At 42.3% G+C, this 72089-nt stretch overlaps 1 pseudogene; it reads right to left on the bottom strand.

Moving 5' to 3' along the window:
- Positions 1-14073: 14073 nt before the first annotated feature.
- On the bottom strand, positions 14074-69304 carry LOC150003103 (guanine nucleotide-binding protein G(s) subunit alpha-like; annotated as a pseudogene).
- Positions 69305-72089: the final 2785 nt, after the last annotated feature.

The raw sequence follows: 72089 nt of genomic DNA, 5'->3' as shown, positions 1-72089 counted from the left end.
CTTTTCCCATAATTGTAAAGCAAGGCCAGAGAGGCCAAGTAATTTATGAGTCCTTACCTTTTGAAATATTCGAAGAACTAAGAAAGAGTGTTCAAGAGAACAGGCTCCAATCCCCTCTTACATCTGGAATAATTGAGGCAATAGCAGAGGGGTACACTATGACTCCCTGTGACTGGAAGAGCTTAGAACTATTCTCACTCCAGCTCAATACACAATTTGTCTCACTGAGTATACTGACTGCTGTTGTCACCAAGCAGCAGTAAACAAAGACCACCAAATTCTTATTGAATTTGAAATGCTCACTGGCACTGGTGCGTATAATACAGCCAACGCGCAAGCCACTTTAGATTCCCAGATTTTTGCCCAGTACTTGGCAATCGCCTTGAACGAACAGAGGCAAGTCCCAGAATCCAACGTCCGTGGTCCCAACTCATTTGTTAACATTCGCCAAGGGGCCATGGAAGCGTATATGGATTTTATAGATAGATTGAAACAAGCAATTCAAAGGCAGGTAGAAAGCCAGGAGGCGTCTCAGACCTTATTGCTTCAGCTTACTTATGAAAATGCCAATAATGATTGTAAAAAGGCGCTAACCCCAGTAAAATGTGCTTTTACTGACATAGGGCAATATTTAAAAGCATGCCAAAATATAGGGACTGAGGAGCACAAGGCTACGTTGCTAGCCGCTGCCATTTCTATAAACCAGAAATGCTTTTGGTGCGGCAAGCCCGGCCATATACAGTGAAAATGCCGCTCTGTGCCTAAGAAGTCAGAAAAACCAAAAGTTCCTAATCAGCTGTGCCCCTGCTGCTGAAAAGGCTGGCATTGGGCCAATCAGTGCCGATCAAAATTCGATAAAGATGGCAACCCCTTACAACAACAGGGAGATGGACAAAGGGGCGCGAGCTCTGGCAACCCAGCCCACAACAGGAGCTCTGCAGAGACAGGCAGCCAGTTAATTTGGATTCGTGGGGTGCAGAGTCACAGAACTCAGTGCTGCAGCAGGGGGAAGCACAGGAATGGACCTGGTCTCCACCCAGGAATTAATCTTAAAGGAACAGGACCAAATTTCCCTGACTCCTACTGAGGTATGGTGGCCATTGCCTAAAGGCACAGTCGGCGGCGGCGGCAGTGGTCTGTCTCGAGAGACGATGGTGTAGCTTCTTAAGAGTCTATCTGCACCGCCGAGAATGGCTGTGCAGTCCGACTCGGGAGTGACACGGTATCTGTCTCCTCCCGTGTTGAAACGACATCTTGCGATGACGCTGGAGTGTCCTCTCCAGTGAAGCTGAAGCTACAGAGCCTGGGCAGGGTGATATGGAGGGTCTGCTGTTGCCCATGCAGCAGACCCCCCCTCTCTTCGCAGCTGAAGGGTCCAAGGGAAAGACGGAGTCAATACAGCTTGGCTTCAGGTGCGCCGCAGGAGTTGCCGGTGTTGACTACAACGTCAAACCGCCTTAGGGACTCCGGCTCCGGATTTTCTGTCGGGGTTTACCCCCTTAGCCTTTCCCTTGAAGAGGTATGCCGCAAGGCAGCGGAGGTTTTTTGGAGTCAGAGTTTTCCTTCTCTGATGTGCCCTGACTGGAAGATCGAACCAGCGACACTTAGCTCGCAGGCCGACGCTCAATCCACTGAGCCAAACCAGCCAGGGGGAAAAGGCACAGTAGGACTAATGATAGGAAAATCCAGTGTTACTACTAAAGGAATTTTAGTTCAACCAAGTATTATTGATTCAGACTATAAAGGAGAAATTGAAATAATGCTGCAGGTTTCAGGATAGCATGTTATTCCTCCAGGCACCCATATAGTACAACTCCTTCTCCTCCCCCATATAGTACCCAGAACCCAGAATGCTGTACAGGGAGAGGGGAATGTTGGAAGTGCAAATGATCAATCTGTCTTTTGGACAACCTCTATTTATTTAAATAAACCTATAATTGAGGTTAAAATTAAGGGTAAAGTCTTCCCCGGATTATTAAATACTGGAGCTGATGTTTCAGTGATTTCTAACCAATTCTGGCCCTTGGAATGGCCCCTTACAGAGGCTGATACTCCCCTAACAGGCATAGGAGGTCTCACTCAGCCTAAGAGAAGCATTTGGTCACTCCAGTGTTGTGGCCCAGACAGCCAAGAGGGGCGTATTCAACCCTACGTCCTCCTGGCCCCATTAAATATATGTGCAAGAGACCTTCTTACTCAATGGGAAATTAAAATTACCCTGCCACATTTTCCCTAATGGCCACTGTCCCAGTATCTCCTCTACCTCTCACCTGGCTTAAAGATTCATCTAGACCAGGCCCTAATTAAGGGGTTTCTTGATCCTCAATTACTCAATCTGTTTCTGTCTTTGCAAAACCTATTTGATAAAAGGGAGCACTGTTTGTTTATCACCCATATTCACTCCCATACAGGCCTTCCTGGCCCCATGGCGGAAGGTAACTGCTGATCTGACGCCTTACTAAGCATCATAACTACCTTTCAAAAGGCAATTGCCTTGCATCAGTTTTATCATCAAAATAGACATGCACTTCACTAAGAATTTAGCCTTCTACACTCCCAGGCTAAGCAAATTATTAGAGAATGAGCAGACTGTCAGGCTGTGGGCAAGGCACCCCCCAGCATGGGTGTAAACCCTCACGGACTAGTCCCATGAATAGTTTAGTTTGGCAGACTGACGTCACTCATTACCCTCATTTTGGAAAACTTAAATATATTCATGTTTCAATTGACATCTATTCTGGAGCATTACACACCACTGATCTTACAGGAGAGTCAGCAAAGCATATTCAGACACACTGGCTCAAGGACGTCCGCAAAAAATAAAAACTGGTAATGGACCAGGTTATGTAGCTCTCTCCAACCAGGAATTTCTTCAAAGATGGGATATTAAATATAAAACAAGCATTCCTTATAATCCCACAGGCCAGGCCATTGTTGAAAGAGCCCATCGTACTTTTAAAAATCTTCTCAAAAAACAAAAAAGGGGAGTATGCTATCCTCTCCCAAAAATTTAACTATGTTAGTAGTGTATACTTATAATTTTTTAAACTGTGATGACTCTCTTACCTCAGCTATTGAATGGCATTTTTGCTGCCATGGACACTAGGGAACTCGCCCCCTAGTGTTATATCGGGACCCTCAATGAGAAGGAACTTGGGAAGGCCCAATGGATTTACTGACATGGGGAAGACGGTATGCATGTGTTCTACCCCAACGGGTCCTTTGTGGCTTCCTGCAAAGTGAGTAAAGCCGTTCCATGGGTGATGAACATCCACTGTTCCGGTGGGAACCATACCAGGATGAGCAGATCAGGCGCCTGGAGAATGTGACGAAACAACTAAACAAGATGTCAATGAATGAGCGACGCCTCCGGTGCCAACGCCGTTGGAGGTGTGATGCAAAAAAGAAAGAAAGTCTTTCCCCTGGAATAACTTGGGAAATGTTAACAGCCCTCAACAAAGAGGCTGAAAAGCTTCTCCAAAACAGAGGGTCAGATGACACCTTGGAGAATCCGTCGGCAGCCGTCCGTCTCGAGAGACGATGGTGTAGCTTCTTAAGAGTCTATCTGCACCACCGAGAATGGCTGTGCAGTCCGACTCAGGAGTGACACGGTATCTGTCTCCTCCCGTGTTGAATTGACATCTTGCGATGACGCTGGAGTGTCCTCTCCAGTGAAGCTGAAGCTACAGAGCCTGGGCGGGGTGATATGGAGGGTCTGCTGTTGCCCATGCAGCAGACCCCCCCTCTCTTCGCAGCTGAAGGGTCCAAGGGAAAGACGGAGTCAATACAGCTTGGTTTCAGGTGCGCCGCAGGAGTTGCCGGTGTTGACTACAATGTCAAACCGCCTTAGGGACTCCGGCTCCGGATTTTCTGTCGGGGTTTACTCCCCTAGCCTTTCCCCTGAAGAGGTATGCCGCAAGGCAGCGGAGGTTTTTTGGAGTCAGAGTTTTCCTTCTCTGATGTGCCCTGACTGGAAGATCGAACCAGCAACACTTAGCTCGCAGGCCGACACTCAATCCACTGAGCCAAACCAGCCAGGGACACCTTGGAGAATAGATTCTTCTATATGGCCATAGTGTCCTCTAATTTGGCTTAAGTATTACTTATAATTGCCTTACTGGCTTGCTTTGGAGGCTTAGGGCCTAACCTCAGAGTCCCATCATATATATTGGGGCCATGTTCTGGACCCACCTATCTTTAAACTTCAAATATGGTGGCACTCAGAGCCCCCACTGTCCTCTAATGACACTAAATGGACAGGGGGGACATGGCCCCCACCTGATGGGCCTCTGGAGGAAAAACAACATTGGCTACATGCCCTGGCAGGCACCGCTTTTCTAGCATAACAATTACCCACCTGTTTGTCTCTCCTAACTAATACTTTATGTTTACCCCTTAAATTTCAATGATATGCTTACACAGTTGTCAAAGCACCCTCCTCCCTTTCACTGTCTACTGACTTCTTTCTAACAGGTTCAGTTGGCATTAACCTGACTCGAAATGAAAACAGCAATATTCCCCTTTGCCAGACCAAGGCTCAAATTCCCACCACAGTGGCTTGGACTTTGTGTCAAGGCAATAAACCTTCATTTAAACAAATCACCCATACCCCATTAGTAGTGCAAGACTGGGGTGCAGAATGGGCCATGTAATGGCCCAGCAAAACCTAATGAAAAATACCCTGTCCTTAGCTGGAGTAAAGGAGAGCTGGGAGCTCCAATCATTAGAATTGTTGCTCTGGAACATACTAGCCCTTGGCACAGTAATTTGTGGCCTATTGGCCTTCCATTTACTGAACGTCTTAGTGGTCATGCCTATTATGAGGCAAAAGGGCCATATATGTCCTATACCCTTGATATTACTCATAATTCCTGGGTCACCGTTTGTACTTCTTACCCATATCTCTTTTTAGCCACTCCAGGACTGCTTCAACTGACTTATGACAATGTTTCCATCTTATATAACCTTACTCTCTCAACAGGTTCCATTCATGCCAGCTGCCTTACTCTCAGCAATGTTACCCAGCTCAATTTAAGCACTGTTTTTATAATCCATAGACAGGCCAAGTTGTGGCTGCTGGTTAAAATCACCCAAGAGTGGGAGGAGCCAAGAGGACTCACAGCCATTAACCATGCACTTTCCCTGGTGCGAGTGCAAATATTTCTAGGTGTTCTCATCACATGCATTGTCTCTGCTATTGCCATTGCAGCAAAAGCTGCCACCCCTGCCATTGCCCTGACAAAGTCCATTCAGACAGCTCATGCGGTAGACATTCTCCTTACTAATTCCACACAGGAAATGCTCCAACAAACACGGATTGACCAGGAAATCCTTGCCTGGATTTCAGCCATGGAGTCTGCAATGATATGGCTTGGGGACCAGCAGGATGCCCTAGTCATCCACTAATGGCTCACCTGTGATCCAGTGTTTTCCAGACTCTATGTCACTCCTTTGAAATGGAACTCCAGCCAGCATTCATAGGAGGAGGTCCAGTGTCATCTAAAAGGGGCCTTTTCCACTAACCTTAAAAGCCAGGTGAACCATTTGCAGTTTGAGCTCCAGCAGCAACTTCAGGACATTAAAAAAATAACTGAACAAAAGGTTTTTCAAACTTTGCAAGAAAACTTATAATGGTTCAACCTTAAAAACTGGTTTAATGAACTAAATTTAAGACTTTGGGTCATGGGAGCTATTGGATGCATTCTTGTTATTGTTATACTCTGTGTGTTAAGGTGCCTTGGCAAATTGTTTGCTCGTGACAAAACATTTGAAAAACAAGTAACGGTTTCATTGGCCTTACCTCAATATCTCAGGTACTTAATAAAGAAGGGGGAAATGTGGGAGACAGGCAGGCATGGTTCAAAAAACTTTGACTCCTGTGTGGAGCCTGCCCTGGGCCTTAACCTGACTGGGTTTTTGTCTTCTATGCTTGCTATGAATCCCACCCTCCGGGGGATTTTAAAGATAGAATAGAAACACAAAGTGGCTTTTAAGGAAAAGGGAACCTGCCCTGTTTTTCTCTGAATAGCCCCAAATTATTGTCAGTAAGGTGTGAAAAACAGAACGATTAAGTAAGAGTAAATATTTTCAAACTTGTGTAAAATACCTGGGTGTTTTAACACTGCATTGATCTGCATTTCCCTTTGTTATTACTCCCATCCATTTGGTGAAGGGCTGCATGTTTTTCTCATGCATTTCCCATGTAGAAAGTAGATAAAAACCTTGGCTAATAAAGAAACCGGGAGATTTTCCTCAGAGAAAACCCCCTCCCTTCCTTCCTCAGATGGTGAGTGTCTGAGTAGTTTCTTCATGCACTCTGAGGGACCCAGAGTCTCTTACAACCCCTCCTACCCATCTGGATGAATATGGCTTCTTTAAATCCTTGGTTGTCAGACTTCCATACAGTTCAATTTTTCTGGCAGTTCTGGGTCTTTTTAGTTTTGAGATTAGTTGTGAGTCTTCTTATGGTTGTGCAGGCAGTTTAAGCACGTCTACCTATGCCTCTGTTTTGACCAGAATTTAACTCCCGTTCTTTAAGTGTGGGCTGCACACAGTGATTTTTTCCAAAGAGCACAGTGGGAGAAAGGAAAATAAAAGAGAAATTTGAGTGCTTCTAGCCAAGATAGAGGCATAGGTAGACATGCTTCACCTACTTGCACAACATAAGGATTAAAACTACCAGAAAACAAACAAACAAAACAACCAGAACTTCCAGGAAATCAAACTGTATGGAAGTCCAATAACCAAAGGTTTAAAGAAGAAATATTCATCCAGACATGTGGGGGTGGGGGGGGGTGGAGACAGGGAACCAGGGTGGAGAGGAAGTGAAGTGGTGGAGGGAAGGTGGTGGCGGCAAGGCAATAGCTATGGCTGGCCAAACAGGCAGTCCCGCATTTATGTGTGGCAGATAAAAGCTGAGAGGGACGCCTGAGGGGCAATCCCAGCCCTAGGCTAGACCACACAGCTCATAATTCCAGCCTCATAAAGCCTTATAGCTTCTGGCTGTGAAAACCAGTAAGGTTGGGGTAGCAGAAGAAACTACCCACCTCTCAGGAGAGTTAATTTAGAGGGTCCCCACAGTCTTAGGAAGTACACAAACCTACCCACTCTGGGAACCACTGGGGCAACAGATAGAAGGGCCCCAGTTGCATATGGAAAGCTGGTGAAGTGACTGAAAAAGGGGCGAATGCCAAGCAAGCAGCATTGTTTCCTCTCTGACCCCTCCCCAACATACAGCACCACAAAGTGGTGAAATGGGTCACTCCCCACTGCTGAAAATTTAAGGACCCACCCCTTACAATGTAACAGGTATGGCAGCTCTACCTAATACACAGAGGCAAACATAGGGAGGCTGTCAGTAGAGGAGACAGAGAAGTATGGTCCAAAAACGTGAGCAGATCATGGCTCCAGAGAGAGGACTAAGCGAGGAGGAGATAGCCAACCTATCAGATGTAGAGTTCAAAACACTGGTGATAAGAATGCTCAGAGAATTCATTGAGTACAGCAAACACATAAGGGAGGAAATGAAGGCTACAGTAAGTGAAGTAAAGAAAAATCCACAGGGAACCAATAGTGAAGGGAAAGAAGCCAGGGTTCAAATAAACCTTTTGGGACATAAGAAAGAAATAAACATTGAACCAGAACAAAATGAAGAACAAAGACTACAAGAAAGTGAGGAGTGCCAACTCTGAATCATATGGACACCAGAAGAAGAAGAGGAAGAGCAAGAAATTGAAAACCTGTTTGAAAAAAATAATGAAGGAAAAGTTTCCTAATTTGGTGAAAGAAATAGACATATAAGTCCAGGAAACCCAGAGAGTTTCAAACAAGTTGGACCCAAAGAGGATCACACCAAGAAACATCACAATTAAAAAGCATTTGATAAAGTACAACACACATATAATGAAAATTATCAGCAAAATGGGAATAGAGGGAGCATACTTCAACATAATAAAGGCCATATACAATAAACCTGAAACCAACATCGTACTCAAGGGGCAAAAACTGAGAGCATTCCCCCTGATGTCAGGAACAAGACAGGGATGTCCACTCTCTCCACTCCTATTTGACATAGTCTTAGAAGTTCTAGCCACAGAAATCAGACAAGAAAGAGAAACAAAAGGCATCCAAATTGGAAAAGAGGAAGTAAAACTGTCATAACTTGCAGACAACATGATAGTGTGTGTAGAAAACCCTATAGACTTCACACAAAAAATACTTGACCTAATAAGTGAATTTGGCAAAATAGCAGGGTACAAAGTCAATATTCAGAAATCGAAGGCATTTCTCTACACCAACAATAAAATTTCAGAGATAGAAACTAAAAGAAAAATCCCATTTACCATAGCAACAAGAAAAATAACGTACCTAGGAATAAAGTTAACCAAGGAGGTAAAATACCTGTACTTGGAATACTACATAACACTGGAAAAATAAATTAAGAAAGATACAAATAAATGGAAGCATATACCATGTTCATAAATGGGAAGAATCAACATCATTAAAATGTCCATACTACCCAAAGCAATTTATAGATTCAATGCAATACCTATTAAAATACCAATGACATTTTTCACAGACCTTAAACAAATACTTCAAAAATTTATATGGAACCAAAAAAAAAAAAAGAAAAAAAAAAAGAAAAAAAGGCCTGAATAGCCACAACAATCTTGAGGAAGAGGAACACAGTAGGAGGAATCACAATATCTGATATCAAACTATACTACAAGGCCACGGTAATCAAAACAGCCTGGTACATAAACACAGACATATAGATCGATGAAACAAAATAGAGAGCCCATAAATAAACCCGGGTCTATAGGGTCAACTAATATTTGACAAAGGGGGAAGGAACATAAAATGGAGTGAGAAGAGCCTCTTCAGCAAATGGTGTTGGGAGAACTGGACAGGGATATGCAAAAAAAATGAAACTAGACCACCAACTTACAGCATACAGCAGAATAAACTCAAGATGGATCAAAGACTTAAATGTAAGCCGTGGCACCATGAAAGTCCTAGAGGAAAACATAGGCAGGAAAATTTCAGATATCCCACATAGCAACATTTTCACTGATATATTTCCTAAGGCAAGAAAAATAAAGGAAAGGATAAACAAATGGGACTACATCAAACTAAAGAGTTTCTGCTCAGCAAAAGAAAACAGCAAGATGAAAAGGGAACCAACCATACTGGAAAATATATTTGCCAATGATACCTCAGACAAGGGATTGATCTCCAAAATATATAAAGAACTTATATGATTCAACACCAAGAAGACAGACAACCCAATTTGAAAATGAGCAAAGGAGCTGAACAAACACTTCTCCAAAGAAGACATACAGAGAGTTCATAGACATATGAAAGAATGTTCAACACCACTAGCCATCAGAGAGATGCAAATAAAGACCACAATAAGATACCACCTCACACCAGTCAGAATGGCCATCATCGACAAATCAACAAACCACTTGTGCTGGCGAGGATGCAGAGAGAAGGGAACCCTGGTGCACTGCTGGTGGAAAGTAGACTGGTGCAGCCACTATGGAAAACAGTTTGGAATTTCCTCAAAAAACTAAAAATGGAACTGCCTTTTGTACCAGCAATTCCATTACTAGGATTATATCCGAAATATCCTGAAACACCAATTCAAAATAACCTATGCACCCTTATATTCATAGCAGCACTATTTACAATAGCCAAGTGCTGGGAACAACCTAAGTGCCCATCTGTAGATGAGTGGATCAGAAAACTGTGGTACATTTACCCAATGGAGTACTATGTAGCAGAAAGAAAGAAGGAACTCCTGCCAGTTGCAACAACATGGATGGAACTAGAGATAATTATGCTTAGCGAAACAAGCCAGGAAATGAAAGAAAAATATCTTATGCTGTCACCTATTACAGGAGACTAACGAACAACACAAACAAATGAGCAAAATTAAACCACAGGTATGTAAACAAGGAACAGACTAACAGTAACAAGAGGGGCAGAGGGAGGGAGAGAAGGGGGTAAGAAGAGGAAGGGTCTAGTCAAAGAACATGTATAAATGACCCACGGACATGGACCACTGGGTGGGGACTGACTGTAGGAGAATGGGTAGGCAGGGTGTGGGGAAGCAAGAGGGAAAAGAAGTGAGACAACTGTAAAATAAAATAAAAAAAACAGAACATCACAATTAAAATGTCAAAGGCTAAAGATAAAGAGACAACCTTAAAAGCAGCAAGAGAAAATCAGAGAGTTACCTACAAAAGAGTTCCCATAAGACTATCAGCTGATTTCTCAAAGAAACCATACAGGCAAAAAGAGGCTGGCAAGAAGTATTCAAAGTGATAAAATGCAAGGACCTGCAATCAAGATTACTCTATCCAGCAAAGCCATGATTTACAATTGAAGGGCAGACAAAGTGCTTCCCAGACAAGGTAAAGCTAAATGAGTTCCTCATCACCAAGCCCTTATTATATGAAATGTTAAGGGGACTTCTTTAAGAAAAAGAGGATCAAAACTATGAACAATAAAGTGACAACAAACTCACAAGTATCAACAACTGAATCTAAAAACAAAAACAAGTTAAGCAAACGAGTAGAACAGGAACTGAAACATCAATATGGAGATCATTTGGAGGGTTATCAATGTGGAAGGGGAAGGGAAGAATGGGGGTAAAGGTGCAGGGATTAAGAAGCATAACCAGTTGGTACAAAATAGAAAGGGGGAAATTAAGAATAATATAGGAAAGGGTGAAGCCAAATAACTTAGATGCACAACCCATGGCTATGAACTAAGGGGAGTGAGATTGCTGGAGGGAATAGGGATACCAAGTGGAGGGGGGCCAAGGGGAAATAATTGGGACAACTGTAATAGCATAATCAATAAAGTATGCTTAAAAAATAACAGAGAAATTTTATAGTGGAGAAACCTGACAAACATTACCTCAGCCAAGTAATCAAAGGAAACATGAATGGTCATAATAATGTTGATAGTGTTTACCCTTGATAGGATGTGATGAAAATGACACATTGTATCTGACCTTCCTCCTAAAACCATTAATCTCAATCTAATTATGACAAAACTACTAAACATATTCTAATAGAGAAATATCACATAACATACTTGGTCAGTACTTCTGAAAACTGCAAAAGTCATCAAAGATCAAGTCTGAAACACTGTCAACGTCAAGAGGAGGCATGATAATCAAACATAATGTGACATCCTGGACATAATCCTAGGAGAGAAAAGGGATGCTGAATTAAAAACTAAGATAATTTGAATAAACTGTGAACTTTGTTTAATAATAGTGTATCAATATTTGTTCATTAATTGTAATAAATGTATAAAACTAGTTAAAGGATCAATAATAAGGGAATCTGTGGGCAGGGGACTATATGGGAAGTCTCTGTACAGTAGTCCCTTTCTATATTGCGGTTCACTTATCACAGTCTCACTGTATCGCGGGACTTTAAAAAATATTATAGTTAATTATTTATCGTGGATTTTTTGTTATATCATGGGATTTTGTGGTACTGTATATGTATGTTGTTAAAGTTATATAGGTTTAAGAGTGTAGAATATGTTTAAAAACATAAGTATTGTTTATAAAAGTGTGGAAAAGGTTAATAAGGGAGTGGGAAAGGTTAATAAAGGATTGGGAATGGTTTATAAGTATGTGGGAAAGGTTTATAAAGCCTTAAAAATATATATAAATACTAAAATAAATGTAAGTTTCCTACTTCGCGGATTTTCACCTATCGCGGGGCGGTCTAGAATGTAGTACCTGCTATAAGTGAGGAAATACTGTACTACCTTTCAATTTTTCTATAGATCTAAAACTGTTGTAAAATAAAAACTGCCAAAAGCAAATATGCAAATAGAATAATAAACAAAATTTAAAAAACCAAATTGAGTTACACTACATGTGCTTGCAAACCTTCGTGGAGGTTTGACAATTTTTGGCTAACCTAATATAAACTTTCCAGATGGGTAACTTGGATTTCCATGGGGGTGTTTAGATCAGAATTATCTAGTTCCATATCAACAATGATCAAATTTACTATGAGAAATCTAAATTTGAGCTTGTATTTGCAATGAGGAGATATCTTTGACCCATCTCCCATCCCTAAAAGAACCTAAAAAATAAAGAGTTCTGAAACTTTCTGGAAACTTCTCTCTAGAGACTCAAGGAAACAATACTAAAAGAAAAATAAGTCTGTGAGTAAACTTCTGTAATATAACTTTGGGGTAAGGCATTTTGAGAATTATATCTGTTTTACCTTAACTAAATTCTCCATGTGTTGAAGTTATCAATGGACTTTCTTTTTCACAACCCAAAGACTTTATTGAGGCAAAGTTCATTTTCGTAATTATGGAAAATACATTTAATTGATTCAATGAAGCAATTGGCTTTCCACCCCCTTTGAATTGCTCTTCAAAGATAATCCTCTGCTAGGAAGATTCTGACCAGTCTTTGTGTTTTCATGGTCCTACCAACATCCTAGGTAGTTGCTGGAATCTCATAGTGCAGCAAACAGGTCAGCCCTGCAGAGGGTGAAGCAGAATGACATGCTTCCTCCCACTTTCTCAGCAAGCTGAAAGCCTCATCAGAGTACCCTGATTTTTTTCAAGTTTATTGAAGTATAATTGACAAATAAAATTGTAAGATATTTAAACTGTACATTGTGGTGATTTGACATATGTACCCTTTGTGAAAGGATTCCAACTGTCTAGTAAATCAATACATCCATCATCTCACGTATTTATCTTTTTTTGTTTTGTTTCATCAGAAAGTTTAAGTCCTACTGTCTGAAAAAATTTCAATTATATAATGCAGCATTATCAAGCATAGTCATCATGTTATACATTAGATCCTTAGACCTTACTCATAGCTTACCAGCCTCTCCTTATTTCCCCCACTTTCCATAACCTTATTTTTAAAAAATGTCAGGGTTGACTTTTAAATGAACAGTTTTACAAACTTTTAAAATATATGTTCTATTTCCTTTTCTGCACCAATCATTATAAATTTGGTTTCAGCCTGTATTGAGTGCTGAGCGCTCCATTCATGCACCCTCAGGCCCTTTGCATTTTCAAGCGCATCTACTTCTGAAGAGCTTTTACTGCCCACAGCCAGAAAGTGAGTTTCCGACTGTCCCTAAACTGCGGGAACTCACTTTGCCTGTGGCACAGAGAACAGATGTGATTCTGACTCAGAGGCTGGGTGTAGGTGGGACAGGGTATAGATTGATTGGTCACCTCCAAGCATGACCTTCACCAGGGCTGATTCAAAGTTGCCCTCAGTGGAATTTTGCCTGTGATCTCACCTGGATTATCCTCTCTCCCTTCTCTGGTCCACTAGCTCACTCCCATTTTCCTGGGAATGCTTCCTCACAAATTTTATACAAATCCCTGTCTCAGGGTCTGCTTCTGGGGACACAACTCAGTCTGCCTTTTAGGAAAGGAGGTGCTTTCAGAAGTGTAATTGGCTGATGAGGTGTTATTCTGGGGATGGCCCCTGGCCAAAGACTGAGGCAGGTAAGGGTACAGGGCCCCTTCCTTCCTTCCAGGGTGGGGCTCTTCCCACAGAAAGTCCTAGCTCTGGAGCTCTTGGTGGGCTGGCACAGTGGTGCCCTTTACCAACTTGCAAAGACCAGATTGCAAAAGTCCCAGTTTGCAAAGACAACATCTATAACTTTGATTGTTCTTTGGGTGTTTGGTTGTTTTACTTTTCTTTTTCTTTTTTTTTTCTTCACATTTAGTTTTTATTTTGATTTTTTAATGCTACACAAGACAATATTTATTTCTTTATTTTTGTTTGATGCTGTTATTTTAGTTACTTAAAGAGAGTACCATTGTGACCTTTTTTTCTTTTCTTTTTTTTTTTTTACCTGAAAGCCACCTTAAGCTTTCTAAATTTGTAATATTTAAGTAAGCTGAAAGAATAAGGAGGCTTTGCAAAATCACTCAAGGGGAAAAGGAAAGGTTGCTTTGTCAATAATGCCCTATGGTGGATGATTAACTGTGTGTACTGTTACATTTCACTTTTAATTAATTGTGCTCAAGATTTTAAATTCGGGTGTTCTCTTCTTAAAACAGCTCAGACTGATGAAGGTGCATGCTCTAGATGTATGTTGCAGCAGTTGTTGAACACACAGTGAATGTTGTCAGGGTCCACAGTGCAAGTGAAGTGGAGGTAGCAGTAGTGGTGCCCATTTCCACTGGCAGTGCTGATTCTCAGAAACATACTGTGGATGAATTACTTGGCCCAGGACAAGTGTGCGTCCTCTCCAGGCTCAGGAGTAGCATCCACAGGAGTAGTGTAGCAAGCAAATTCTGGAAAGTAGTAATATTCGATTCCAGCAAGGACTTTTTCAGTGAGTAGGTCTTGCTTGTTGAGGAACAGAATCATAGCAACTGTTGTTACAGATAATCTTGAAAAGATTCAGGGCCTCCTGAAGGTAGTTGATCTGGTTGTCCTGTCAATGTAAAAAACGTCAAAATCTGTAAGAATTTTTATGAGCTTATTTGAGACAAACTGATGACAATTGTCAGGAAGCAAAATCTCACCAGACTGAGAAAATGCTCCAGAGAATGGCAGTTTTACCACTTATTTATACATTAGAATCAAAGGAGAAGATTAAGGGGGTTACATGAAATCCATTGGTGATAGATTAAGGAGGTGGGAGAGAGCAAAGTGGGGAAATTTCTGGAATTAAATAAAAAGTAAAAGGAATGGGCACATACTTCTTTTACATAGGATAGTTATCACTTAATTAACTTGCTAATAGTAACAATGAGGAGATCTGTGGTTTTTTGCCCTGGTAGGGAGGTTGTGACCCTGCGGCGTCTGGAAAAAGGGATTACTCAGACATTTCAAAAATATATTATTTTAGATGCAAAAAGACAATAGATAGACTCAGTTAAGGTAAAGATTGACTTTATCAAGGACAATACTGCCCTAGGACATGACTAACACTATGACTTGTTTTTAATTAATATGTTTTCGTTTTAGCCCTGGCTGGCAGGGCTCGCTGGATTGAGTGCAAGCCTGTGAACCAAAAGGTCACAGGTTTGATTGCCAGTCAGGGTACATGCCTGGCTTGCAGGCCACATCCCTGGTTAGGGGCGTACGAGAGGCAGCCAATCGATGTTTCACACATCAATGTTTCTCTTCATCTCTGTCTCCCTCCCTTGCTCTTGCTAAAAATAAATAAATAAAATATTTTTAAAAAATAAAATAAGAAGTTTTAATTTCAGATCATCCTATGTGGTTACTTTCAGTCTCTGAGTTTCTAAAGCCACCATTGAGGCCTCCCTTGAGCTTTTGAGGTTTTGTATGTGGCCTCTTTTTCAACCACAATCCTCCTGAATGAGAGCAGAAAGATAATGGTGTTATTGGTAAAATTAGAGGAGCAAAGGGACTTCGACATTGAGTTTAATAAACTGGGGAGCATAAGCCTGCTCACTTAGCCAGGAAGATGCAGCTTTATATCCTAGGGCATTAGCATTTCTCCACCAAGGGAATTAACAATCCTCCTTTCTTTCCTCTGGTACCGGATTGTTGGGGGTTCCAGGGAGAGGTCCATGACCAAAGAGCCTTGTCAGTCTAACTAGGGAGTAGACCCACCTAAAATCTTCAAGAGCTTTGGAAGTTGATTGGTTCTTTGAAAAAGAACCTGGTCCATCCCAAACACAACCTAATATAATCCAAAGGGAACAAAGAAGCACTCTCGCTCTTTCGCTCTCTCTCTCTTCTCACCTGATAACCCACACTGGCACAGTGCACTCACCTGTTCTTTCCATGGCCATGTGGCCTTAGCAGCTACATGGCCCATGACTGTATGGACTTCACACGCAGGCTCCAGTAGGGAGCCTGAATACTGCAGCACAGCAATGGACTGCAGCCAGGAACACATGCTAAGCTAGCCAGATGCTGGATGGACTGTACTTCAATATGGAGCACAAACTCTGGGCAGTAGCCTTTATTTTGGCCCTACTAAAAATAAGAGTGGACCTTTCCCTTGACAATATGGACAGAGATGGAATATTGGGAAGTCAGGAAGGGAACCCCCTTAATTTTACATCATCAATAAAGTTAATCGCAAAACCCCATCCTCCCATGCTAGTCTCAAGAAGTTATTTCCCTAGCGATAATGCAAGAACTCCACTTCCACCAATAACAATGGCAATCACATCATAGTAGCAGTGGATCCATTTACAGCATTGGTCACACTGATCACCCCTGTCAAACATGTGTAAGTTGACTTTGTCCACATGGAACTTGGTCTCAAAGATTCCAGAAGTCAGGATGGGGCAGCAAAGCGGGTCCTGATTGCTGGGGACATAGTCAGCCTGCTTGATGACATCAATCTGATCCAGGAAGTACTGGGCACAGTCAATCTGCTGCTACTCTTTGGAGCCTCCATAGCAGGTGGGACTCTTTCATCCTTCCACAGAGCCTTGGCATATTCATAGAATTCAGGAAGGAAATAAAAATTGTGCATATTCATCTGTTACCGTAATTCGTGTATCAGAGATGCAGAGGAAATTCCAGCCGACAGAATGATCAACACGGACAGAGGACTGTAGCTCGCTCTGGTCATCAGCCAAGACCACAGTCCAGCCGTTCCTTTTATTGGGTTACAAAAGTTGCTAAAAATAGAATCAATATGGTATACGTGTACATTCCTTACGTGATTATGGAGCAGCATAGCTTCTGTGAATAGGTTAGAGATCAAACTATTAGGCTTACAATACTAAACTACACTTTATCTATAAACTACAAAGTAAGGTAATAAGTGACAAGGGTCTGTTCCATTTCCAATATAATCGCTAAGGGAGAGGAGACACTAATTTTCAAGCTTCTTTGTTCTTAAAGACTTGTAAACCGTCCCCCAAGAATTGTGTGCAAGTACGGGTCCAAGGGTCTGCACCACATCCAATGTTATCACTATGGGAAAGGAGGCTTAGGCCTTCAGTCCTCTTTGTTCCCTGGATTCTGTGACTCAGGCACCAGGAGCCGCATGCAGCTGCTGGTGCCGGCAAGACTCGTTTGCAAGTTCTTGCAAGCTGAGGTCACAGGACACCTGGGCGGGGGGACCGCTTGCAGGCCCCCCGGCAGAGGGCTTGTGACTTTCACCTACATTCATCACACTCAGAATGTAGTCCACTTGGAACTGGTTCTCAGAGTTAGCCAACTCCACAGATCAGGGGTAGGGTGAGGGCACCATGTTGCTCATGGTGGCCACACAATCATGATAGTTTCAATGGCCTCCTTCAGGTTGTTTTTGATGTCTTGCACTTTGAGGGCCTTCTCACCATGGCTATTACTGTTACTCCTGGCAGCCTCCAGATGTGCCCTCTCCATTAAACCTATTAATAAGAAGGATCCTTGTTTGCTTCACAATGGTGCTTTTAGCAGATTCTCCAGCACCCAGCAGCTGCAGGCAGTGTGTGGCCAGTAGATCTGCTTGTCCTTCTGCAGCTGCTTCTCAATCTTTTTGTTGGCCTGGCACTGCACCTTCTCCTGATTGTGCTTGTCCTAGGTCTTAATGTTTCTGAGCTGCACTATAGTGAAGGCACACCAGGCAAGGTTGAGCTCCATTCCAAAGGGAGGAGCGTGCATGGTGAACTGGGCATTTGGGGAAGGTAATGTCATCAGGCAGAGGGGAGTAGTTGTTCTTCATCCCTTGAGCCAAAGCACAAGGAGATGATGGCTTCTCTGGGCCCAGGTGAATCAGAGTGGGAGCTGTGGAGCTGCCACTCATTGCCTGAGCTCAGCCAGCCCCCTACCCCAAAAGACCTGGTGGGCAGGCAGAATTAGTGGGGTGAGAGGAAGCAGTAGTGGCAAGGGGTGTGGGAAGAGGAGTTATCATTATTGTTTTTAAAGATTTTATTTATTTATTTATTTATTTATTTATTTATTTATTTATTCAGGCGAGACTGAACACTCTGAGGCAGTGAATAGAGTAAACAAGAGGTTTATTGCCGGTGGCCAGGCTGAGACCAGAGTCTCTAACAAGGCACCGACCCCGAATGGAGTTGGGATAGGGTTTTATAGGGGTTTTGCTTCTTCTTCGGTGAGTAGCAGCCTTGGGAAGCAGGGGCTGGGCAGCGCTGCAGGAGCGTCTGGCAGTAACAGGAACAGAGGTTTGCAGGGCCATAAAGTTATCTCTAGTTGCAGCTGCAGCTTTTAGTCACAGTTGAATTCTCTGTAAACCAATTATCTTTGCAAAAGGCTAGATATCCTGTAAGATATAACTTTAGAAAAGTTATAAACAAGTCACAAGAATATAGAAGGGGAGGTAGAGGCTATGGGAAGGAGCTGGGCTGGGGTTTCTCAGCTTATAAATCATCGAGCAGCTGTAACAAGGAAGTCAGGGAGAAAGAGAGTGAGGGAAGCATCGATGTGTGATAGATACATCGATAGGTTGCCTCTCGCAGGCCCCCAACTGGGGACTTGGCCCACAACTCAGGCACGTACCCTGACTGGGAATTGAACTGGTGACCCTTTGGTTTGCAGGCCAGCACTCAACTCACTGAGCCGCACCAGCCAGGGCTATTATTATTTTTTTAATTGTACATTTTACTTTACCCCAGAGGGTAAAAGGAATGTTAACACTTTCCTTCCCCCTTCTGCCCACCTCCCCACCCAATTTTCCAGGCTAACTTTTTTTTTCTGGTGCCCCATTTCCATAAGGAAGAGTAAACCAGTTATGGTTTAATCATAAAGGCACCTGAGGGTTGTGAACACATAAGCATTGAGAATCACTTTTATGTCCATATTCAGGGGTGGGAAACAAAGAAAATTAGTAAATTCCTGAATCCTGCTTCACTTGTTGACTGAGAAATGGAACCCAGTAAAATGGATAATTTCTCAAAGCTGGTAAGTTGTAGTTAAGGTAAGCCCAAATTTCTTGTACTTGACCTGTGCTTATGAAGTCCCATGATTTATTGTTTAGAACTGAATTTCTCAACCTAGGGGTCATCAACATTTTCGGCCACACAATTCTTTGTTGTCTGGTGCTGTCCTGTGCATTGAAAAAGTCCAGCACTGAAACTGGAAAAGTCGGCATTGGTGCTTCCTGTCTTTACCCAAACTAATAAGTAGAGACAAGGATTGAATCTTTGTGGGCACTTTATTCAGATGGCTGGCAACCTGAGAAGAGAGTAGGTTATATACCCTAAAAGACTGTCTTACATCTCAACTCAAGCTGACCTTTTTTATGAGAAAAAGAAGAGGGTAGGTAAGGAGTTGGAAATTTAGGAAAAAAGTAGGTAAAGGGTTTGGAATTTAGGGAGAAAGATTAATCAGATAAAAGCTGCAGTCCAGCGATTTCTCTAGCATCCTCAATCTGCTGACCAGTGATTCTTTATCTGCATCTTCGTTGGCAGACAGCAATGTTCAGTCCCTGGGGCACAATGTCTAAGGTACCATCTTGATCTTTTATGGTCCTCCTGGGGCATAAAGGTCAAATTGATTGCAAGTCTCCTGCAGTCAGGGTAGGTGCAGTAATACATTTTAGTTCTTGGAACAACAGTTTTATACATGCATTAATTACTAAGCCTATTAACTATAACTTAAAGCTAAGAATTTTTTAACTTCTGGAGTTCCCCCATCCATACCATCCCTGGTCTCTAGTCTCTAGATGTTAATAGCACTACCCTTCATCACCCCGACCACAGTGGTGACCCAAATGTCCCCAGACATTGCTGAATAACCTCTGGTTGGTAAAATCACCACCCACAGTTGAGAGCCACCAACATAGAGACATAGAGGTTACTCTGGTCTGAAAGTGTCCCTTGCAATTCATATTGTGGACAAAAATGGATTCTAGAGAAAGCAACCTCACAGGGTGAGCTGATCATAACTTCATAACTAGGCAGGTCTTGTTGGCTAGTAATGCCCCAGACATATAACTTCCTTAGTGAAAGCTTTATCTTTTTACCAAGCCCTGTCCATTGTTTCTGTGCATCTAGGTTAACACACCTTTGAAATAATTGTAACCATCCTCAAGAGAGTACATAGTCTTAACTATTTTGTAATCAATCCCTGCCTTGCTTTCTCCCACCTTTATGAAACCTCCCTTATGTTCTCTCCTTCATTACAAATGCATAAAAGAAACTGCAAAACTGTCATTCTCCAGAGCATTTGAGATCTTGCTTCCCATTAATTGTTGTTGATTTTGGTTCACATAAATTCTTACAAAAATTCTCTACAGGTTTGGATGTTTCTTACGCCGACAATATGTTGAGATCTAACTCTCAGGAGGTGGGGCCTTTGGGAGACAGAACCCTCATGAATGGAATTAGTGTCCTTATAAAATACACCTGAGAAAGCTCTTTAGCGCCATCCTCCCTTCAACCATGTAGAGATACAATAAGTCAGGCACCTGGAAGATGGCCCTTACTTCACCATGTTAGCACCCAGATCTCAGACTTCCAACCTCCAGACTGTGAGAAATAGATTCCTGTTGTTTACAAGCCACTCAGTCTCTGATATTTTGTTATAGCAGCCTAAACAAAGCAAGACAGAAATAAAGCCTCCCAAGAAAGATGCACCAAAATAACAGTGGCAAATTCTTCCCTTTTCTCTATAAGTTTCTTCTCCCTGGTACATATGTTTTAAACTCTTTTTGCCTGAGTGCAAGACAATCCTGTCTGTGCTGTCTTCCATTTTCTAAGGAAGCAAAAAATCTCTCTTTTCCCCTGAGATCCCCTGACTCTAGTGGCTCTCCCCAACATACAGACCAACTCTTGGGTCAGTTGGTTCCCACAGGAGCAGCTGAGATGGGAAATAGGTCCTACCTTCTTGGGAAAGTGTTTTATTCTTTACAGGCCAGAACTTGAACTTGTGGCAAAGTAATGTGCTGGATAATTGATAGACTGTAAGAAGAAAGAAGCTGAAACTTTGGTGCCCTTGGATTGTGGCTGTCCAAATTGTAAACAAACACCTTAAAGACAGCTTAATTGATCAAGAAAGGCCATAGGACAGCCTGGTAATTAGGAATGAAGCTTGAGTTCCAGATCTGCTACTATCTGTGTGACTTTGGGCAAGTGATTGTCTTTCATCCATGAAGTGGTAACATTGTTGTGAGATTTAAATGAGATATGTGTGAGGTAGAAGCCCGCCATTCAGAAACCTACCATGAGGCAGCTCACCTCCCCCTGTCCCTAACTGCTCTAGACTCAGGTGGCTAAAAGGAAGTTGCAACTGGGCCAATTGTCAACCTGATGGCCATATTAGGAGGCAACTTAGCCTATCCTGTGCTGTTTCTGCATTCCAAGTCTCAGAACTCCTTAAAAAACTCACCCTGCCCTGACTCTCTCAGCTGGCATCTGATTCCAAGACCTGTACTCAATAAACCAACTGTTCAACATTTGGCTGCTGGCCTTCTTTACCTCTGCTAACCCCAGAAACCTAACAATATGCATATAAAATGGTGAGGATAGTGCCTGGCATGCAGGAATTGGTCCATCTATGATTGATTTTATCATTGGTGTTGGTTTATATTCTTTTCAGGAATGCCTCATTTAAAGAAAATTCTGCCCATTCCCCCCCAATCCAAATTTTAACTATTTGAACTTCAATTTCTCTCCATAAAAGCTGTTAAATGACCATACTTATTATATGCTGTGTTTGATTGCTTTTTGTAAAGCACCCAGTCTTGGTTGCAGTGTGCATCAGCTGAGTTTGTGGGTGTAAGGTAGGGCATAAGTAAGGGCTTTGTAAGCCATGTTGTTGGTGAAACATTTAAAGGGGCTGGGAGGGACCAAAGATGCCAGAGGAATGAGGGGAGGTTGTGCTTGCTTGCTCCCAAGACCTGTCTATAGGTTAGGCTAATTGTGGACAGAGCATCTCAGTTAACATCTGGATACTGGCAGGAGTTGACCCTTGGCACTGTTGCATCAGAAAAGACCATCTGGGAGCGACCTGTCTGGTGAGGATAGAGGAGGAGAAAGGGATGAGATGGGATTTCTTGCTGGCTTGGCTCCCCGAGCTGCAGCTGGAAGTGTGCAAAGATTTTTTAGTGAGCCTACGTTTCCCCTGAGGAGTCAGAAGGAGAGCGAGGCTCTGCCCACTGAAAAAGCCAGGAGTGGGCCAAGTGACGTCTGACTCTGAAAGGCAAGGAAAAGCATACTGTTGTGTGTGTGTGTGTGTGTGTGTGTGTGTGTGTGAATGTTTTTCATTTTTTTTCCTTTTTGATTATTTTTTGTGGACACGGGAGGAGAGGCTAGGGGTGGGGCAAGATTCTTGAAGAAGGCAGGCACAGAAGTGCACTCTCTCAATTCCTCAACCCATCCCCTGGGTCACGAGAGCACACACACTGATGTGCCCTGGTCCACCCCCCCCAGGCGCATAACCAACCCACCTGCTGGCATGCACAGGTGCCCCTAGCCCACACCAACAGGCATGAAATCAACCCACCTGCCAGTGCACAGAGGGGCATCTGATCCACCCGCACAGGTGCATAACCAGTCTGCCCACTGCCGGCTCCATACTGGTATGCAGAAGAGCCTTGGACCTGCCTGCCCCGGTGCACAACCAGTCAACCAGCCCCTTGCCTGAATGAGAAAGTGCACTCGACCCTGGCTGAGGGGAAAGGAGGGTAAAGTGAACTAGAGGCAAATTATAAAAAGTTTTGGGAGCTGGCTCTGGAGAAAGAGCTGGGAGAGCAGTGGACTAGATCCCAGTACAGAATCACCCCCAGTGCTATGGGAGAAATTTCTTAAGCAGACTACTCCCCTCCACCTGGCATCAGCTGGAAGCAGCAGCTCAACAACTGTATACAAAAAGGTCACACCACAAAGGCAAAAAATAAAAGCAGATCAATCTAAGAAGCAGAAACAAACAAGACAAGCTACCCGAAATGGGGAGGCGGAATAACACCCCACCAAACAGGAACAACACCCCACCAAAAGGAAAGGAGGAATTACCAGGAGGGGTAGATGAAATAGAGGCAAGCAACTTATCAGACATGGAATTCAAAACAATAGTAAAGAGGAAGCTCAGTGAACTCAACAAACTCAAAGAAAACTACAACAAACTCCAGGGGTACTACAAAGAACTCCAGAGAAGCTACAAGAAACGTACTTAGAACTACAGCAGCATAAAAAGGGACATAGAAACTATCAATAAGAACCAGGAAGAAATGAAGAATACAATTTCTGAACCAAAGAACAGCAGAAGCAATCAAAGCAGGCTAAATGAAGCAGAGGATTGGGTCAGTGAGTTAGAGGACAACGTAGAAAAAATTCCCAGACAATGCAACAAAATGAAAACAAACTTAAAAAGAATAAAGAGGGTTTAAGAGAACTGCAAGACAACATGAAATGAAACACTATCCGTATCATAGGGATACAAGAAGGAGAAGAAGAGGAGCATGGGATAGGAAACCTGATTGAAAAAGTAATGACAGAAAACTTTCCTAACTTGATGAGAGAAAAAATATCATGCAAGTCCAGGAAGTACAGAGGATCTTAATGAAGATGAACTCAAAAAGGTCCACTCCAAGGAACATGATAATTAAAATGGCAACATTCAAAGACAAAGAGAGATTCATAAAGGTAGCAAGAGAAAAACAGCAAATAACATAAAAAGGAGCTCCAATAAAGCCATCAACTGATTTCTACACAGAAACACTACAAGCAAGAAGGGAATGGCAAAAAAAATTCCAAACAATGAAAAATAAAGGCCTACAACCATGGCTACTCTACCCAGCAAGGTTCTTTTTCAAAATGAAAGGTGAAATAAGGAGTTTCCCAGACAAAGGAAGACTAAAATAATACATCTCCAAACCACCATTTCAAGAGATGCTAAAGGGGATGCTTTAAGAAGATGAAAAAACAGAGAGAAACTGAGATGAACACAAGTCGGTCGGCAGCCGTCCGTCTTGAGAGATGATGGTGTAGCTTCTTAAGAGTCTATCTGCACCGCCGAGAATGGCTGTGCAGTCTGACTCGGGAGTGACACGGTATCTGTCTCCTCCCGTGTTGAATCGACATCTTGCGATGACGCTGGAGTGTCCTTTCCAGTGAAGCTGAAGCTACAGAGCCTGGGCGGGGTGATATGGAGGGTCTGCTGTTGCCCATGCAGCAGACCCCCCCCTCTCTTCGCAGCTGAAGGGTCCAAGGAAAAGACAGAGTCAATACAGCTTGGCTTCAGGTGCGCCGCAGGAGTTGCCGGTGTTGACTACAACGTCAAACCGCCTTAGGGACTCCGGCTCCGGATTTTCTGTCGGGGTTTACTCCCCTAGCCTTTCCCTTGAAGAGGTATGCTGCAAGGCAGCGGAGGTTTTTTGGAGTCAGAGTTTTCCTTCTCTGATGTACCCTGACTGGAAGATCGAACCAGCGACACTCAGCTCGCAGGCCGACGCTCAATCCACTGAGCCAAACCAGCCAGGGTTGGAACACAAGTACAAAGGGGGAAAATGACAATGAATAAGTACCTATTGATAATAACCTTAAACGTAAATGATTAAATGCACCAATCAAAAGACATAGGGTAGTGGAATGGATTAGAAAGCATGATGCGCATATATGCTGTCTACAAGAGACACACCTCATAATAAAAGATCTACACAGACTAAAAGTGAAGAGATAGAAAAAAATATTTCAAGCAAATTGACATACAAAAAAGGTGGGGTAGCAATACTTATAAAGACAAAACAGATTTCACAGCCAAGGCCATAAAAAGAGACAAAGAGGACATTTCATAACACTTAAGGGAAAAATCCATCAAGATGATGTAACCCTTGTAAACATATATGCACCCAACATAGGAGCCCCCAAATATGTAAGGAAAATTTTGAAAGACTTCAGGAAGAATATACAGCAGCACAACAGTAGGAGGGGATTTTAACACCCAACAGTCAAAAATGGACAGATCTCTGAAGCAAAGAAACACCAAGGATATTGAGGCACTGAACAACACTCTAGATCAAATGGACTTTATATATATAGAACTTTTCACTCCAAAGAAGCAAAATATACATTCTCTTCAAGTGCACATAAAACATTCTCAAAGATCGACCACATAGTAGAGCACAAAACAAGCCTCAACAAATTCAAAAAATTGAAATTATATCAAGCATCTTTTCAGATCACAATGGCTAGAAAATGGAAATCAACCTCAATGAAAAACTCAAAAACACTCAAACTCATGGAGAATAAACAACATGCTATTAAATAATGAATGGGTTAACAATGACATCAAGGAAGAAATCAAAATGTTTCTGGAAACAAATGATAACAAACACAACAATCCAAAACCTGTGGATTCAGTGAAAGCAATCCTGAGATGAAAGTTCATAGCCATACAGACCTACCTAAAAGGATAAAAGAATCTCAAATAAAAAAATTTAACCCTACAGCTACAAGAACTAGAGAAACACCAAACAAAGCCCAGAGCGAGTAGAAGGAAGGAAATTATCAAGATCAGAGCAGAATAAATGACCTAGAGACTAAATAAACAATTCAAAAGATCGATAAAACTAGGAGTGGGATCTTTGAAAAGATGAACAAAATTGACAGCCCTTTAACCAGGCTCATCAGGGAAAAAAAAAAGAGAGGATACAAATTTAAAAAATCAGAAATGAAAGAGGAAAAATCACAACTGATAATACAGAACAACAAAGGATTGTAAGAATTACAACGAACACCTGTATCACGGGAAATTGGACAACATAGATGAAATGTACAAATTTCTGGAAACATATAATCTTCCAAAACTGAATCAAGAAGAAGCAGACAGTCTGAACAGACCAGTAACAACTAGTGAAATTGAAGCAATAATCAAAAAATTACTGGCACACCAAAGCCCTGGACCAGATGGTTTCGCAGGTGAATTTTACAAAACATTTAGGGAAGAACTAACTCATATCCTTCTCAAACTATTCCAGAAAATCCAAGAAGAGGGAGGACCCTCCAACTCTTTGTATGAAGCCAGTATTACTCTAATTCCAAAACCAGGTCAAGACACGTAAAGAAAGAAAACTACAGGATAATATCACTAATAAACATAGATGCTAAAACCCTCAACAAAATATTGGCAAACTGGATCCAGCAACACATTACAAAGGTCATACACCATGATCAAGTGGGATTCACCCCAGGGATGCAAAGGCGGTTTAATATTTGCAAGTCAATAAATGTAATACACCACATAAACAAAATGAAAGACAAAGACCACATGATCATATCAATAGATGCAAAAAAAGCATTTGATAAAGTACAGCACCCATTTATGATGAAAACTCTCAGGAAAATGGAAATAGAGGGAGCATATCTCATCATAATGAAGACTATATAAGAGAAACCTGAAGCTAACATCATACTCAATGGGCAGAAACTGAAAGCATTCCCCCTGAGATCAGAAACAAGACAAGGATGTCCACTCTCTCCACTCCTATTCAACATGGTCTTGGAAGTTCTAGCCACAGCAATCAGACAAGAAAGAGAAATAAAATGCTTCAAAATAGGAAAAGAGGCAGTAAAACTGTCATTATTTGCAGATGGCATGATAGTGTACATAGAAAACACTATAAACTCCACAAAAAAAACTACTCAACCGAATAAGTGAATTTGGCAAAATAGCAGGGTACAAAGTCAGTATTCAGAAATCGAAGGCATTTCTGTACACCAACAATAAAATATCAGAGATAGAAATTAGAAAAAAAATCCCATTTATTTTAGCAACAAGAAAAATAAAGCACCTAGGAATAAACTTACCAAGGAGGTAAAAAACCTGCATTCAGAAAACTATATAACACTGAAGGAAGAAATTAAGGAAGATATTAATAAATGGAAGCATATATCATGTTCATGAATGGCAAGAATCAACATCAATAAATGTCCATACTTCCCAAAGCAATTTCTGGACTCAACACAATCCCTACTAAAATACCAAGGACATATTTCACAGACCTAGAACAAATACTTCAAAAATTTATATGGAACCAAAAAAGACCCCAAATAGCCACAGCAATCTTGAGGAAGAGGAACACAGTAGGAGGAATCACAATACTTAATACCAAACTATACTAAAGGGACACATTAATTAAAACAGTCTAATCTTGGCATAAGAACAGACATATAGATCAATGGAACAGAATAGAGAGCCCAGAAATAAACCCAGGTCTATATGGTCATCTACTATTTGACTAAGGGGAAAGGAACATAAAATGGAGTGAAAAGAGTCTTATCAACAAATGGTGTTGGGAGAATTGGACAGAGACATGCAGAAGAATGAAAGTAGACCACCAACTTACAGCATACAGAAGAATAAACTTAAGATGGATCAAAGACTTAAATGTAAGATGTGACACCGTAAAAGTCCTAGAGGGAAACATAGGCAGAAAAATTTTATTTACCCAACATAGTAATATTTTCACCGATATATATCCTAAGACAAGGGAAATAAAGGAAAGGATCAATGAATGGGACTACACAAGCAAAAGCAACAAAAAACAAACAAACAAAAAACCAAACTTCAACAAGATGAAAAGGGAACCAACAGTATCGGAAGATATATTTGCCAATGATACCTCAGACAAGGGATTGATCACAAAAATAAATAAAGAACTTATATGACTCAACACCAAGAAGACAGACAACCCAGTTAATAAATAGGCAAAGGATCTGAACAAACACTTCTCCAAAGAAGACATAAAGAGGGTTCATAGGCAAATGAAAGAATGCTCAACATCACTAGCCATCAGAGAGATGCAAATAAAAACCACAATGAGATATCGCCTCACACCAGTCAGAATGACCATCATCAACAAGTCAACAAACATGTGCTGGCAAGGATGCAGATGAAAGGGAACCCTAGTGCACTGCTGGTGGGAATGCAGACTGGTGCAGCCACTATGGAAAACAGTATAGAATTAACTCAAAAAACAAAATGGAACTGCCTTTTGAACCAGAAATTCCATTGCTAGGATTATACCAGAAGAATCCTGAAATGCCAATTCAAAAGAACCCATGTACAATAGCCCAGTGCTGGAAACAGCCTAAGTGCCTGTCTGTAGATGAGTGGATCAAAAAATTGTGGTACATTTATGTAATAGAGTACTATGCAGCAGAAAGAAAGAAGGAACTTTTACCATTTGCAACAACATGGATGAACTAGAAAGAATTATGCTGAGCAAAATAAACCAGGCAATGAAAGAAAAATACCAAAGCACCTAATACAGGGGACTAATGAACAACACAAATAAATGAGCAAAATTGGACCGGAGGCATGTAAACAAGGAGTAGACTAACAGTGACAAAGGAGGAATGGAGAGAGAGAAGGGGGTTAAGGAGGGGAATGGTCTAGTCAAAGAACATGTATAAATGACCCATGAACATATACAATGAGGTGCGGTTTGACTGTGGGAGAAGGGGTGGGCAGGGTGCAGGGAAGTAATGGGGAAAAAAATGGGACAACTGTAACAGAAAAACAAACAAAAATTTTTAGTGGGGGAAAGAATGAAAGCAAAATAAGTTTATAAATGAGCCAGCAAATTACCCCGCCCCCCGCAAACAAACAAACAAACAAACAAAAAAACTCCACAAAACCTCTCACATGTAGAAAAATGAACAAAAGAAAATGTAAAGTATGGAAATGCAATTTTAGTGAATATTAGAAAGACAAGGATTTTCCTTCACACTGTATATTTTTCTCCCTACCTGATTCCTCCAGAATTTGGCATTCTGAAGAAGTAAGTAATTACATAAGGTTCTTTTTATAAAACTAATAAGACCGGTTGTTAATAGAAATATTTTTGACCAAGACTTTGACTGGAATGTCATGCCTAAAGGAGGCATGTTTGGGCTCTGGTTGTTACCAAAAAGCCCTGAGGAACTGAGATTGACTTTCAAAGGTAAGAAAAGATCACAAGAAAAAAGGCCTGGTACCTTGGTTGGTTGTGCAGTCCATGGCAATCTTTCCAGAGAAGGAACAAAGGTTGCTTTCTATAAGATGGCTAGAAAGAACCTTAAGGCTCACTGGAAAACCTGAAGGACTTGGAAAAGACAGGTGTTTACAGGCAAGGCTGAATGACAGGTATATGGCTCAGCTTCTGTGCCCTGAAGGACAGACTGAAAGTCACCCTAAAGGTTCCTTGTGTAAGTTCCAGGAAAGTAGACATAAAGATTATATATGATCATTTTCTGCTCTTGTTGTGTTTATGCAACTGAACAGGATAAATTAAAACTGGTCTTAATGCAGTCCCTTTAATGACAAGGAGGGTAATCTTAAGGAGAAAATTCACGATTCAAGGAAAATCACAATGCTTAGTGGTAGACTATAAAGTAGTGCAGCTAACTGTCCTTAGTTTGTTTTCATTTGGAAGTTAAACTAGGTCTGCGACATCATCAAAGATGCTTAATTTACAGGCAAGAAGAATATCAAATGCCTTGCAACTGGATGTCTTCCCAATAAGACAGTCTCGTAGATTTAGAGACTGATTTGTGGGTTATGTTGCATAAATTAACATGCGTGTTCTGTTTTCATAGGGCATAAGCCTATGATCTCATTTCCTGAGTGATTGTCTGTATGTATAGGCCTCACTTAATCCTGTCTGTCTCATTATCTCCTCAGACTCAATGGTTTGGCTGAACTAAGTGGTTGGGTTGGTCAAGTATGAGGTGATCTATGGGATTTACTTTAAAACTGGTTTCTTTTTTCTATCCCAATGGCTATGACAGAAAGGGCCCAGAGGTCTGAGAGGGGGAAACCTAAAATATTCCTCTCATCCCAAGCTAAGTATAGTGGGCAAAAGAGCTTTGGACAGGTGTGACGTGACTTGCACACCTTCCTCCAAAGAAGCCTTTATCTTTCCTAATGTGGGACATTGAAAAATTAATCCCTGCCTTTTGTCATCTAGTAGTTATGAATTGAATGATGCCTTTTAACCCTGTTGCCAAATCTGTTGCCCCCAGAATACAACAAGGATGCCAGCCTGTTAAACATAGCATGCCATGGTTCGGGGACAGCCAACTGACCTGGAGTCTGCAAGATCCTTTCCCATGTGGGCAGACCACCCTCTCCTCCACACCCCCACTCTTTTTTTTTTTTTTTTTTTTAGCTTCTTTTTCTTTTTTTTTTAAGTATATTTTATTGATTATATTGTTACAATAGTTCCAATTTTTTTTCCCCTTTGCTCCCCTCCGCCCAGCACCCCCCTTCCCCAACAATCCCCTCTCCAAGTCCATGCCCATGGGTCGTACATACAAGCTCTCCCGCCTCACCCTTTCATATATTCTTCTTCTTCTTTTTTTAAAATTAATTAATTAATTAGTTAAATATTTTAACAATAAAAAATAACAATTCCTCCCTCTCAGACTTAAGACCCTTTACAATCTTATAAAGGACAATGGATGAAGGTCTCGAGCTCCTCTAGCTGCTTCAAGCTGGACATGGTCGTCGTCCTACCTACCCGTGGGTCAAGAAATCCCTAATAAGAGTGGGGATGTGGAGGGGAGGGTGGCCTTCCCACAAGGGGAAGGATCGTGCAGACTCCAGGTTGGTTGGCTGTCTCTGGACAACGGCATGCTTGGTTTGACAGGCTGGCATCCTTGTTGTATTTTGGGGGCAACAGGGTTAAAGGACATCATTTAATCCGTAACCACTAGATGACAAAAGACAGGTATTAATTTTTCAATGTCCCACATTAGGGAAAAGAAGGGCTTCTTTGGAGGAAGGTGTGCCAGGTACATCTCACCTGTCCAAAACCCTTTTGCCCATTATACTTATTTTGGACTGAGGGAAATATTTTAGGTTTCCCCCATCTCAGGCCTCTGGGCTTTTTCTGTCCAAGCCATTAGGATAGAAAAGAGAAACCAATTTTAAAGTGAAGCCCACAGACCACCCCGTTCTTCACCAACCCAGCCACTTAGTTCAGCCAAACCATTGAGTCTCAGGAGGCAGCAATGCAGACAGGATTAAGTGAGGCCTATGCATACAGATAATCACTCAGGTAATGAGATTGTAGGCTTATGCCCTCTGAAAACAGAAAACACATGTTAATTTATGTAACATAACCCACATACAAGTCTCTAAATCTGTAGGACTGTCTTATCGGAAGGAAAATCCTTGTCCTTCTAATATTCACTGAACTTGCATTTCTATTCTTTATATTTTTATTCCCCCCCCACTAAAAAATTTTCTGTTTGTTTGTTTTTCCACTACAGTTGTCTCACTTTTTTTCCCCCTCTTGCTTCCCTGCACCCTGCCCCCCCCCACAGTCAGTCCCCACCCAGTTGTCCATGTCCATGGGTCATTCATACATGTTCTTTGACTAGACCCTTCCCCTTCTTACCCCTTCTCTCCCTCCCATCTCCCCCTTTGTTACTGTTAGTTTATTCCTTGTTTACATACCTCTGGTTCAATTTTGCTCATTTGTTTGTGTTGTTCATTAGTTTCCTGTAACAGGTGACAGCATAAGGTAATTTTCTTTTGTTGCCTGGCTTATTTCGCTAAGCATAATTCTCTCTAGTTCCAATCATGTTGTTGCAAATGGTAGAAGTTCCTTCTTTCTTTCAGTACTTATTCATTGTCATTTTCCCCCTTTGTACTCGTGTTCCTCTCTGTCTCTCTGTTTCTTCATCTTCTTAAAGCAGACCCTTTAGCATCTCTTGCAATGCTGGTTTGGTGGAGATGTATTCTTTTAGCCTTCTTTTGTCTTGGAAACTCCTTATTTCACCTTCCATTTTGAATGAAAGCCTTGCTGGGTAGAGTATTCTTGGTTGTAGGCCTTTGTTTTTCATTGCTTGGAATATTTTTTGCCATTCCCTTCTGGCTTGTAGTGTTTCTGCTGAGAAATCTGATGATAGCCTTATTGGAGCTCCCTTGTATGTTATTAGTTGTTTCTCTCTTGCTGCTTTTAGGATTCTCTCTTTGTCTTTGAATGTTGGCATTTTAATTATGATGTGTCTTGAAGTGGGCCTGTTGGGGTTCCTCTTCATTGGGACCCTCTGTGCTTCCTGGACTTGCGTGACTCTTTCTCTCGTCATGTTAGGAAAGTTTTCTGTCATTAGTTTTTCAAAGAGGTTTTCTATCCCTTGCTCTTCTTCTTCTCCTTCTGGAATTCCTATGATACGGATATTATTACGTTTCATGTTGTCCTGCAGCTGTCTTAGAACCTCTTCAGTCTTGTTCAGTCTTTTTTCATTTTGTTGCATTGTCTGGGAGTTTTTGTGTAGGTTGTCCTCCAGCTCGCTGATCCGATCTTCTGCTTCCTCTAGCCTGCTTTTAATTCCTTCTACTGTGTTCTTCAATTCAGAGATCGTATTTTTCATTTCCTCCTGGCTCTTATTGATAGCTTCTATGTCCTTTTTCATGCTCACGTAATTTTCTGTGAGTTCCTTGTAGTTTTTCTGGAGTTCTTTGAAGTTTCCGCTGAGCTCATTCAGCTTCTCCATAATCCATGTTTTGAATTCCATATCTGATAGTTCGCTCCCCTCTATTTCATTTAGCACTCTTTCTGGGGATTCTACCTTTCCTTTTGATGGGAGGTTGTTTCTCTGTCTCCCCATTTTTTTGACTCCTATTGTTTGTTGGTGCTTCTTGGAATGATCTGCACTTCCTGGATCTGCCTCTGGTGGCGTCAGATCATGTACCAGTCTGGCCCTAGGCAGCCTGTTGGAGACTTCCAGGGATCTACTGTTGTTGTCTGTCTTCTTTGATTGTTAATCTATTCAATCTGTGATTAGCTGTCAGGCTTAAGGACTGTGGGTGTGGCAGCTTAATTCCTGTAGGCAGGGCTTTTGCTTCCCCTCAGGCTGACGCCACTTGGAGGGGAATGGTCTACCCGCAGTACTGGGGATGAGTCAGCACTGGGACCCAGTCAGCTGCTCCTCCAGTTCTCCCCTCAAAGCCACCGTGCCAAATTCTCCCCAAGTGTCTCCAGTCCTCTCTGCCTTCCCTCTGCTTGAGCCCAGGGTAAGTGGTGGCCAAAATATTTTCGTATGTGATCCACTTAAGAGCTCTTTTTCTCCTGCTGTTTCTCTCCGGCTAGCAAGAAAGCCTGTGGCTTTTCGCTTTTCACAGCTGATACTATTTTACTTTCCACTCTGTCGCTGTAGGCTGGGAAGCCCAGCTGGGGGTTTAGACCCTGCCCTTCTCAGGGGGAATCCCCGGCTGCTGAGCTGTTTCTCAGCCCCTTCAGCTGCCACCCGTGGGAGCCCAGCCAGCCCTTCCACGTCTCCGCACTCCCTACCGGTCACGTTGTGATGTAGCGGCCTTTTCTGTCTCTCCGTGGTTATAAGACTTCTCTCCAGCTGGTGTTCAGTTCGTTATTCCAGATGATTTCTCCAAAATTACATTGTAAATCCAGACTAGTTCTAGGAGGAAGTTAGTGTAGCTTCCACTTACTCCTCCGCCATCTTGTTTCTCCCACACCCCCACTCTTATTAGGGATTTCTGGACCCAAGGGTAGGTAGGATGACGACCATGTTTAGCTTGAAGAAGCTAGAGAAGCATGAGCCCTTTGCCCATTGTCCCTTATAAGACTATAAAGGTTCTTAAGTCTGAGAGCGGGGAATTGTTACAAAGTGAGGGCCTCCCAAAATAAATAAATAAATTAATTAATTTTAAAGAAAACAAAGCAACAAACCACAAGTGTTGGAGAGGATATGGAGAAAGGGGAACCCTAGTTCACTGTTGGTGGGAATGCAGACTTGTGCAGCCACTATGGAAAACGGTATGGAATTTCCTCAAAAAACTAAAAATGGAACTGCCTTTTCAACTAGCGATTCCACTACTAGAGATTATACCCAAAGATTCCTGAAACTCCAATCAAAATAACTTATGCACCACTACGTTCATAGCAGCGTTGTTTACAATAGCCAAGTGCTGGAAACAGCCTACGTGCCCATCTGTAGATGAGTGGATTTAAAAACTCTGGTACATTTACACAATGGAATACAATGTAGCAGAAGGAAAGAAGGAACTTCTGCCATTGGCAATAACATGGATGGAACTGGAGAGAATTATGCTTAGTGAAATAAGCCAGGCAACAAAAGAAAAATACCATATGATGTCACCTAATACAGGAGACTAATGAACATTGCAAACAAATGAACAAAATGGAACCAGAGGCATGTAAACAAGGAGCAGAGTAACAGTTATCAGGGTGGGGGGAAGGAAAGGGGGTAAGTAGGGGAAAGGTTTTGCAAAGGAACTAGTATAAATAACCCATGGACATGAAAAACAGGTGGGGATTGGCTGTGGGGGAAGGGGTGGGCTGGGTGTGGGGGGAGCAATTGGGGAAAAAGTGGGACAATTGTAATAGAAAAACAATAAAAATAAATTTAAAAAAATAAAAGGGCTGGGATTTCTGTAAATCACTGTTCCAAAATAAAACCATTGTTTCTCTTAAACATTTTCCTTGAGTGTAAATATTGAGTTTTTCTCCTAGAAGAAATGGAATTCCTCAGGTATACCACATATCAGCCATCATTGTGTTTTGTTCCTCAAACATTAAGAACAGAATCACGACAACTCATTCAGCTTTCTCTCCTTTTACAAACCAGATTGCCAGATTTAGGGCTATTTTTGCATCTTTTCCATCAGCAACCACAAGCCATCAGAACCCAACTTTGTTGCCTCACCCACTTGTACACTGTTTCTGCATAAGCTTTGGGGAAATGGCAATCTTCTCACAGAGATATTTTAAACTCCCTCACCTCTGTGGTTTGTACAATGAGTACAGCATTCCCTCACTTATCGTGGGTATTATGTTCTAGACCCCATCCCACCCCATGACAGGTGAAAATCCGCAAAGTAGAAACCTTACATTTATTTTAGTATTTATATATATTTTAAGGCTTTATAAACCCTTCCCACACACTTATAAACCATTCCCAGACCCTTATTAACCGTTTCCACACTTTTATAAACACTACTTATGTTCTTAAACATATTCTACACTCTTAAACCTACATAACTTTAACATCATACATATACAGTACAGCAAAATCCTGCGATATAGCAAAAAATCCGTGATAAATAATTAAATATAATATTTTTTAAAATCCCATGATACAATGAGGCTGTGATAAGTGAACTATGATATAGAGAGGGACTACTGTACTGGTTCTTGTCCTTCCTGCTTCCCATGGTCAACCTGATTCCTGAGGTTGAGGTCATTTTAATAAAAGGGAAGCTCTGCTGAGGAAGGGGGCCTCATCCATAGGGCTGGGGTTCCTAAAGCCTGGCCGATGTGCAACAAACTCTCACCATGGAAGTTCCATCATCGTTAGTTTCTTAGCAAGTAGTTACTGAAGTTGTATTGTGGTTAAGAAGGTAGATTCTGGAGACAATCTCTTGTGTGCAAATCCTGGTTCTACCCTTTACTAGCTGGGACACCTCAGGCAAGGTATTTTTCTCTGGGACTCAGTTTCCTCATCAGTTGAATTGGGGATGATAGTAATAATAATAATATAATAAAAATAGTGACCCTCAAGTTTGTTGTAAAAAGCAGAGGAGTTGCTGGAAAGTATGGAATGCACCTAGAGCAATGTGTAGAATATACTAAACTTTATTAAATCTGATATATGATTATTTTAAAATCCCTTGTGTATTCCCTAAGGAGAGAGAGATGGTTGTTTGGGCAGGGCTAGCGGAGGGAATTCATTGGAGGATAAACATTAAGATGGCCATAGAATGTGGTTAGACCAACAGCTGTCTAGTGCAGGACTTCTCCACTTCAGCAATTTTGATGTTAGGGACCAGATACTTATTTGTCATGGGGCTCTTCTTTGTATGTAGGATAGTTAGCAGCATCCCTGGCCCTCTACCCATTAGATGCCACTAGCACCTCCTTTTCCAGCTGTGACAACCTAAAATGTTTTCAAACATTGCCAAATGTCCCCCGGGGGACCCATGGTCTAGAGAGAACTGAGGAAGCCAATGCAGCAGATCCAAGGATAAAATCCCAGAGTGGTAACATTAAGTTGGCTATCCCTAGAGTCATTTACCTCAGCAGAGACAATTCCAGATGACTTAAACTTTTTCCCTCTGTTTTTCTGGCAGCCCAACTTGAATACATTTATGTGGATGTATGTGTGTGTTACGTGGAAAAGCCTGTCTAAAGACAAAAGGAACAAATAATACCTCTACAAAAGGGAAGCATTTTAAATAGAAATAGTGATGGAGGTTTATTAAGTTTGGTAAAAATAGCTGTTACCTTCTGGAGTTGTGTGAGCTGGTGACCCTGAGTAGGTGGCTTTTAGCAATATCAGGGAGGGTTCATGTCATCTATGGCTTTTCCTATGTCCCCTGCCCCCACCTCAAGAATATGCTAAGTATGTGCTTTATATCCTACCCTGGTCAATGTTCTTTACCTTCTTCCAGAACAATTCTCATGGGGCCACTGGAGAATCACCTCTTAGGGAATTCTGAAATGCTAAAAACTGCCAAAGAGGTCTAGGAAACAAATAGCCTCTTCCCCACTTTCATGGCAGTCTGTGTCAAGGTAGCCAATTAACTTTCTCTCTTTGGAGTATTCAACAATGATTTTTTTTTAGATAGTCTCAGGCTCTGATCCCCTGGGGATCGTGTTAACTAAAGATTATAATTAAGTAAAACTGGGACAGGACTTGAGATTCTGTGTTTCCAACAAGCCCAGTGACACTGATGCTGCTGGTACATGGACCACACTGAGAATCAAGGTGCCAGTGGACAAGTCTACAAGTCTTCATTTTCAGCACCTATAACAGGGTTTCAGCAACAGCTTGGAAACAGCAAAGAGGGGCTTTCATTGTTGAAAAGAATAAATAGTTAGGGTAGGGATTTATCCACACAGACAGACATTTCCTCTTATTCTCCTCCAGGGTTTATTAAGGCAGATGGACATGGGTCAATACTGCATGAGTTTCAATTGGCTGGTGCCTTTTCTTCCTTGTGCTCCCCTGTATTTCTTTTATGTGTGCAGAGCACAAACTCTTTTCAAGAGTCAGAGGCAGGAAATGGGACAGGCAGGAGCCTGGGAAAAAGCAATGGGGGCCTCCCCCAGCATCATGTTGAGCCCCCAGTCAGTGCTGGCACATGGGCACAGTGGGCACTGGTAGGTAGTCTGTGTGTGGTGTGCAGGGCTCTTGGAAATCCGCTATGAATGGCCAGGAGGAGCTTAAGAGACTATTGGCATAGACACTGCTGTAAATGACCCTAGTTTCCCAAGGATTTTGCAAGTGCTCACAAAAGTTTAAAGAATAACCTGAGCTCTGTGAGTCCTTTATGAATGGGAGATTATGGTCAAGCTTTGCCACAGCCTAAAGATTCAGAACAACAGGGCCATTGTGGGGCTGGGCATTCATATTAAAGATAAAATATAAGCTGGGTGGTCCAAGATAATGAAGGCATTTATGACTCCAGCTAAGCATATGTATGGATTATCCATACAGAATCTGGGCTCATGGGAGCTCCCGAGGGGTGAGGCTTGCCAGGGTACAGATCTGGGATAAAGGGACCAATGATCAAAGTGACTCGGGAGGACTAAAGAGCTGTTTATCTGTGACCTGGGGCTACAATGAATTGAGGAATACCATTTCCAAGAGCATCCTTAAAAGTCTGAACTTCAGAGAAAATGCTCTCAATCTATCACTCAGAGGGAAAACACATACCAGAAAAACAGTGCTGGCTGTGAAGGGATTGGGAAGCTGGATGACCCAGTGACCTATGCACAGTTTTATAGTTCACATTGGGAGGACGAATTACTGCATGGCCATGACTTGATGAATGACCTTGGAACAGTCTCATAGCCTTTCATTTTCCTCATCTGGTGGAGACAGAGAGACTGTTGCCAAAATGGCCAGATCCCCAGTAGAATGCAGTTCAAAGATCATGCTTGCTTCATTTTATTTTGCTTACAGAAGACAATTTAGAGGCCTGGTGAAACACCCTTTTAAGAATGCTGGGTAAGGACTAGAATTTTCCAGAACAGGAGCTTTTAATGTGCCAGGTGTCACAACCCCTTGTCAGCCTTAGAAAAAAAGACATACATGTATATAATACAATGACTTCTGACATGTATATATTCATGATGTTTATCACAATTGTGAAAAGAAACATAGATATCATTCTCAAAGGTTCACTTACGGCCTTATAATCTTTCCTCCCCAAATTCTCTCATCATCATCAGGTAACCACTCATCTGCTTTCTGTCATTTTAGATTAATTTTGCATCCCCTATAACTCTATATCCATGGACACAGAGTATGTAGTATGGCTTCTTTCGCTCACCCTAATGATTTTAAGATTCAGCCTTCTTGTTGTGTATATCAGTAGCATATCCTTTTTTACTGCTGAGTAGTATTCCATTCTATAGATATACTGTACTATAATTTGTTTATCCATTCACCTGTTGATGAATATTTTGATTTTGTCCAGTTTGTGACCTTCCCAAATAAAGCTACTGTGGACATTCATGTTTAAATCTTTGTATGGACATATGCCTTTCTTACTCTAGAAATGAATGGACTACCTACATCATATGAGGAATACATATTACTTTTTAATAAGCTGCCAAAGTATTTTCCTAAGTGATTGTGTCACTTGGCACCCCTGAAGCCAAGCTGTATTGACTCCGTCTTTCCCTTGGGCCCTTCAGCTGTGAAGAGAGGGGGGGTCTGCTGCATGGGCAACAGCAGACCCTCCATATCACCCCGCCCAGGCTCTGTAGCTTCAGCTTCACTGGAGAGGACACTCCAGCGTCATCGCAAGATGTCGATTCAACACGGGAGGAGACAGATACCGTGTCACTCCCGAGTCGGACTGCACAGCCATTCTCGGCGGTGCAGATAGACTCTTAAGAAGCTACACCATCGTCTCTCGAGACGGACGGCTGCCGATGACAATTCTATCAACTGAGTAGAAGAGCTCCAGTTGCTTTACGTTTTTGCCAATGCTTGGTGTGGTCAGTCTTTTTAATTTTAGCTGTTCTCATGGATTTGTGGTAGAATCTCGGTGTGATATCTCAGTATAATTTGTATTTCCCTAGTGACTAATGATGTTGAACATCTTTTTATGCATATGCTTGCCATTTTAAAATCTTCTTTAGTGAACTGCCTATTCAAATCTTTTGTCCATTTAAAAAAATTGAATTATCTTGATATTGAGTTGCAAGAATTGTTTATATATTCTAGATAAAGTCCTTTTCAGATGTATGTTTTGCAAACGTTTTCTCCTGTTTTATACCTCACAGAGGCATTCTGAAAACTAAGTAGTTATAGCTGAGGGGGCAGATGGTATTACGAGACTGGCGTGTTTTCTTTTGGAGTCCCTGGTGTTTTAGGAGTTGCTTCTCTTGTGACCTTTCTTTGGCTCCCTTTCACCACAGTGAGATGGAAACTTCAGGTAAGAGTGCAGTGTCAAGTATTACCTGAGCAGTACATACACTACACGTACTTTGTCACTCTCTGCCTGAAAGTAGGGGGGCTTGCATATCTGAACAGCCCAGAGCTCCAGTGCAAAATTTGGGGTGATGACAGAGGAGGCTCCTGCATTTGAGCCTCAGCCAGTCCAACAAACAGCATGTAGTAAAGGAAGGAAGTGTTTGTTTGGAGTCTTTTTATGCTTCCAGTTAAAAATTGCAGGTCAGCTATAGTCCCTAGCCACCACTCTCTACCTCCTTTGAGGCAACAGTGCTCTTTTCCCACAATTTTCTTCTTTATTTGGTAACAATTAGGGAGAACCTTTTTCTGGTATACCAAATCATCACATTGTATGCTTTAAATATGTACAACTTTATTTGTCAATTGTACCTCCATAAAAAAAACCAAGGATCACGCAGCAGTTGCTATTGCTGTAAAGAAATGGCCCCAAACCTTATGGGTCTAAACAACCACAGTTTGTTACTTCTCAGGATTCTGCAGTTCTGCTGATATGAACCAGGCTCATCTGATCTCAGCAGGGCTCACTTACACATCTGCAGTTATATGGAATTTTAGTCTCACTGTCTGTAATTGGCTCAAAAGAGCTCAGCTCCCTTATTACTATCAGCCTTGCTGCTTCTGTCTCTGGTTCTGGGTCAGCTTGTTGTAGCACTAAAACTGCTTCTAGTAGGACTCTAGTAAGGGAGTCTGGAGTCCCTCTCCTATGCTGCTGGGCCCAGTAGTGTTTGTAGCCCTCTGGGACTGTGTTGATTTGGGTTCCCTGAGAAGCAGACCCTTGCGAAAAACAGCTGAGTGGCAGCAGCTCATCCCAGGAAGTGGAGAAGTGGGGAAGGGAAGGAAGGAGGGGAGGCAGCCAATACAGGGTGTGTTAATGAAGAGGCTGCCACTGTGAGAAGTTCGGCACAGTCCCACTGGGGATGTTGTCCCATCCAAGAGACAAAGAACAACACCTTTGCTGGGATGGAGGCTCTTCCAGGTGAGTGCTATATGAGTCACTTTCCTCCTTTTTTGAGTCTTTGCCTCTGAGGTTTCTCCCTCAAGGCTTCACTGCAAAAGGATCTCTAGCCCCTGAGGCTGGGTTTAGTCAGCTAGGTTCCCATTTACTACTTGAAGTCCACTACAAGTAGGTAATGTTTGTAGTGTCCAAGGACCTGGTAGGTAATCACAGAATACAAATGGACTCAAACAGTGCCAGAAGCAAGTCCGATCTGTTTTCTTTAGAGGTATAATCACTTCAAGCCACTTTTATTGGACTAGGCAGGCTGGATTCTCACATTCATGGGCTCCGGTTGGCCACTCAGTGTGTTGGCTACACCTGCTCCAGCTTCCTCTGAATCATCAGGTTGGGATGCCCATTACAAGCTACCACTTAATCTTGTGTATGCATCACCAAAAAGCTGCTTTTAATGAAGCAGTAGATATTTTTAGTGAATTATTATGAAATGTTTTGTTCCATGAAAGACAGATTACTGCATAACATTACAGTAATCCTTTGCAGGCTCATGATTTGAAAGCAATTGGGTGTAAACTAGTTTAACAGTAGGAAGGGTTTAAAATGGCCCAATTTCTCAGAAGATATTGTGTTAAATCTTGCATAATGTGGTTTCTGAACTTTCTCTGCCCTGACCACTGTTTTGCTCACTATGTCTCCTCTCCTGCCGATAACTAGCAATGCTTTTGATCTGTTGTACAGATTTATACCTATCTGAGTGGCAGGAAGAAGACCCTGGCAGGGAGACGGAATTCAACCCTGAGGCATGCTCACCTGTGAAGACCTAGAGCAGAGTTAGCAGCAGGCAAGGAGGAGGGTGTGGCCAGGAGGAAGGGTCAGGCATCCCAGAGGCCCGATGAGCCTGCTCTGTCCTAATGTGTGCTGAATAACCTCAGCAGTATCAGTCTTCATATTGATTGATACAATCATTTACTCAGGAAGCATTGTATCTGTGCAGCCAATACTAAGGGGCTCAGCGACCACAAAGACCAATATTTGCAGGTCCAGGAAGCAAGGAGAGTTCCCAAGAGACTGGACCCAGGGAGAACCACTCCAAGACACATTATAATCAAAATGTCAAAAATTAAAGATAAAGAGAGAATCTTAAAAGCAGCAAGAGAGAAGAAAAGAATTATGTACAAAGGGGTCCCAATTAGACTATCAGCTGACTTCTCAAGGGAAACACTACAGGCAAGAAGAGACTGGCAAGAAATATTCAAAGTAATGAAAATCCAAAACCTACAACCACGAATACTCTATCCAGCGAAATTGTCATTCAGAATAGAAGGACAGAGAAAGTGTTTCCAGGACAAAATAAAACTGAAAGAGTTCATTAGATCCAAACCACTGTTATATGAGATGTTAAAGGGACTGGTTTAAAAAAAACAGAAGCTAGGGAGATGAAACAAAGGCAAACTAAATAGGCAACGAGAGTGGAAAAGGAACTGTGGGTATGGGAAGCATATTGGGGGGAGGTCAACAGGGAGGGGGAATGGGGAAAGGGAGGGAGATGATATAGGAATTGGGGATCATGGTAGGAGGGAATGGAATAGACGGAGAGAGGTTGGGAGGAACTGTATGCACAACTAATGGACATAATCTAAAAGGGGGGGACAACTGGAGGGAGGGGGGCCACCGGGTGGAGGGGAGCAGAGGGAAGGGAAATTGGCACAAATGTAATATTTTAATCAATAAAACACATTAAATCTGAAAAAAAAAAAAAAAAAGACCAATATTTGCTTGCACTGTTCCAGTGTCAAATCTTCCAGTTAAGGCAGGAAAAATACTGATATCTTAGTTCAAAGGCTGTCAAACAGGAGAGATTCTCTCTAGCTCAGGGCCAGCTTTTTTGTTTTATTCTGCCCTTCAACTGATTGGGGAGGGCAATCTGTTTCACTCAGTGCACCAATTTAAATGCTAATCTGACCCAAAAATACTCTCACAGAGACACTTGGAATAACGTTTTACCAAATATCTGGTCAAATACCTGTGGCCCCATGTGACCCAATCAAGTTGACATGAAATTAGCCATCCCAATAATTTTTCACTCCTTTTAGCAGCTCTATTCTATGTATGTGCCTTAATTTAATAAATCAGTCTCCTGTTGATGGATATTTGATTATTATCAATCTTTGGTTATTATAAATAGTTCTAAGATTTAATAGCTTTATAAACCTATATTTCATGTGTTCACTACTGCATCGGTGGGACAGTTTCCTAGAGGTGGGGGATCTCTGGATCAAAGGGTAAATATATATGCAATTGCCCCTCCCTATAGGAAGATGAGGGTCTGGACTGCAGGGCTGGTCCAGGGGTTCTATCAAAAACTGTAACAGTAAAAATAACAGATTTTCATCCTAGTTCAAGAGTGATGGCTATTCTTTCTAATGGAGATGTAACCTGATTTGCCTACAAAAACCCATGCATTACTAAAAACAAAACTAGCAGCGGTAAGGTGAGTTGTTGGGTTTTTTTTTTTTTTTTTTTAGTATATTTTATTGATTATGTTGTTACAGCTGTCCCAATTTTTTTCCCCTTTGCTCCCCTCTGCCTAGTACCCCGCTTCCCTCCAGCAATCACCCCCCTTAGTTCATGTCCGTGGGTTGTGCAGATAAGCTCTTTCGATTCACCCTTTCCTCTATTATTCTTAACTTCCCCCTGCTTATTTTGTACCTACTAATTATGCTTCTAATCCCTGCACCATTTCCCAATTTCTCCCCCTTCCCCCTCCCAGCTGACACCTTCCAAATGATCCCCATATCTATGATTCTATTCCTATTCTGGTTTGCTTCGTTAGGTTTTTTTTTGTTTGTTTGTTTTGTTTTTTAGATTGTGTCGTTGATAGTTTTGAGTTTGTTGCCATTTTAATGTTCATAGTTTTGATCTTCTTTTTCTTAAATGAGTCCCTTCAACATTTCATATAATAATGGCTTGGTGATGATGAACTCCTTTAGATTTATGTTTTCTGGGAAGCACTTTATCTGCCCTTCCATTCTAAATGATAACTTTGCTGGATAGAGTAACCTTCATGGTAGGTCTTTGCTTTTCATCACATTGAATACTTCTTGCCAGTCCTTTCTTGCCTGCAAAGTTTCTTTTGAGAAGACAGCTGACAGTCTTATAGTCACCCCTTTGTAGGTAACTCTCTGCTTTTCTCTTGCTGCTTTTAAGAGTCTCTCTTTATCTTTAACCTTTGGCATTTTAATCATGATGTGTCTTGGTGTGGTTGTCTTTGGATCTAGCTTGTTTGTGACTCTCTGTGCTTCTTGGACTTATAAATCTATTTTCTTCACCAAATTTGGGAATATTTCCTTCATTATTTTTTCACATAAGTTTTCAATTTTTTGCTCTTCCTCTTCTCCTTCTGGCACCCCTATGATTTGGATGTTGGCATGTTTAAAGTTGTCCCAGAGGTTTCTAAGCCCCTCCTTGTTTTTTTTTTTTCAATTCCTGTTTCCTCATTCTATACTGGTTGACTATTTTTTTCTTTCTTATGTTCCAAATCATTGATTTGAACACTGGTTTCCTTCCCTTAACCGTTGGTTTCACATGGATGTTCCTTCATTTCACTTAGCATACCCTTCACTTCTTCCTTTATGTGTTTGCTGTACTTAAGCATATCTGTCAAGTCTGTGAGCACCTTTATCACCAGTGTTTTGAAATCTGTGTCTATTAGGTTGGCTATCTTCTCATTGCTTAGTTCTATCACTGGGACCTTGATTCATTCCCTCTTTGAGCCATACTTCTCTGTCTCCTCATCTTCACAGGCTCCTGTGTTTGCCTCTGTGTCTTAGGAAGAGTTGTTGCATCTGTTATGTTGTAAGGGGTGGAGTTTTAGGTATTCTTCAGTATGGGGCAACACATTGACCACATTGTGGCATTGTATGTGGGAGAGGGGTCTGAGAGGGAATAATGCCACTTGCTCAGCACTTGCCTCTTTTCCAGGCACTTTCCCCACTTCCTGTATGGGACTGACACCTCTCTAGCTGTTGTCCTGATTGTGGTTCACAGACTGGGTGTGTCTGCAGATGTTCTAGGACCATGGGGGCCCTCTTAACAACTGGACTCTGCTAAGAGATCAGCAGTTTCTTTCTCCACCCCTACCTCCACTGGTTTTCACAGTCAGAAGCAATGAGGCCTTATTTTCTCCAGTGCTGGACCCATGAGCTGCACAGCCTGGTCTGGGGCTGTGAACACTCCCCAGGTGTCCATCCCTATGTTTTTAAATATGTTACTGTGCTTTCTACTGGTCTACTGCTGCCACCACACCACTTCCTCTCTGCCCCTCTTATCTGTCTGGATAACTATTTCTTCTTTATATCTTTGTTTGTTGGACTTCCATGCAGTTCAATTTTCTGGAACTTCTGGTTGTATCTAGTTTTGAGATTGTTGTATTCCTTCTTAGTTGTGCAGGGAGATGCAGCGTGTCTACCTATGCCTCCATCTTGGCTAGAAGTTGTAAAGTGAGTTTTTGATTGCTGAAAGTCAAGATCTCCTTCTCTGGCTTTGTTCTGCCCCTCCCTCATCACATTTCTGAAAAATTCTCTCTGTAGGATAACTTTGTTCATAAGGAATAAGGGCCAAGCAATGGCAGGCACCCTTTAGCTTTCCTATAATATGCACCAGTCCCTCCATAAAATCATCCCAAACTAACATAACTACAGTACTAAGGTAGCTTTAATACAAGTCCCCTAATCTCACTCCCAACCAGATGGCTGCCATTGTGGAAATTTTGGATCAGTCACTGCTTAGAGGATTAAGTTTTTTTTTTAAGTGTATTTTATTGATTATATTGTTACAATAGTTCCAATTTTCTCCTCTTTACTCCCCTCCACCTAGCATCTCCCTCCCCCAGCAATCGCCCTCCAAGTACATACCCATGGTTCGTGAAAAATAACTATCCCTCCCTCTCAGATATTAAGACCCTTTGTAATCTTGTAAAGGACAATGGGCGAAGGTCTCAAGCTCCTCTAGCTGCTTCAAGCTGGACATGGTCGTCGTCCTACTTACCCTTGGGTCCAGAAATCCCTAATAAGAGTGGGGGATGTGGAGGAGAGGGTGGCCTTCCCACATGGGGAAGGATCGTGCAGACTCCAGGTCAGTTGGCTGTCTCCGGACAGTGGCATGCTTGGTTTAACAGGCTGGCATTCTTGCTGTGTTCTGGGGGCAACAGATTTGGCGAAAAGGGTTAAAAGACATCATTCAATCCATAACTACTAGATGAAAAAAGGCAGGGATTACTTTTTCAATGTTCCACATTAGGAGAAAAAAAAAAAGAAAAAAAGGGCTTCTTTGGAGGAAGGTGTGCTAGGCACATCTCACCTGTCCAATACCCTTTTGCCCATTATACTTAGTTTGGGCTGAGGGAAATAGTTTAGGTTTCCCTCCTCTCAGACCTCTGGGCCCTTTCTGTCCAAGCCATTAAAATAGAAAAGAGAAACCAGTTTTAAAGTGAAGCCCACAGACCACCCCATTCTTCACCAACCCAGCTATTTAGTTCAGCCAAACCGTTGAGTCTCAGGAGGCAGCACTCCAGAGAGGATTAAGTGAGGCTTATGCGTACAGACAATCACTCAGGTAATGCGATCATAGGCTTATGCCCTTTGAAAACAGAAAACACATGTTAATTTATGTAACATAACCCACAAACAAGTCTCTAAATCTGTAAGACTGTCTTATTGGGAAGACATCCAGTTGCAAGGCACTTGACATTCTACTTGCCTGCAACTTGAATATCTTTGATGATATCACAGATATGGTTTAATTTTCAAGTGAAACCATATTTTAAATGAGAAGAAACTTTTAAGACTCTTAGTTGCCCTACTTAATAGTCTACTACGGATCATTGTGATTTTCCTTGAATAATGATTTTTCTCCCTAAGATTACCCTCCTTGTCTTTAAAGGGACTACATTAAGTTCATTTTAATTTATCCTGTTCATTTGCATAAGCATAACAAGAGCAGCAAATGATCACTTATGATCTTTCGTTCTGCTTTGCTGGAACTTACCCAAGGAACATTTAGGGTGCCCCTCAGTCTGCTCTTCAGGGCACAGAAGCTGAGCCACATACCTGGCATTCATCCTTGCCTGTACACACCTGTCCTTTCCAAGTCTTTCTGGTTTTTCATTGTGCCTTAAGGTCCCTTCTAGCCATCTTTCAGGAAAACAACCTTTGTTCCTTCCCTGGAAAGATTGCTGTGGACCGCACAACCAACCATTGTACCAGGCCTTTTATCTCATGGGCTTTTATTACCTTTGAAAGTCATTCCCAGTTCCTCAGGGCTTTTTGGTAACAACCTGAGCCCAAGTATGTCTCCTTTAGGCTTGACATTCCAGTCAAACACTTGGTCCAAAAAAAAAAAAAGAAAAAAAAAGAACCTCTATTAACAACTGGTCTTATTAGTTCTATGCAAAGAAACTTATGTCATTACTTACTTGTTTAGAATGCCAAACTCTGGAGGGATCAAATAAGGAGAAAAATATACAGCGTGAAGGCAAATCTTTGTCCTAATATTCACTGAACTGGCATTTCCATTCTTCATATTTTCATTTTTTCCCCCACTAAAAAAAATATTTTTGGGACTTCCGGCCAAGATGGAGGCTTAGACGGACACGCTAGGTCTCCCTCAACAACTATAGAGGAATACAACTACTTCAAAACAAAGGATAACTAGAAATTCCAGAAAATAAAACTACACGGAAGCCCAACATATGAAGTTATAAACCAGCGGTGCCATTTGGGCAGGTAAGAGTTAAAGAGGGCAAAGCTGTTTGCGGAGCGGCGGGCGGGGCGGCGAAAAATCCCGGAGGCAATCAAGCCCCTGGCATGCGCGACTCCAATCAAGCCCCTGGCTTGCGCGACTCCGGGCGCTGGGGAGAGCAGCCGCAGCATCGCCTTGAACAGTGAGGCCCAGGGGGGCGGGAGGACGGATCCCGGTCTCCTAGCTGAATAACTGTGTGAATCCATCTTGGACCCCCGCCCCCACAGAAAGCACCACAGGGCTGCGAAATAGGTCGCAGACAGGCACTGGTCGCTAATTTGTGACGCGTACACAGGCACCGCCCCGGACAGCCAGCCCAGGAAAACAAAACGCATCTGTCAAAATGTGGCAGGCAAATATAGAGATCCCGGTGGCACAACTCACCAGACAGCAGATAGAGAACCTGACAGATGAACAGATAAGAAACCTGTCAGAGGCTCAGTTCTGGGCCATTGTTATCAGGTGGCTTACAGAATTCACAAAAGAGCAGGAAAAAGATATGAAAGAAGCGAAAAACTTTCATAACGAAAGGAACAAAACCACATACGAGACAGATGGTGAGGAATCCAGAGTTGATTTCAACAAACTGGAATATGGAGAAGGAACAAGCAGTCAACCAATGCAGCGAGAGGAAATAGGAAGCAACAATGAGAGGATCAGAAACCTCTGGGACAGCTATAAAAGGCCCAACATAAGAATCATTGGTTTGCCAGAGAGCGAGGAAGATGAACTAGAACTTGAAAAATTGAGTGAAAATATAATAAAGGAGAACTTCCCAGACTTGGGGAAGGGAATAGGCATGCAGGTCCAGGAAGCAAGGAGAGTTCCCAAGAGACTGGACCCAGGGAGAACCACTCCAAGACACATTATAATCAAAATGTCAAAAATTAAGGATAAAGAGAGAATCTTAAAAGCAGCAAGAGAGAAGAAAAGAATTATGTACAAAGGGGTCCCAATTAGACTATCAGCTGACTTCTCAAGGGAAACACTACAGGCAAGAAGGGACTGGCAAGAAATATTCAAAGTAATGAAAATCCAAAACCTACAACCACGAATACTCTATCCAGCGAAATTGTCATTCAGAATAGAAGGACAGAGAAAGTGTTTCCAGGACAAAATAAAACTGAAAGAGTTCATTAGATCCAAACCACTGTTATATGAGATGTTAAAGGGACTGGTTTAAAAAACAGAAGCTAGGGAGATGAAACAAAGGCAAACGAAACAGGCAACGAGAGTGGAAAAGGAACTGTGGGTAAGGGAAGCATAGTGGGGGGAGGTCAACAGGGAGGGGGAGTGGGGAGAGGAAGGGAGATGATATAGGAATTGGGGATCATGGTAGGAGGGAATGGAATAGACGGAGAGAGATTGGGAGGAACTGTATGCACAACTAATGGACATAATCTAAAAGGGGGGGACAACTGGAGGGAGGGGGGCCACCGGGTGGAGGGGAGCAGAGGGAAGGGAAATTGGCACAAATGTAATATTTTAATCAATAAAACACATTAAATCTGAAAAAAAAATATTTTTGTTTGTTTTTCCATTACAGTTCTCTCACTTTTTTCCCCCTCTTGCTTCCCTGCACCCTGCCCCTCCCTTCCCACACATTCAGTCCCCACTCAGTTGCCCATGTCCGTGGGTCATTTATACATGTTTTTTGACTTGACCTTTCCCCTCCTTACCCCCTTCTCTCCCTCCCACCCCCCCATTACTGTTAGTCTATTTCTTGTTTACATAGCTCTGGTTCAACTTTGCTCATTTGTTTGAGTTGTTCATTAGTTTCCTGTAATAGGTGACAGCATAAGGTGTTTTTCTTTCGTTGCCTGGCTTATTTCGCTAAGCATAATTCTCTCTAGTTCCATCCATGTTGTTGCAAATAGTAGAAGTTCCTTCTTTCTTTCTGCTACATAGAACTCCATTGTGTAAATGTACCACAGTTTTTTGATCCACTCATCTACAGATGGGCATTTAGGTTGTTTCCAGCACTTGACTATTGTCAATAGTGCTGCTATGAACATTGGAGTGCATAGGTTCTTTTGAATTGCTGTTGCAGGATTTTTTCAGATATAATCCTAGCAATGGAATTGCTGGTTCAAAAGGCAGTTCCATTTTTAGTTTTTTGAGGAAATTCCAAACTGTTTTCCATAGTGGCTGAACCAGTCTGCATTCCCGCCAGCAATGCACCAGGGTTCCCATTTCTCTGCATCCTCTCCGGCACAAGTTGTTTGTTGATTTGTTGATGATGGCCATTCTGACTGGTGTGAGGTGGTATCTCATTGTGGTTTTAATTTGCATCTCTCTGATGGCTAGTGATGTTGAGCATACTTTCATATGTCTATGGGCCCTCTGTATGTCTTCTTTGGAGAAGTGTTTGTTCAGGTCCTTTGCCCATTTTTTAATTGGATTCTGTCTTCTTGGTGTTGAGTCGTATGAGTTCTTTATATATTTTGGAGATCAATCCCTTGTCTGAGATGTCATTGGCGAATATATTTTCCCATATGGTTGGTTTCCTTTTCATCTTGCTGATGTTTTCTTTAGCTGAGCATAAACTTTTTAGTTTGATGTAGTCCCATTTGTTTATTCTTTCTTTTATTTCCCTTGCCTTAGGAGATATATCAGTGAAAATGTTGCTACGTGGGATATCTGAAAATTTTCTGCCTATTTTTTCCTCTAGGACTTTTATGGTATCACGGCTTACATTTAAGTCTTTGATCCATTTTGAGTTTATCCTAGTGTATGGCGTAAGTTGGTGGTCTAGTTTCATTTTTTTGCATGTCCCTGTCCAGTTCTCCCAACACCATTTGTTGAAGAGGCTCTTTTCAGTCCATTTGATGTTCTTTCCCCCTTTGTCAAATATTAGTTGACCATATGAACCTGGGTTTATTTCTGGGCTCTCTATTCTGTTCCATTGATCTATATATGTCTGTTTTTATGCCAGTACCAGACTGTTTTGATTACCGTGGCCTTGTAGTATAGTTTGATATCAGGTATTGTGATTCCTCCTACTGTGTTCTGCCTCAAAATTGCCATGGCTATTCGGGCTCTTTTTTGATTCCATATAAATATTTGAAGTATTTGTTCTAGGTCTGTGAAATATGTTGCTGGTATTTTAATAGGGATTGCATTGAATCTATAAATTGTTTTGGGTAGTATGGACATTTTAATGATGTTGATTCTTCCCATCCATGAGCATGGTATATGCTTTCATTTATTTGTATCTTCTTTAATTTCTTTCTTCAGTGTTATGTAGTTTTCTGAGTACAGGTCTTTTACCTCCTTGGTTAAGTTTATTCCTAGGTATTTTATTTTTCTTGTTGCTATGGTAAATGGGATTTTTCTTTCAGTTTCTATCTCTGAGTTTTTATTGTTGGTGTATAAAAATGCCTTCGATTTCTTAATATTGACTTTGTATCCTGCTATTTTGCCGAATTCACTTATTAGATTGAGTAGTTTTTTTGTGGAGTCTAAAGGATTTTCTATGTACATTATCATGTCATCTGCAAATAATGACAGTTTTACTTCCTGTTTTCCAATTTGGATGCCTTTTATTTCTCTTTCTTGTCTGATTGCTGTGGCTAGAACTTCCAAGACTATGTTGAATAGGAGTGGAGAGAGCGGACATCCATGTCTTGTTTCTGATCTCAGGGGGAATGCTCTCAGTCTTTGCCCATCGAGTATGATGTTGGCTTCAGGTTTTTCATATATGGCCTTTATTATGTTGAGGTATGCTCCCTCTATTCCCATTTTGCTGAGAGTTTTTATCATAAATGGGTGTTGTACTTTATCAAATGCTTTTTCTGCATCTGTTGATATGATCATGTGGTTTTTGTCTTTCATTTTGCTTATGTGGTGTATTACATTTATTGTTTTGCGAATATTAAACCATCCTTGCATCCCTGGGATGAATCCTACTTGATCGTGGTGTATGACCTTTCTAATGTGTTGCTAGATCCAGTTTGCCAATATTTTGTTGAGGATTTTAGCATCTATGTTCATCAGCGATATTGGCCTGTAGTTTTCTTTCTTTGTTATGTCTTGACCTGGTTTTGGAATTAGGGTTATACTGGCTTCATAGAACGAGTTTGGGAGTCTTCCCTCTTCTTGTATCTTTTGGAATGATCTGAGGAGGATAGGAGTTAGTTCTTTCCTAAATGTTTTGTAGAATTCACTTGTGAAGCCATCCGGTCCAGGGCTTTTTTGTGCTGGGAGTTTTTTCATTACTGCTTCAATTTCGCTAGCTGTTATTGGTCTATTCAGACTTTCTGCTTCTTCTTGATTCAGTTTGGGCAGACTATAGTTTTCCAGGAATCTGTCCATTTCCTCTAGGTTGTCAAATTTCTTGCCATACAGTTGTTCATAATAATTTCTTATAATTCTTTGTATTTCTGTGGTATCAGTTGTGATTTCTCCTCTTTCATTTCTGATTTTATTTATTTGGGTTCTCTCTCTTTTTTTCTTGATGAGCCTGGCTAAAGGCTTGTCAATTTTGTTTATCTTTTCAAAGAACCAGCTCCTACTCTTGTTGATCTTTTGAATTGTTACTTTAGACTCTATGTCATTTAATTCTGCTCTGATCTTGATGATTTCCTTCCTTCTACTTGATCTGGGTTTTGCTTGTTGTTCTTCCTCTAGTTCTTGTAGCTGTAGGGTTAAATTTTTTATTAGAGATTCTTCTAGCTTTTTTAGGTAGGCTTGTATTGCTATGAACTTTCCTCTTAAGACTGCTTTCGCTGTATCCCATAGGTTTTGGGTTGTTGTGTGTTCATTATCATTGGTTTCCAGGAACTTTTTGATTTCTTCCTTGATGTCATTGTTAACCCATTCATTATTTAATAGCATGTTATTCATTCTCCATGAGTTTGAATGTTTTTGAGTTTTTTCCTTGAGGTTGATTTCCAATTTTAAGGCATTGTGATCTGAGAAGATGCTTGATATAATTTCAATTTTCTTGAATTTATTGAGGCTTGTTTTGTGTCCTACCATGTGGTCTATCTTTGAAAATGTTCCATGTGCACTTGAGAAATATGTATATTTTGCTTCTTTGGGGTGTAAACTTCTATATATATCGACTAAGTCCATTTGATCTAAAGTGTTGTTCAGTGCCTCAATATCTTTGGTGTTTCTTTGCTTTGAAGATCTGTCCATTGTTGACAATGGGGTGTTAAAGTCCCCTACGATGAGTGTGTTGCTGCCTATATCTTTCTTGGAGTCTTTCAAAATTTTCCTTACATATTTTGGTGCTCCTAAGTTGGGTGCATATATATTTATAAGGGTTATATCTTCTTGATGGATTTTTCCCTTAAGTATTATGAAATGCCCTTCTTTGTCTCTTTTTATGGACTTTGCTGTGAAATCTGTTTTGTCTGATATAAGTATTGCTACCCCGGCTTTTTTTTCATGTCCATTTGCTTGGAATACATTTTTCCATCCCTTTACTTTCAGTCTGTGTAGATCTTTTGTTCTAAGGTGGGTCTCTTGTAGACAGCATATGTGTGGGTCATTCTTTCTAATCCATTCAGCTACCCTATGTCTTTTAATTGGAGCGTTTAATCCATTTACGTTTAAGGTTATTACTGATAAGTACTTATTCATTGTCATTTTCCCCCTTTGTACTCGTGTTCTTCTCTGTTTCTCTCTGTTTCTTTATCTTTTTATAGCAGACCCTTTAGCATCTCTTGCATTGCTGGTTTGGTGGAGATGTATTCTTTTAGTCTTCCTTTGTCTGAGAAACTCCTTATTTCGCCTTCCATTTTGAATGAGAGCCTTGCTGGGTAGAGTATTCTTGGTAGTAGGCCTTTGTTTTTCATTGCTTGGAATATTTTTTGCCATTCCCTTCTTGCTTGTAGTGTTTCTGCTGAGAAATCTGAGGATAGCCTTATTGGAGCTCCCTTGTATGTTATTAGTTGTTTCTCTCTTGCTGCTTTTAGGATTCTCTCTTTGTCTTTGGATGTTGCCATTTTAATTATGATGTGTCTTGAGGTGGGCCTGTTGGGGTTCATCTTCATTGGGACCCTCTGTGCCTCCTGGATTTGCGTGACTCTTTCTCTCCTCATGTGAGGGAAGTTTTCTGTCATTAGTTTTTCAAAGAGGTTTTCTATCCCTTGCTCTTCTTCTTCTCCTTCTGGAATTCCAATGATACGGATATTGTTACGTTTCATGTTGTCCTGCAGCTGTCTTAGGACCTCTTCAGTCTTGTTCAGTCTTTTTTCATTTTGTTGCATTGTCTGGGAGTTTTTGTGTACGTTGTCCTCCAGCTCGCTGATCCGATCTTCTGCTTCCTCTAGCCTGCTTTTAATTCCTTCTACTGTGTTCTTCAATTCAGAGATCGTATTCTTCATTTCCTCCTGGCTCTTATTGATAGCTTCCATGTCCTTTTTGATGCTGGTATAATTCTCAGTAAGTTCCTTATAGTTCTTCTGGAGTTCACTGTAGTTTTTCTGGAGTTCTTTGTAGTTTCCGCTGAGCTCATTTAGCTTCTCCATAATCCATGTTTTAAATTCTGTATCTGATATGTTGCTCCCCTCTATTTCATTTAGCACTCTTTCTGGGGATTCTACCTTTCCTTTTGATGGGGGGTTGTTTGTCTGTCTCCCCATTTTTGTGATTCCTTTTGTTTGTTGGTGCTTCTTAGAATGATCAGTTCTTCCTGGATCTGCCTCTGGTAGCGTCAGATCATGTACCAGACTGGCCCTAGGCAGCCTGTTGGAGACTTCCAGGGATCTACTGCCTTTGTCTCTCTTCTTTAGTTGTTACTATACTCAATCTGTGATCAGCCGTCAGGCTTAAGGACCGTGGGTGTGGCAACTTAATTCCTATAGGCAGGGCTTTTATTTCCCCTTAGTGTGACACCACTTGGAGGGGGATGGTCTGTTGCTGTACTGGGGCTGAGTCAGCACTGGCTGGTCCCTGGAGGAGGTTAGTGTAGCTTCCACTTACTCCTCCACCCTCCTGGATCTCCGTCTGTGTTGTCCTTGATGATATTTCTTTAATCTGTCTGGTTGTATTTCAGCTACTTTTTGGTGGATCTTTTTCTCTGGTTAGTTGATTGAGAGTCACTCTGCCCACCTTGTCTTGAGATCTTTTGTGAAGGTGCTGCTAAAACATAATTACACAACCCAGGCAAGAAACCCACACCCTCCAATGTCTCCCCCAAATACAATCCCACTATAGGCTGCAAATGAGCCCGTGTTAATATACTTGTGGAGATACTGGGACTCTTATTTCATAGGAGAAACAGAAAGGAGTTGTTTTAAATGAAGGAAGGGTAATTTTTGAGCTGGAAGTTGATAGAGTATTAATATTAGCAATTGGGATCAAGGTTATGTAAGAGAGCAATTAACACTTACACTGTCTGTTTGAAAAGGAGGGAAGGGTTACAGTGTGGAGAGAGAAAGTGGAAGTGTATAGTATTAGGATTATATAATCGGTATGTACTATATGATTAGCGTGGGAGGTAGGGTAGACACAACAGACATCCAGGTAGACAGACAGCCAGAAATTGAAAGAGAGGGCTGGGGAAGTTAGAAGGTAGGAAATAGATTGAGAGATAATTTTTTAAGGATAAAAATACAGAGTAGAAAATAGCAAGACAGGAAGGGAGAGAGGAAAGAGAGAGAGAAAGTAGAGAAGAGAAGGGTAGGAGAGAGAACAGAAGAAGAAGGGGAGGTAGAAGAGAGGGGACTGGATTAAAATTCTTTTTTAAATTATATGTTATAAAAAAGATTAGGAGATTAAAACATGATATAAAGTTGCAAGATAGAGAGAAAAGGTGAATATATAGAGAGAGGAATAGGAGATAGGAAAGCAAGAGGATTTGGGAGGAAAAGAGCTCAGAGGAGGGGAGGAAATCAGGAGGAAGAGGAGATATTAGGGAGGGGAGGATTGAAATTGAAGAGTTGGCAAAAGATAGGATGAAGGAGAGAAATACAAGAGGTAGGGAAAGAAGTGGGGGGGTGAGGTAGAAAAAGAGAAGGGGTAAGAATAGGAGAGTAAAGGGAGAGGGGGATAGATTAGAATTATAATTTGAATATTAAGAGATTAGAATATAAAGTGTAATAGGGAGAGAGAGAGATTATGTATAGGGAGAGAAGGAAAATAAGGACAAGAGATGAAAGAAAAATGAATGTAGACTGAAGGGGGACAAAATAAAGAAAGAAATTTAATAAAGTTGAAGGTGAGTAGCGCAGAGAAAGGAGAGGGTGAGAAAGGGAGAGAACTTAAAATTATAAAATTAACTGAGAATAGGATGCAGGGGAGAATGCTAAGGGGAGAGAAGGGGGGGAAGGGGAGGGGAGAAAAGGAGCGAGAATAAGAAGGGACTGACGGTAGGGGTAGTTAGAGAGAGAGTGAGAGATGAAAGAATGAGGATTTTAACTCAATTCAACTTTTATGCACAGTCTCTGGGTGTTTTTGGTTTGTTTGTTTTTTGGTTTTTCCTTGCTTCCTTCCTGAGACTGCTCCTATTCAAAATTCCATGAGTTTCAAATCTTTTCTGGTTGGTTGGCTGGCTGTGGGAGGGTTCTGCTTGATTCTGGGGTTGCTAGTCTTTTTTTCGTAGGCCTACCACCGCTCTGCTGTGAGCTGCCTTTAGTAGTCCCCTCCTGAGGCAGCCTCAGCCCTCCTCAGGCTTGTCCAGCTACTCCTTCCCTCTGTTGGTCCAGCCTGTGCCTGCCAGCAATCCCCGCCCTGCCTCCGGTCCTGTCTCTATTCCCAGGCTACAGCTTCTGCTCTCTTTCCTGTCTATATGCCTGCGCACCCCACCTCTCTCCCTGTCTCAAGATCGTCCTTTTGTTCTGCAGGACTCTGGCACAGTCGGTCAAAGTGCCGGGCCCAGTGGCCCTTTCCTGCCCAGGGCCTCTCCTCTAGTCTGGAGCTTTGCAGTGGCTTTCCTGCCTGTGCTCTTCTCCTTGCCCCAAAACTGTCTCTATTCCGAGCTACAGCTTCCGCTGGCTTCCCTGTCTATCGGCCTGCGCGCTCTATCTTTCTTCCCGCCACAGCACCGTCCCTTTGTTCTGTGGGACTCTAGTGTGGTCGGTCGGCGCAGCACTCTCCTACCCTGGAGCTCTCTGCCGGTCTGGAGCTCCGCAGCAGCCCTTCCCTGCGGGCCCTTCTCCTTGCCCTAAAACTGTCTCCCCTCCAGGACCTCTGCCTCCGCCCTCTTCCCTACCTACACACCCTGCGCGTCCCACCTCTCTCTTAGCCCCAAACCTGCCCTTTGTTCTGTGGGATTCTAGCGCGACTAAAGAGCAAACACTGATTTCAAGACCACAGTTCTCCCCCGGTCCGGAGTTCCGAAACAGCTTTTCTGTGCAGCCCGTCCCCTAGCCCCAAAACTGCTCCTTTGTTCTGTAGGGCCCTAGCGCAAGTGCTGGGCGCGCCCGGGATGCCGAGCTTTCCGTCGGAGGTTGCAGCTGAGGATGTTTCTCTCTAGACTCAGGTCACACAGTTTCTCCCAGTCCTGGTTGTTCACTGTTCTCTCACTCCTCTGGCTTTTTCGGCCAAATCCTCTCCCTAACTCCCTACAAGAACCCACTCCCGGCTAGTGAGCTCTCCGGCTTGATACTGCAAACGCACGGAGTCTCAGAATGACTCAGCCTGCAGTTTGTGACAAACCCCTCCACCCCCCTCCACGCTGCTCCCACGATCTCCTCCCCGTTCACGTTATCAGATATTCCCACTCACTCAGTCATTCCTCCCCGAGTTTGTTCCTCCTGGATTGTCTCCTTAACAGGAGCGAGCTGAGAACACTGTTCCTACTCCACAGCCATCTTGGTCCCCCCCGCTTCTATGTTCTTTTTCATTCTCGTGTAATTCTCTGTGAGTTCATTGTAGTTTTTCTGGAGTTCCTTGTAGTTTCCCGGGAGTTCTTTGTAGTTTCCGCTTAGCTCATTCAGCTTCTCCGTAATCCGTGTTTTGAATTCTGTATCTGATATTTTTCTCCCCTCTATCTCATTTAGCACTCTCTCTGGGGATTCTACCTTTCCTTTTGATGGGGAGTTGTTTCTCTGTCTCCCCATTTTTGTGATTCCTGTTGTTTGTTGGTGCTTCTTAGAATGATTTGCTCTTCCTGGATCTGCCTCTCGTAGCGTCAAATCATGTACCAGACTGGCCCTAGGCTGCCTATTGGAGACTTCCAGTGATCTACTGCCTTTGTCTGTCTTCTTTAGTTGTTAATGTACTCAATCTGTGATTTGCCATCAGGCTTAAGGACCGTGGGTGTGGCAGCTTAATTCCTGTAGGCAGGGCTTTTATTTCCCCTTAGTCTGAAACCACTTGGAGGGGAATGGTCTGTCTGCTGTACTGGGGCTGAGTCAACACTGGGTGGTCCTGGGAGGAGGTTAGTGTAGCTTCCACTTACTCCTACACCCTCTTGGCTCTCCATCTGTGTTGTCCTTTATGCTATTTCTTTAATCTGTCTGGTTGTATTTCAGCTACTCTTTGGTGGTTCTTTTTTCTCTGGTTAGTTGATTGAGAGTCACTCTGCCCACCTTGTCTTGAGATCTTTTGTGGAGGTGCTGTCAGTCACTCTTCTCTGCATTCGTCCCTGGAGTCTCTCCTTAACAGGAGCGAGCTGAGAGCACTGTCCCTACTCCGCAGCCATCTTCCCTTCTCCTAGAGGATTAAGTTTATACCAAGCTGACAGAGAGGCTTCTTTCTACATCACTACAAAGCTAGTGAATGAACCTGCGTGAGGACCAAGAACCACACAGACATCTGGGTGGCAGTGAATCTGCTCATCCTTAGGAAAGCCAATGAGAGCCAACCAGCCTTTAAGACCTTTATGCTGGTGAGAATGAGAGCATGGTGAGGACATCCACTCAGTCCACCTCATGTTCATCTGTAGCTGCACACTAATAGCTTTATACCTTTAGTACCTACCTGCCTCTCCTCCTTCTCTACCTGGGGACTGCAGGGCAGCCAGGGAGTGTCAGATGCCTAATTCCCCTAGGGCAACACTCAGTCAGTTGGTGGATAAATGTCTTGGCTTGCTCAGCTTTCCTCCATGAGGTGATTCTGAGACAAGCCCCACATTGTGCGTCCCAGTTTGAGGAATGCTCACAATATAACACCGGGACACAGAACTTGAGCAGCAAAGTGGGGCGCTTAGTCACAAGTCTGCAGAGTCAGGCACACTGCCAGCCAGAAGCATGTGCACATGAAGTAGACAAAAAAACTTGGTTTCATACTAATGCAATTAGCTCCCCCTCCCCTCACCCTCTCCCCCTTTTCTCCATTACTGGTTAATCTGGGTTCACAATCTAATGCGATTAACTATTTAACTCAGGGTGTGATTAAGTGTAATCTAGTTATAGGTCTACCTCCAACTTATTTGCAAAGTTATCTAGCTACATCTTCCCATTTCTCTGTGTTTGGTGATAACAATCTTCCTCCTTTTGATCCCAGATATATGGGTGAGCATCTACTGAATGTCATTTCCTCGCCCCTTTTCCATGATTCATTTGTAAATTATCTCCTACTGGTCAGAGAGTCACTGGCTTGCTTCTTTATACCTAACAATTCCCCCTATCTCTTTTGGAAAATTGACTACTTGAACCTCTATCTTGTCCCTTCAAACCTCATGAGGATTTCTCAATTCTCTGCCTCATAGCAAGGATTTTCCTCAGCCTCCAGGAGGAGGGGATTATTCTGTTGATAAATTGCTAGCATCTATTTAGTTAGGGCAGTCTCAATTAATCTCTGAACTAAACGTCTGATGCAGGAAATAATATAGCAGCCTAAAGAAGTAAGGACGCCTGCTACTACAATGAGAGAGGGGAGACAAGAGCTGACATGATCATTCCTTTCCAATTGCCAAACCAGTTTTCTAACCATCCTGTTATAGGATTGTCCATGCCTGAATTTTCTGCTAGTTTATTTGTTTGGGTGGTCAGTCCCTGTAGAGCCTTAGTGAGAGTTCCATCAGGAGCTGTATTATTGAGAATAAAACTGTAACACTGCCCCCCGAGCATTACACATACACCTTTTATTTTTCCTGCTAGCATCATATCCAGTGCCATCCTATTCTCCCAGATCATTCGACTGGTGGCATCTAACTGTTGAGCTATTTCTTCTATAACATCCCTGGTATAATTAATACATCTCTGCTGATTATAATAAATATAGTTTACCCAATCAACATTCTGATTAATTGTTGACCACCAGAAGATGACTGACTCAAACCCTGCCCTATTTGATTCCTAGCCTTAAACTCATCTGGAACTCCTTTAGGGACCTCAGTGACATCAATATAGATGTGAGGATCAAATTATCCACCAGGGGATGTTGACCTCTTTTTCATCACCATTTTATAGTCAAAATCCCTTCCACCTCCTTGAGGTCTTGGAAGAACCAAAGCCATTTGTATAACTAAGATACTAGCAACCAGCCATAGCTTTAAAAGGCATCTTGAAAGTTGTCCTCTTCCCCAACCCTCCAACTGCAGGCTCTGGGGAATTTTGGGGGGACCTTACTCTGTAATAATTCCCCTTCTCATAGTTAAGACCCTTTATAATCTTATAAAGAACAATGGACGAAGGTCTCATGCTCCTCTAGTTGCTTCAAGCTGGACATGGCCATCGTTATACCTACCCTTGGGCCTAGAACTCCCTAACAGAATGGGAGTAAGGATGGGGGGTGGCCTTTCCACATGGGGAAGGATTTTGCAAAATCCAGGTCAGGTCAGTTGGCTGTCCCCGGGCAGCAGCATGCTTGGTTTCCAAAGGCTGGCACTGCTGAACAAACTGACATCCTTGTATTCTGGGGGCAATAGATTTGACAACAGGGTTAAAAGGTGTCATTAAAACTATAACCACTAGATGACAACAGGCAGGGATTAAGGTTTAATGTCCTACATTAGGAAAAAACTTGGCTTCTTTGGCAGAAGGTGTGCAAGGCATGTTACACCTGTTCAAAGCACTTTTGCGCTCTAAACTTAGTTTGGGCTGAGGGGGATATTTTAGGATTTTCTCCTTCTCATAACTCTGGGCCCTTTCTGTCCAAGCTGTGGGGCAGAAAAAGAGAAACCAGTTTTAAAGTGAAGCCCACATACTGCCCCACACTTTACCAACCCAATCATTTAGTTCAGCCAAACCAGTGAGTTTCAGGAGGCGGTGATGCAGATGGGCTTCTTAAGTGATGCCTATACTAACAGACAATTACTCAGGTAATGAGATTATAGGCTGATGCCCTATGCAAACAGAAGAAAGAACATACATGCTAATTCACACAACATAACCCACAAACCATCATCTGAATCTGTAAGACTGTAGAGATAGGAATAACAATTGATCACAAATAATCTTTTAACTCTGCTTTGTTGGAACTCACACAAAGAACCTTCTGATTGACCTTCAGCCTGACCTTTGGGCACAGAAGCTGAGCCACACACCTGCCATCTGGCCTTGTCTGGAACACCCATACTTTTTATCAGTCATTCACGTTTTCCATTGTGGCTTAAGGTTCTTCCTAGTCATCTGTCAGGAAAGCAACCTGCATTCTTTCCCTAGAAAGATTACCACAAACCGCACAACCAACCAAGGTGTCAGGTTTTTTCCTCCTTGGCTTTCATTAGCCTTGAAAGTCAACTCCCATTCCTCAGGGCTTTCTGGTGACAACCAGAGCCTAGTCATGCTTCCTCTCTTTTAATGTACACTTTCTGAGCTTTACTGAGAAGTTTTTCAATTGTGCTCTATGGCCCATTCATCTACCATCTGCAATTTCTTACCAATATCTGGCCAGTTTCTGTTACAATGGTGACTTTTAAGAGTCCCTGTCCTTCAGCATTCTCTGGATTTAGACCAGAATACTTTTTCATCTGGTCCCTGAGCTTCTGTAGGAATGCTGATGGATTTCATCTCTTTCTTGCTGTATCTTGAATGCCTTGGAGACATTCTGTACTTGGGGAATGGACTTCTTGATTCCCCTGATGATGAGGCTCCTAAGGTCTCTCATCTGAGCCCTATCCTCTGGCCTATTATTATCCCATTCAGGATCTCTATTGTGAAACTTCTGTTTGGCCAGGACAATTCCCTGACCAGGAGGATGTTCCCTTTTCTATATCCTCATAGGAGCCCGTCTGATCATTCTCCTCTCTCCCCACTGAAGATGTCTAGTATAGACATCCATCCACATGTATATGCTGGGTCCAAGGAACTGATATAATTGTTCTGCCAATCCAAAAGGGTCCTCTACCAAGTGCTTCATATCGCTCTTGAAGTTTCTAACTTCAGTGCTTATTAGAGGAGCATTTGACATATCCAATTTGTCCTGGGCCCATGGAGACCATCCCTAAGGGGAAACATTGGCTGCTGTGAGGGAATGGAAAAGGTCTTCAGGTCTTGCTTATGTTGCTCTAATTCTTTTCTTAATCTAGAGTAAGTTCCCACCAGTGTCATAGGTGTCGTGGGCACAGCTGCCAGTTGGGCACCTGTTAGGTGTCCCTGGCCTGATTCATCTGTACTGTCTGTCCACAGTGCCTGTGCCCAGTTGGTCACTGGCTGGTCAGGGCTGTAAGGTGGCGGGAGACAGGATAGAGGATCCTAGACTTAATCTTCTTTTTCTTTTACAGGGAAGAGAGCTGAGGACCTGCTGGTAGGTTATAACCAGCAGAGAGCATATTCCTTCTCTTCCTTAGAAGCTGATGCCTGATCACTCACATATAAGGTCAGGGCTTGACAAACCTAAGTTTCATCAGACCCAAATTGGGGTCAGAAAACAGATTGCCCCTTATTGGGTTCCTTTGGCCAAAGGAGATAGCAATATTTTACCATTTTTTGTTTTTTTCTTATTCTGGGTCTGGGAATCTTCTCCCCAATGTTCTAACATTTTCTCTAATTCTTTAGTTTCTCTAGGCTTACAATTTTTATTTCCCATCCTCAGTCAATTCCTGTGGCTGTGGCTGAATCCAGTTGTGTCCTCAATCTCCTTTACTGGAGATTTCTTGAACACGAACCTGTGAGCTCAGCCCCCTGTATTGGAAGTTTCTTGCTCACACCCTGTATACTCAACATCCTATACTGGAAGTTTCTTGTATACAGACCCCAAATACTCAACCCCCCTTACTGGAGATTTCTTGTATATGGAAATGCCATGAGCTCAACCCCCCATATTATGGGACCATAAATAAGTCATAGTATTACAGAGTAGGGGTCTCCAAATATCCCCAGAGCCTGCAGGCTGGGGGATCGGAAAAAGGGAACAGCTTTTAAAATGCTTTTGCATAACTATGGAAAGAAGCTAGTGTCTCAGTTATGCAAATGGCCTTGGTTCTTCCAAGGCCCCAAGAAGATAGGAGGGGTTTTGACCATGGAATGGTGCAGAAAGAGCATACAGAGCCTGTGCAAGTTTCTGAGAATGGTCAGAACTTCTTACCACATCCACTGCATCAGAGGATGCAGTCAGGGGTTTAAAAATAGGTGGCAGACATTTTAGCTAGGATCTCCATGCGGTTTAGAGAAGAGGAGAGGAGATGATTTTCAAGGAGGGCAGAGGGGAACTCCATGTAGCTTGGAAAGGAAGGGGGGAACTCCATGCAGCTTGGAAAAGAAAAGGATAACTTCATGCAGTTTACAAGGAGGCTAGAAACTCCACGTGGTTCTGCAATAAAAGCTGGAGAGCACCGCAACACAAGTAAAACCTCCCTAATCAGAATCGAATGATTGGGAGCTGCTGGTAAAACTGAACTGTGTCTGGGAAGTAGGAAGACTATCTCTGACTTTTCTAAAACTAGCCTGGTTTGGTAGGGGGAGGCAGAACTATGTGTTCGTTGGTGTTTTAAAGACAATAAGACAACGGCAGAAATCCACAAATAATCTAAATCTATATAACCATTAAATAAACAATTCTTTTTCTTTTCACCAAACTCTGGTGTTGAGAATTATGCTTCTTGTGGCAGGCAATCGGGTCCCTAATAACTGAACAGCCCGTGGGTTATGTTACAATAGAAGTATAATTTAAAATTGTAGCCCAGAGAGAGAGAGAGACCAAAAAAATATTGAAGGAAGAACATAATAGGGGTTGAAGATGGTCTGGAGGGTTAACTTTTATTCCCCTTTATTAAGCAGTCATTGGACATTGATGCTTTCAGGGAGTGGGTGTAACCTTGAGCAAAGCGGCTTACTTCAGCTAATGCAATTCTCAGAGAGGACTGAACCATCAGCATTCAATACCAGAGAAAGAGGCCTGGGTTCTAAAAGGGGATCTATCAGTGCACCACAGCATCGACTACAGTCCTACTCTTGTGCTGTTTGAGTCCAGTTGTTCTGTATAGATGTTCACGCCATCTGCGAACTGCTTGTCCAGAATTTTGGTTGGGTACTTATCCTGTGAAAACATAGAAAAGAAAGTGATGGGGGACTCCAATGTTGGAAAATTTTAGTTTCAGGTAATAGCTAATAAACTTAGTAATCAATGTATGTAAAAAGCTGTTGTTTCAGGAACTGAAAGTGTGACACATCTTGTCTCCAGGAAACCATAAGCAGTTCCACCTTTGCCTCAGGAGGAGGGCAAGCAATCAAGATGGTATCTGAGCCATTGTTCTCCAGGGTGAGGTCACCACTACCCAGGACACAGATGAAAGAATACTGCAGCCATTATCTGATTAACTTTTTCCTTGAAATCCAAACCCCTTATCTACACTTATTCTTATAAAAAGGGTCAGTTAAAAATGGAATTTAGGACAGTGTGTTAGGGTACAAACCCACCATCTTCTCAGATGGCTAACCTTCTGAATAAAGCGCTCATAAAGATTCAGTCCCTGTCTCTGCTTATCGGATCTGGTAGATGAGAGGCAGCAAGAACACTGGCTTTTCTGGTTTCAAAAGAATAGTCAGATCAACTGTAATCCCTACTGCTGTGACTGGTCTTGAGGCTGCAACAGATTTTCATCATCTCTCTCCTCTATTTTGTACCTTCTTTATAACCTCATATCTTACTACCTCTGGCACTTCTGCTGGCTTAGATTGCTTATCTGCTGGAGTGACCCAGACCTACATCCCTGAGGCATCTGAGCTCTGGTAACAGTTTTTCTCAAGCATGAATACATTTGTTCATTTACCATCAACATTGAGCAAAGTGTGATTGAAACAGGGTAGTAAACCAGGACAACTGCAATAGGAAAACTGAGGCAGATAGTTAAACAAGTAATTTGCAGCCATCTAGTAAATCTAGATGCCAAGCAGTTTGCAGTCATCCAGTAAATTTTATCTCTCCTACCTCAAGGAAATTTAAGAGTTAGGTGTTTTGTACTTTTCCCCAATCAGAGAGTAAATAGCTTAAATCACTCTATTCAGGGAGACAGCAGAAATCTGATTAGTGCCTTTTGCCAACCACACCCAAGCACAGCTGAAGTTAAAGAAATTACATTTTGGCATATCAGCATAAAGCTGATGAATATTCTATTGAGATATTCCCCTTAGACATCCTCTAAACTGCTAGCCTTTAAAAACCCTCAAAAAGAAGTTCCCAGTGTTACTGAATAGCCAAGTGTGGGGTCCTGCTGCCCACCACCTGTAGACAAATTCTGGAGATAGAGGATTGGTGAAAAAGGGAAGGAGTCTTTTATTCAAAAGCTACACAATTCTGGAAGAACAGCAGGCTTCTGCTTCAGAGCCCATTCTCTCTAAAACACCCAAAGAAAAATAACCTGCCACCTTCTGCCAGGCCAGACAAGTCCTAGGCTGCTCCTGGAATTCATCCTCCAATTTAAAAATACTGTCCTTTGGGAAGTGCAGATGGCTGCAGCACCATCATCCAGGTGGGTCCCCAAGAAAGAGAAAGATGGTGAGTCTCTTCCCTCCTAATGTTTAAATATTTTGGCCTGTAATTTCATGCACTCTGGAGGCATCCAGCTTCTCAGCCAATCCCATCCTAGACTGGCAGATCTGCACCTCCCCCTATAGAGTCTCTGCCCCAGGGTAGGGAAATCTGTGCTAGCTTGTTTACCATTGTCTCAGGCAACCTTGTCCTATGGCTCTTCCCTTATCAGTGATCTGATTCAGATCTCTCTGTATCACCAGCATACACTCTCTCAGGAGCACTCCTGTGCCTTTCCCTCCCACATGCCTTTCCCTCCCTCCTCTTCTTACCCCACCTTTCCCATCCTTCTCTTCTCCAAAAGGCAGAAATCTCCTAAATCCTAAGGGGCCTCACAAGGCTTGCAACCAGAGAACAATGTGCAGCACCAGCTTGTCCCAGGCTAACCTCCTGAACCTGTTTCCAAGGCCCCCTTTTTCTCTGACTTCCCAGTGAGCTAAAGCAGCACCACCAAGGCTCATTTCTTTTCTATAACATTTCCAGAGAGCCAAAGCAGCTCTGACTAGGCTCTCCTTTTGCTTCTTCTATCCCTAAGCCCTTCCTTGTATCACAGTTGCCAACTTTAATAAATGTACACTCAGAAATCACCTGGACTCATGCTGTGAAATCTTTCCTGCACAAAGTCAAGAACCCACACACTACTGACCTAGCCTAGGCAGACTAGCTCATGGCCACATCTCCTTTCTGGTAACATAGAAACCAACAACTGCTCTATTGGATCACCTGAGTGACAAACATATTCTCTGACCTCAATTGTATAACATCAACCTATCTCCTGATGAGCATGGATAGCTCGCCTGCTAGGATGGTGACTCCTATTCTTGCCTGCTAGTCTCTTGACACAAAGAATCATAAATAACATGGCAGAAACTGTAGCTTAAATTTAGTAGGACTCTTGTTTCTCCTGGAAGAAATGTTGCACCTCTGGGAACTAGAATTTCTAATCAGCACTGTTCTTTAGAACTTTCTGCAGTAATGCAAATGTTCCATATCTGCACTGTCTAACATAGTTGCCATTATGCACATGTGGCTATCAGGAATTTGAAGTTTGGTTAATATGACTGAAAGAAAATTATGAATTTTAATTAAGTTTAAATAGCTACATTTGGATAGTGGTTGCCATGTTGGATAGTACAGCTCTAGAACATCAGACCCTAAAGTTTCAGGTTAAAAGTGTTACAGAAACAGGGGAGTCCAAAAATCCCCAGAGTTTGCTGCTGGGGGATGGGGAGAAGTAAGCAGCTTTTCAAATGCTTCCACATGCCTGAGGCTGGTGGCTACTGTCTTTCTTATGCAAATGGCTTTAATGCATCCAAAGCCTCAGGCAGATGGGAGGAGTCTTGAACCAGGGGACGGTATGGAAAGCACACAGAGCCTACGTAAGGGTCTGTGAATGGTCAGAACTGTTTGCAACACCCACTGCGTCAGATGACGCAGTCAGGGATATATAAGCAGCTGCAGACATTTTAGCTCGGACTCTCTCTCTGGCTCTCGCTCGTGCTCTCACTCTGACTCTCTCTCGCTCTCTGACTCGGGTTCTCACTCACGCTCTGGCTCTGGCGCTCTGACTCTCTCTCTGGCGCGCTCGCGCGCTCGCTCTCGCTCTCTCGTGTGCTCCCTCCACATGGCTTGGTGAAGGGGCCTTCTCCATGTGGCTTGGAGAAGGGGTCTCCAGGCTGCTTTAAGAGGCTCTCGCCATGCAGTTTTGAGAAGGAGAGAAGATCCACGCGGTTTGCAGGAAGAAGGCAGTTTGCAAGGAGGCTGAGAATCCAGGTGGTTCTGCATTGAGAGCTGGAGGGCACCACAGCACAGAAAGGACCTCCCCAATCAGAATGAATGATTGGCAGCTGCTGGTAAAGCTGAACTGTGTTTGGAAAGTAGGGAAACGGTTTCTCTGACTTTCCTAAAACTAGTCTGGTCTGGAAGGTGGGGAGGCAAGGATATGTGTTTGTGGGTGTTTTAAAGAGCATAAGACTTAACAACAGAAATCCGCAAATAACTAAATCTATATAACTGTTAAATAAACAATTCTTTTTCTTTTCACTAAACTCTGATATTGAGAGTTATAATTTTGGCGGCGGGCAATCGGGCCCCTAACTAAAGAGCCCGTGGGTTTGTTTTCAATTGGAGCAGCCCAGGGGTTCTGTAACAAAAGCACAAAATCCCCAAGCTGGCCCCTGGAGTGATAGCCAGGCCTACATCTGTCCCTTGGCTCTATTTACAGGAAACACAACACCATGTAATGGTCTTTAATTTAAGACATATACTCCATTCTAGATAAAGGCAGCCCATCATGGCAGGGCATCATTTCCAAACTGGAGCCTCAGTTACACCTTCAAAAGGCCCTTGCATCACTTTATCAGGCCAGTAACTTCTGAATGGTGCAGACAGAACTATGGATCTCATGATCAAGTGCCCCTCCTCTGCTTCAAAGTGGATCTCTTGGTCTGAGGCGGTGTAATGCAGTATTCCGTGTTGGTAGATCAAATAACATAAGATGAATAGTGGTGGTGACCAAGCGGCTCTGTATACAGGAAAGGAAATTTATACTGTTGTTTCCAGTTGAGATAAACCAGTGCTCCTTATAGAGTGAAGAGTTGAATGTAATCAACTTGCCACCAAGTATCTCATTGGTCACTTTGAGTGATGGTGCCAGAATGGGAACTCATCTTTGGTTTCTTTTTTTCTTTTTTAAAGATTTTATTTATTTATTTTTAGAGAGAGGGGAAGAGAGGGAGAAAGAGAGGGAATGAAACACCAATGCACAGCTGCCTCTCATGTGCCCAAAACTGGGGACCCAGCCTGCAACCCAGGCATGTGTCCTGACTGGGAATCAAACCAGTGACCCCTCGGAACACAGGCCAGTGTTCAATCCACTAAGCCACACCAGCCAGGGCTCATCTTTGGTTTCTATGCCTCACAAATTGGACATTTGCTGTGGCAGTAGATCAGCCTTGGTGAGTTTGAGCCCTTATTGTTGGGCCTATGCATAGCTTCCAACCCTGCCACCATGTCTTCTCCATTCATGAGCTCATTGTGCTAGCACTGGGATGGCCAATGACAGTGTCTGGAACTGATATTAACTGACTGGGCCATTCTATTTACTTGGCTATTTAGTGCCTTTTCTAAATTGGATGCTCTCTGGTATCCACAGAATATATAATGCAAAGATCTTCATACTTGGTGCCCACTCCCATAGGTCCCTCGATACATTTCTTCCCCAGACCTATTTGTTCCCAATTTCCTCTTTCTAGGCCCTGACCAACCAGTTAAGTCATCCAACACTGCCATGAGCCAATGTATATTCTTGCCTCAGGCTACTTCTCTTTCTACACTGCTTGAAGCTCTGCCCATTGGGAGAATTTCTCATCACTGTTGTCTTTCAAGACAACTCTGAATGGGGCTGTAGTATATCTTCAGCCAATTTTCATCTTGCGCCTACAGCTCAAGCCCATCCATCCATGAACCCAGTTTAGCCTATCAGCTCATCACAGAGACTCTTGCATTATGTGTGAGCTGAGTGGTAGATGATAATGGGCTTATGGGCCACCATGCTTATATAGTTTACTTATGCCCTCCTTCCTACTCATGCACAATCATATACATACCACTCCTATTTCACAATGGATTGCTTTTGCCCTACCTTATTATTTAATGGGTTTCACAGAATCCAGCTTATGGTAAGCAGCTCAGGCTGCATGTCACTTGACTTCTACCAGGGCCAGTTAGAATACCAGCATCTTTACTTGAATGGTGTAAGAGTTTCTGCTGCAGGCAATATGGCCTTGCTCCAGAACCTCAGGAGTTTACATTGTGATCCTCCTATTGAATCTTAACATGAATTCTGCTTGGCATCTTTCTTATCACCAACACCTCTAGAATAATCTAGGTTGTAAGACCTAAACTTCAGAGCTGCTATAATCATGCTGAGACCGCATTTCTTTGACATTTATCCTTTCTTTCCATCCACTCTATTCTTTGATCATTAAGCCATTAGTACTTCATATTCCGGTCAGTACTAAACTGTATTAAGAACAAAGCCTCAAGTCTGCTGACCCCAGAAACAGAGTTTCAGTCAAGCTAAAAATAAAATTTGGACCTCAGTTGTATTTCAGTCCCAGGTCCATGAAAGCAGAACAGCCCTACGGACCATACCATCATGAAACCAGATGAAACAATGCCCTGGCTGACATGGGAAGCTGATACAATGATCAACTACTCCCTATCATGGCCCCAGCCAATCAGGAGAAGCACAGCCTGAACTCCTTTAGCCACCATGATTGATGGTTTTTCCTCTATATAACCCATCTCTTGGAAGCCATTGGGGAGCCAGTCCTTTGGGCACAAGCTTACCTGGGACTCCCGGCTTGGCACCATTTCCTCAACCAATAAATTTTTACTTTCTTGGCTGAAAACTCCTGTTTGAATTTGATTGGGTTTGATGTGTGCAGGCAAACAGATTCCTTTAGTCCAGTAACACTGCTTGCATTGCAGATTAGACCTGCTGCTAAGCCCTTTCCTGTTCTGGCTACATTCAAAGCTGATATCTTTTCATGTCACTTGATAAATGGATCAGAGAAAACGACCAGTTGTAAAATATTCTGCATCCAGAACTTAAAGAGGCCTACAAGGTATAATGGTTTAACCTTAGTGGTGATAGTGGAGGGGGGGCGGTATGTGTTCTAATAGTTTTTGTCTTTTATTCTGAAGGATTGTCTAAGCATGCTTCAGACCATTGGTCATTAACAGTTTTATGGATGTGGCAGCATCTTATGGTTTATTTACTACCCTCTGGAGTGTAGGTATTTTACCAATATCTCCACCTGTCTTGCTTGATTGGTCTAATATTAAATTATCAATATAATACATAAAGGGAATATTCTGTATGAAGTCAAGATTTCCCAGGTTCTTTCAAAGGATGTCATGACAGAAGGAAGGAGAATTAATACAGTCTCAGGACAAGACTGTAAGTATGTATAATTGTCCCATGTGAATGCAAAGTGTTTTTGAAACTTCTTTGACTAGGAATGGAGGAAAACACATTTTTAAGATCAAAGGCACATACCATGTACATTAGCCTGGGTTAATCTGCTCTAGAAAAAAAGTACTATATCTGGCACAGAACTATCATTGTGATTACTATTTGTTTAATTTTATGTTAGTCTATAATCATTCTCCAGGACCTGTCTGCTTTTGTAAGAGACAGGCTAATAAATTCAATGGGGATATCATTGGGACCACCGACACTGCATCCTTTTGATCTTAAGTGTGGCATGAATCTCTGTCATTATCACTGAATGTGATTTTTAAAAAAATATGTTTTATCATCATGGGAGGAGGCAGTTCCTGGGGATTCTCCTAGGTCCTCTTAATCTTACCCCAGAGTTCAAGGAAAGAGTGTAAAAGGTCTGCCAACTCTCAAGGGTACTCCAGTTATACTTTCAGGGGCATGAAAATGACCACTATCTGAGTCAATGGGCTCACTGGACCCACTGTGAGCTGGACCTCCATCTCCTGGCTGGTCCCTATGTGCATAGTCTAACAAGGGATTATGATGGTATTTGGGGTCCCTGAGTATCAATGCCTATTTAGTCCCTGTGTTTAATAGTCTTTAAAAGCTTAGGTATTCCCTTTTCTCCTGTGCACAGTTACCTGAATAAGTGGCTGTAGATCCCTTTAGTCATGGTCTGGGGAAAAATTACCATATATTCTTGCCATGGTGTGGCAGGATCCTTCCAGGGGTCTGGAGTCTTGTTTACACAGTGGGATTCAGGTTTCAAAACCGACTCAAGTCCTGAAACTGGGCAAGGGATTGTGTCCTTTCTTGGGGAGCCTATTTTCAGTCTCCTGATTGTCTATTTTTGATTTCTTTTCAGTTGTATAAAATAAGCAAGACACCTTTTGGCTGAGGTACAGTAAAGGATTAACTCAGCAGTCTTGGGATGATAAAACCCTGCACAGCCAAAGAAATTGGCCCTTAACTGGCTCCTAAAAGATAACCTCCATGTCCTTGAAATATCCTGCCTGATAAGAGTATCTTTATGCCTGGGACCTTGAGTCACAGTTTATGCTAACAAAGGGATTTGAGGGGAGGCTCTTAGGCCACTGTATTAATTTGACCTCTGAAGGGGCTGAGACTAAGTAACTAAGGATAGCCACATGGACACTATTCCTACATGACTGACCCCTAATAAAAACATCAAGGCTCAGGTACAGTTTACTGGTTGGCAAAACTTCACATATGTTGTCACACACCATTGCTGAGAGAATTGAGCGCTGGGGTTTGGTCATGAAGGAATGTCCTCTTGTTACAGAGTGAAGGGGGGTTCTTTCATGTGGTGACTGGGTATAAAACCCAACAACCAGTGTTGAGGAAAAAAGATCTTTATTTATAATATTCCAATCTGGGGAGGGCAGTGAGTACTTCAGCTCAGAACCCTGTTTTCCCATGGGACCCAGCATTTCCCTTGCTCCTCAAAAGGCTAGAAGCCAAAAACATTCCTAAAAGTTCCCCATTCCTTGTCTGTCAGCTCTCTCCTTCAGGATCTGGGGTACAACGTCATCAGCCTCCATATAACAGTTCAGGAAAACATGTGCCATGTTGCACTGGATCACACATGATTCTCTCTCTGCCCTTTCAAAGCTGCATGGATCTATCTTCTACCTCCTTGCAAACCTCATGGATCTCTCTACCCTCCAAAATGGCTGCCATCTTATTTTTAAATCCCTGACCAAGACCTGTGACACAGTGGGTGTGGTAACTGGTTTTGACCATTCACAGAATCTTGCACAGGCCCTGTATGCTCTTTCCTCACCATTCTATGGTCAAAATCTCTTCCATCACCTTGGGGCCTTGGAAGAACCAAAGCCATTTGCATAAGCAAGACACTAGCTACCAGCCACAGACATGCAAAGGCATCTTAAAAGCTGTCCCCTTCCCCCACCCCTCAACCGCAGGCTCTGGGGATATTTTGGGACCCTGCTCTGTAACACTCTGAAGTCCTTGTCTCACAGTCATATAGTGGGTTTTCTGACTTTACATAAAATATACACTCCTGCATCTCAATTCATTGAGCTTTTTGATCCAGCATGTTTACTGCACTTAGTGTGGGTCACCACATTTTACAAACTTACAAGTGACACTTCTGGGATCTTTCCTGGG

The sequence above is a fragment of the Furipterus horrens genome, unplaced genomic scaffold (genome assembly GCF_987537825.1).
Source record: "Furipterus horrens unplaced genomic scaffold, mFurHor1.1.pri manual_scaffold_8, whole genome shotgun sequence".
Taxonomy (NCBI): Eukaryota; Metazoa; Chordata; class Mammalia; order Chiroptera; family Furipteridae; genus Furipterus; species Furipterus horrens.
The sequence above is the reverse complement of the archived record's forward strand: the minus strand, read 5'-3'. Positions and strand labels throughout refer to the sequence as shown.